At 44.9% G+C, this 72,089-nt stretch overlaps 1 protein-coding gene across 2 annotated transcripts; it reads left to right on the top strand.

Annotated features, from left to right (window-relative positions):
- Positions 1 to 17,760: 17,760 nt before the first annotated feature.
- On the top strand, positions 17,761 to 68,350 carry SERTM2 (serine rich and transmembrane domain containing 2). Of its 2 annotated transcripts, none has more exons than XM_088482915.1 (2): positions 17,761 to 18,023; positions 64,972 to 68,350. In XM_088482915.1, the coding sequence occupies exon 2, from the start codon at positions 65,360 to 65,362 to the stop codon at positions 65,639 to 65,641; it is 282 nt and encodes a 93-aa protein (XP_088339041.1). In that variant the 5' UTR covers positions 17,761 to 18,023; positions 64,972 to 65,359; the 3' UTR covers positions 65,642 to 68,350. The 2 variants fall into 2 exon arrangements, with proteins under 2 accessions (XP_088339041.1, XP_088339039.1); XM_088482913.1 differs by having other exon boundaries at positions 17,761 to 18,046.
- Positions 68,351 to 72,089: the final 3,739 nt, after the last annotated feature.

Genomic DNA, 72,089 nt, shown 5'->3' with positions numbered 1-72,089 from the left:
TCTCACTCCAGAAAAAATAAAAAATAATTTTAAAACACAGCCGTAGCTAGGGTAGTGCGGCCGGTGCCATCGCACAGGGCACCACAGGTCTGGGGGCGCTGTTTGGGCCTGTCAAATTTCTGTTTATTATAATTCTTGCTTGTAGCTTCCTCTTATTTCATCCCCAGCATCTCCTGGCCTCTCCTATCTCTTCCCTGGCCCTTCCCCATGAGGCCATGGCCCTTTTTTGGGTGCATTATGTCCCTTTGAAAAATGAGGGGGCGCCAATGCTCTTTCCTGACCAGGGCACCAAAAAGTCTAGTTACGGCTCTGCCCATCCGTGCTCTGTGTCAATGACACAGATGCATGTAGCACGGATCGCCTGGTCCGTGCGTGCATCTGTGTCACTGAAATACACAGCAGCACAGACGGGACTCACTGACCCATCCGTAATTCTGTGTCAATGACACATATGCATGTAGCACTGATCTCGCTGGTCAGTGCTACATGCATCTATATCGTGCGTGATGTGCACAAACACCGTACGAACTGTGTCACATCGTACACGATAGGTCGAAATCTTACTCCAGGTTCAGATGATATGCAATGCCGATACATGACGCCGGAGACGGCATAATAATTGCACTGGAATACGCCACTTTTTACACGATTGGTCATTATGAATGATCGATAATGGCCAAATCGTGTAAAAATTGCACCGTGTATGCCTGTATGGGCACCTTAACTCAACAGCTCTAGATGTAGGATAGAGTTGGTGAAGCTGCACCTGCAACAGGATTTGTCCATCAGAACAGCCATGCACAAGCCTGCAGTGTAGATCAGAGACTGAAGGTATAAAAAGAGTGCTGCTTGTTGTGTATATGCAGCAAATATCAGCAGTGGGTTTCAGTCCCAGGTATGACAGTATTTTAAAATGTGTGTGTTAAATAAAGGATGATGTGACTGAAGGTGCTTGGGGAGGTGGCCACATGGCAGGGGAGTCAGCCACAGGAGATAGGGGCAGCCAGGGGATGCAGAGGATCAAAGAAGAGGAAGAGAAAATTATAAACAGAAAATTGACAGGCATGGCCGAACAGCGCCCCCTGTCCTCTGGTGCCCTGTGCCGTGACATATGTCGCACCACCCTAGTTATGGCCCTGCTACCTAGCCTGTGTGCCGCACAGAGGCCCGTCAGGTCCCCCATCGCTGATTGGATAATTATCATTGGTGATCTGTAGTACCGTTTGCCTGACACCTGTCAGTGGCTGCTACCTGTCCAGGATTGCCTTGGACAGTCCGGGCTGTCAGCAATCCTGGACTGGTCTGTGCTGAGGAGAGGGCCTCTTCATGTCCTCTGACCCAGGGATGAAACTAGAGGCTTTGCAGCCAATGCAGTGTACCAGGGCCCATCGCAATAAAGGAGCCCACTGTGGACAGCATTACCAGTAGGCCAGCTAGGTACTAATAATGAGTCAGACTGACTCATTATAGTGCAACGGCATCCGCCGCAACAGTCACGGGCCAGTAACAAAAATGTTAAGCTGGGTCCAACCTCCTACCCTGGCCCTGATATCAGTCGGCCCATGTTGCATGAATTGAGCATTATTCACACAGGAGGAGAGAACATGGTGGTGGTATCCTTGTTGCTGAGTGGAGTCTTGACCTGGGTGTTGCTGCTAAGAGCCTGGATCGTGGCACCAGTGACTGGGAGGAGCCTGAATGCCGAGTCTGGTGAGGTCACACATGACTGCTCTAATGCCACATGTCACTTTCACTCATGAGCTCACAATGATCACATATCCCCCACTTGGTGCCCAGAGATCCCTGTGTCTTTTATTACAGGCACTGTATATAAAGACTGAGGTGGTCCTCCTGCTGTCGCTAATGTCCCCAGTGCAAAAATAAGGGGGAGAGGATCCATCCTGCCTGTCCCTGCTAGCCAGTCCTTACGGTCATTCCCCCCCCCCCCACCCACTGCTCACCTTCCTAGGTTGATGTGTGCCATGGAAAGTCTAGGAGTCGGCTGACATCAGCAGTTGCTGGTTAGATTAAACTGTTCCTGTCCTGGGTCCTCAACTTGTGGTCAGTCTGGTTTTGGTGAAGAAGATGAATAAGTAAATAAGGGGCTCTACTGTGGCATAATGTGAATAAGAAGCATTACTGTATAGCATGACGTGACTAAGGGGCACTACTATGGCGTAACATGAATAAGGCACACTACTGTGTTGCATAATGCTAATTGGGGGCACATTTATATGGCATGGGAATTTTGGGCACTATGTGTGGCATAATGTGAATAAGGGGCATTATATAATAGTACATATAGGGGACAAATTCAATTAGGTGCGTGTTGGGTTCTGCAAGCTGTTCTCACGACGAACTCACACTGCGAATTACGTTTACAATTCAATTCCAACTGATTTTTCAGAGCAAATTCGCAATTTTTGTGCCACCCCCTGAGCAGGTAAAAAGGAAAGGAAAATCTTTATTCTAAGGTAAAAATGTTGTGACACAATGCAGAACCTCTGGTAATTTCCTCCCAATGATTTATCATGCACTTAGAGGGCTTTAAATAGCATAATTTGGCCAATAAAGACATGTCCGTTTTCACGTGAATTAGGCTCAATAATGGGTTATATAATGTGGGACAGGTATGTGGGGGTGTAAATGATGTGGGACAGGTATGTGGAGGTGTAAACAATGTGGGACAGGTACGTGGAGGTGTAAATGATGTGAGACAGGTATGTGGAGGCGTAAACAATGTGGGACATGTACATGGAGGTATAAATGATGTGAGACCATTATGTGGTGGTATAACTGATGTGGGACAGGTATGTGGAGGTGTAAATGATGCGGGACAGGTATGTGTAGGTGTAAATGATGTGGGACAGGTATGTGTAGGTATAAATGATGTTGGAAAGGTATGTGGAGGTGTAAATGATGTGGGACAGGTATGTAGAGGTGTAAATGATGTGGGACAGGAATGTGGAGGTGTAAATGATGTGGGACAGGTATGTGGAAGTGTAGATGATGTGGGACAGGTATGTGGAGGTGTTAATGATGTGGGACAGGTATGTGGAAGTGTAGATGATGTGGGACAGGTATGTGGGGGTGTTAATGATGTGGGACAGGTATGTGGAGTTGTAAATGATGTGACACCTGTATGCAGGTATATGGAGGTGTTAATGATGTGGGACAGGTATGTGGAGGTGTAAATGATGTGACACCTGTCACATCATGTGGAGGTGTTACTGATGTGGGACAGGTATGTGGAGGTGTAAATGATGATGTGGGACAGGTATGTGGAGGTGTAAATTATGTGGACAGGTATTTGGAGGTGTTAATGATGTGGGACAGGTATGTGGAGGTGTAAATGATGTGACACCTGTCACATCATGTGGAGGTGTTACTGATGTGGGACAGGTATGTGGAGGTGTAAATGATGATGTGGGACAGGTATGTGGAGGTGTAAATTATGTGGACAGGTATTTGGAGGTATTGTATTGATGGGAGAAGACAATTTGAACTTGCGAGAGGTAAAAGTGTTTATTCCAACACTGAAAAATTACTGTGCCCCAAAATGCTGGAAAGACTTTGGGGTCTATTTACTAAGCAGTGGGGAGGCAGAGTGAAAAGTGATAAGAAAGTGATAAGGTGCCATCCAATCAGCTCCCAACTGTCATTTTTCAAACACAGCCTGTGAGATGACAGTTGGGAGCTGATTGGCTGGCACCTTATCACTTTCTTATCACTATTCACTCTGTCTCCTAACACTGCTTAGCAAATAGACCCCTATAATTGCTGAAAAACACTTGCTTGCTATAATTTTTCATACATAAATTAAAAGTGCAAAAATCCACTTTTTGGTTGCATTTTCTAAAAAAAAGTTGCACATCCTCACTGCGACTACCACAAATTAGCATTTCTGAATCTCTCATTCCTTGGGGGACGCATTATTATGCTGTATGCCAGTTTCCTGAAATAAAACTCGCTTTCCAAAATGCACTACTAATTACATTGACCCCATAATGTAACATTGCTTATATTAATGTTATATTACTGATGTATATATATATTAGGGGTGAGCGGGTTCGGATTTCTGAAATCCGAACCCCCCCGAGCCCCCCCGATCCGAGGCAGATCCGAGTCAGGCTCGACTTTTCCCTCCTGACTCGGATTCTGAAATCGCGGCAAAACGTCATCATCCCGCCTTCCGAGTCTCGCGGGTTTTGGATACTATATAAGGTACCCGTGTCGGCGCCATTTTCTCACTCGGCTGTGGACAGTGAAGAGGGAGGGTGGGAGTTAGGGCTGGCTGGGCTGTGTAGTGTAGTGTAGTGTAGTGCAGAGTAGTGTTGTGCTGTGCTGTGCTGCGCTGTGCTGCTGTTGTCCATAGGGGCTGTGTCCACTACTTCAAAGTCCATAGGGGCTGGCTGTGTTGTGCTGTGCTGCTGTTGTTAATAGGGGCTGTGTCCACTACTTCAAAGTCCATAGGGGCTGGCTGGACTGTGATGTGCAGTCAGTTGTCCATAGGGGCTGTGTCCACTCCAAAGTCCTGTGCAGTGTCCCAGTCCTAAAGGGGTGCTGTAGTGTTGTCCAGGGGGTGCTCTGTTCGTCAGGGGTGCTCCCCCCAAGTGCTAAAAAAAAATTATTTTTTCTGTGTTTGTGAATTGTGTGCGCAGTAGCCGCACGTGCATCAACAAAGTAGTGCCAAGCGTGCGCCTGTGTCATAAGTAAAGGGCCGGCTGGCTTGACCGTTAAAGGGTGCTGTAACCCCCAAAGTACACTCCAAACCAAATAAAAAAATATTTTCTGCGTTTGTGAATTGTGTGCGCAGTAGCCGCACGTGCACAACAAAGTAGTGCCAAGCGTGCGCCTGTGTCATAAGTAAAGGGCCGGCTGGCTTGACCGTTAAAGGGTGCTGTAACCCCCAAAGTACATTCCAAACCAAAAAAAACATTTTTTTCTGTGTTTGTGAATTGTGTGCGCAGTAGCCGCACGTGCATCAACAAAGTAGTGCCAAGCGTGCGCCTGTGTCATAAGTAAAGGGCCGGCTGGCTTGACCGTTAAAGGGTGCTGTAACCCCCAAAGTACACTCCAAACCAAATAAAAATTTTTTTTCTGTGTTTGTGAATTGTGTGCGCAGTAGCCGCACGTGCATCAACAAAGTAGTGCCAAGCGTGCGCCTGTGTCATAAGTAAAGGGCCGGCTGGCTTGACCGTTAAAGGGTGCTGTAACCCCCAAAGTACACTCCAAACCAAATAACAAAATATTTTCTGTGTTTGTGAATTGTGTGCGCAGTAGCCGCACGTGCATCAACAAAGGAGCAGCGCCAACCGTGCGCCTGTGTCCCATAAGTAAAGAGCCGGCTGGCTCATTTCTTAAAGGGTGGTGTAACCCACAAAGTGCACTACTCTCCAGCAAAAATAAAAAAATATTTTCTGTGTTTGTGTGCGCTTTAGCCGCACGTATATATCAATATAACATAAATGGAGGACCAAACTTTCTCTGATAAAAATAAAATAGGGAAAGATCAAGAACCACTTCCTCCTAGTGCTGTTGCTGCTGCTGGGAGTTGTTCATCATCCCAGAGAGGAAGTAGGAACACCACTACTTTTACTAAACAATTGACCCTCCAACAGTCCCTAGCGATGAGGATGAAGTACGACAGCAGTCATCCTGAAGCAAAACGTATAACTGAGGCCTTGACTGCTATGTTGGTGTTAGACGTGGGTCCGGTATCCGCCATTAGTGCAGTGGGATTTAGACAATTGATGGAGGTAGTGTGTCCCGGTTCCAAATCCCGTCTATATTCCACCTGCATCCTCAAAGCAGCAGCGACAAGCGTGCGTCTGTCTGTTAAAGGGTGGTGTAACCCTCAAAGTGCGCTCCACAAACAATAAAAAAATTCTTATTTTTTTTTCTGTCTTTGTGAAATGTGTGGGCTGTAGCCGCACTTGCATCCTCAAAGCAGCAGCGACAAGCGTGCGTCTGTCTGTTAAAGGGTGGTGTAACCCTCAAAGTGCGCTCCACAAACAATAAAAATATTCTTCTTTTTTTTTCTGTCTGTGAATTGTGTGGGCTGTAGCCGCACTTGAATCCTCAAAGCAGCAGCGACAAGCGTGCGTCTGTCTGTTAAAGGGTGGTGTAACCCTCAAAGTGCTCCAAAAAATAAAAAACTATTTTTTTAATGTGTTTGTGACTTGTGTGCGATGTAGCCGCACGTGCATCAACACAGTAGCAGCGCCAAGCATGCGCCTGTGTCATAAGTCAAGGACCGGTTTGGACATCTGGTCCGGACTGAAGGACGTGCCAACAGTTTCTGACAAGTCTACTGTCACTGCATATGATACTGTCCTCAAAGCAGCAGCGACAACCGTGCGTCTGTCTGTTAAAGGGTGGTGTAACCCTCAAAGTGCGCTCCACAAACAATAAAAATATTCTTCTTTTTTTTTTCTGTCTTTGTGAAATGTGTGGGCTGTAGCCGCACCTGCATCCTTAAAGCAGCAGCGACAAGCGTGCGTCTGTTTGTTAAAGGATTACATCGGTGACAACATCCAAGTAGGCATGTCAGACAGTCCGTACCTGTACTGGCAGGAAAAAGAAGCAATTTACCCGAGTTGCCCCCCCTCCAGTGTGTACTCCGAAAGAGTGTTTAGTGCAGCCGGGAACCTTGTCAGCGAAAGGCGTAGGAGGTTGCTTCCACAAAATGTGGAGAAGATGATGTTCATAAAATGAATTATCAACTCTTCCAGGGAGACCAGCCTCCCGAACGTACAGAGGGACCTGTGGTTGTGGATTCCAGCGGGGACGAATTAATACTCTGTGAGGATGAGGATGTACACAACACTGAAGAGGGTGAGGAATCGGTGGATGAGGAGGATGAGGACGACATCTTGCCTCCGTAGAGCCAGTTTGTGCAGGGACAGATTAATTGCCAGCTTGTTTTGTGGGGGCCCAAATGAACCAATCATTTCAGCAACAGTCATGTGGCAGACCCTGGCGCTGAAATGATTGGTTTGTTAAAGTGTGCATGTCCTATTTATACAACATAAGGGTGGGTGGGAGGGCCCAAGGACAATTCCATCTTGCACCTCTTTTTTTTCTTTGCAGTATGTACTGTTTGGGGCCTAGTTTTTCAAACTGCCATCCTGTCTGCCACTGCAGTGTCACTCCTAGATGGGCCACGTGTTTGTGCCGCCCACTCGTGTCGCTTAGCATAGTCATCCAGCTACCTCGGTGCAACCTTTTGGACATAAAAACACTATTGTGAGGTGTGAGGTGTTCAGAATAGACTGGAAATGAGTGGAAATTAAGGTTATTGAGGTTAGTAATAGCATAGGAGCAGAAAAACCCACACATTCTGTGATTTTAGCTGTTTTTATGCTTTTTTAAAAAAAAATACAGATCCAAAACACAAAACCCAGAACCCAAAACACGGAAGGGTGGTTTTGGCAAAACCAATCCAGATCCAAAACACGAAGAAAGATCCAGATCTAAAACCAAAACACAAAACACGAAAAGTGACCGGTGCACACCCCTAATATATATAACGTCCAAAAATGTATATACAGTATGCGTCCATATAGGGATATCTCTCTCTCTCTATATATATATATATATATCTCTGTCGTCGGCACTCTTTAAAAATGTCAATATGCTCTGGTGCCTGTCAATTACAGGCACAGACTCGAACAGACGGCACTTAGAGGCTGTTAGATGCAAAAAAAAGGGGATTCCAAGATCAACATTTTGGGGTATACAATCCTTCGTCAGGACCATATACAATAAAAGTATACAATCACACGACTGGTATAACTACCGTATGTGCAGGAGGTGCGGCTGCTATGGGGCCCGGACCACCTCCATAGCCAGGCTCTCCCCCTGCACCAACAGTGCCAGGCCAGCCGGGGTCACGTCCTCCAGCAGTGTGCCGCGCAAGGCAGTCACATCTGTCCTCCCAGTCGGCTCTGCTCCGGCTCTCCTCATTGACTGATACTGGGAAGAGGCATGGCCGTCTCCTCCTAGCATCAGTCAGTGAGGAGAGATGGAGCAGACCAGGAGAGGAGGTGTGCCTGCCCTGCGCAGCACACGCTGTAGCCTGACGCGATCACCAGAAGTAAGTCAGGGAGAGGGGAGGGTGGGAGAGCAGAGAGGGGGGCAGGGACCGAGGGGGGCCCATGAAAATTTTGCTGTGGGGCCCCCCTAGGTCTAGTTACTCACTTAAGAACCCCCAGAATAGCCATCTTGTCCACTCTGTGCCACTGATCCTCAGGACCGTCCTCCTGGAAGCCCGCACTTCCGTGTCCCGCCGAAGGTGTTGTCATAGGAACACAATGTTTGCACTCCATTGCCCTCACCCAACCGCGTTCCATCGGAGGCAGCAACAAAGAATACCGGAGGGGCAGGCCTGCAATAAAGACAACACATGTGTAGTGCTCAGAAAAGTTAATAAATATGCTACTGTTGCAGACAAAATATAAAAAAAATCTAATTATACCATATGAATACTAAAAAGAGAAAATTTGTACATAGTAGATTACACAAGAGATAGGTTTTAAGAAAATAATAAAAAAAAAAATATTACAAAAAAATATATATTAGAAAAAAATCATAAGACATTCCTCCAAAGTCCCGTTATGAGACAAACGTAAGTACCACAACCCTTAGGTAATACTGTTCCAATTGATCTTGTCGTTTATACATTTAGGACTAATAGTGTCGAAACCAGTGCCTACTCCCTGCACCTCTCAGTCTCCTCTCTCAACCCCCACCACTTCTCCCTGTCTGCACCTCCCTCTCTCACCCCTTCTATTCTCTCTAACAGAATCCCTCTGCCAGCCCCTCTCTCTGATTCCCTCTTACCTGCTATAGAGCAAGGGGCCCGGGAGCATTGGGTCCCTACTTCATTTTCACTGCAGTATAGTCACCACCGGCCACCAGCCAATCCCGGCTCGCGTACTAGCTCACTTGCAAAAGAAGGGGAGGCTTTTTAAATTTGGTGTCCGGCCGTGATCCAATGAGAAGCTGCCACTTGGCAGCTTCTCATTGGCGGGCGCTCTGTGAGCCGTGATTGGCTGGCTTTCACTGCTGCTGCAGCTGCTTACTACTGCAATGCAGCTGAGACCCGAAACTCCCGGCTCCGTGACAGCGCCGTCAATGCCAATAGAGGTGTGTCCCCAGCGGGACATATCTTCACACGCTGCTGTTCCAACGCTGGGATCCCTTACTCAATGCTAACCCTGGTACATCTTCTACAGCAAAAATGAAGTGGCAGCGGGAAGTGGCGGTATGTCATACCGCCGTATACTGCCCCAATTCGACCACTGGTCCAAACACAAAATCCATTGTGCGGCCCATTACCGACTGCCTCTCCCTGTCACCCTCTACTATCCAGACACTGGTGAATTTAAAAGGGGCATAGAGTATTATTATTTAATTAAAGTGGGCACAGATTATTATTATTTGATTAAAGGTGGCACAGATATAATTATTTGATTAAAGGGGAGCACATATTATTTTTAGACACTGGGATGCTGTCTTTATTGTTTGACGGACAGGTGGGGCACTACCATGTTGCATATTATGAACTCTGGCCCTGATTCAGAGGCTCTGAATCAGGGCCGTCCTTCTCTTTTTTTAGAGCGGCCTCCTGGCCGCTCGCATAGCTGTGGGTGGCCACCCACAGCTATAGCGAGCGGCCAAAAAGATGGTCGCGATGGTCAAGACCATCGCGACCATCGGGCTTGCGATGAGACCCTTGTGGTAGGGTCTAATTGCCGCAAGCCCAGGAGTGCTTTCGGCTCTATCAGAGCCGAGAGCACTCCCACTGTCATCACTTGTGATGCCAGTGGGGCCGGCCCCAGACGGTAGGCGTTCCCATGGGAACGCCTCTGGGCAGCCACGCCCCCAGCACTCCAACCAAAGGGGGCGTGCTGTCACTCACCATCGACAGCACACCCCCTTTGTAGCGAGACCTGGAGCAACGGCTTGGCCGTCGCTATCCGGGTCTCACGCATGCGCACGACGGAGCCGGCTCCCTCGTGCACATGCGCACTGGGCCAACATTGACCTGCATGCGAGCGCTCGCGAGCAGGTCTGAATCAGGCCCTCTGTGTAGGGTCTAAAAGAGAGGAACATTTTTGCACATGGGCCCACCATTTGAAAGCTCCGCCACTACGTGCTACAGGGCACAAATGAGACGCTGGACCCTCTGCAGGGGTGGACTGGAATTGCCTGGCCCTCTCCTAAATTTTGTTATGGCGCTCAGCCAATATCTTAGTCCACCCATTTAGAAGGTATTGCTGAGAAATTAAATAAATCTGACATACATGTGCATATCTACACAGACTGGACCCATGAAGCAGTTAGTCAGTGCCATTCCCTATATATCCTAGAGATGTGCTGCTTGATTTTCCAGAAATACAAACATACTCGAAGTTAGGGGTTCCAAGTCAAACTGAGTCCCAGTTTGGAACCACTTTGGGGCACATAAACACGTTCAAATTGCATTATCTTAGCTGTTTTCATCAATTTTTTTATCGATTTTAAAGAAAACCAAAACAAAACACTTGAGGGTGATTTTGCCAAAACCAAAACATGATGAATTAGAACTAGGCATGAGCGGGTTCCCCCCCGGATTCGAGCGGGAACCGAGTCTGGCTCAGGTTTTCCCGCCAGACTTGGTTCCCGGAACGAGGCAAAACGTCATCCTCGCGCTGTTGGATTCTCGCGGGTTTTGGATTCTATACAAGGTCCCCGCGTCGGTGCTATTTTTCACTCCAGCTGTGGACAGTGAAGAGGGCGGGTGGGGGTTGCTGTGCTGGTGCTGCTGTTGTCCTTAAGGGTTGTGTCCAAAGTCCATGGGGCTGGCTGGGCTGTGTTGTGCAGTGCTGTTGTCCCATAAAGGCTGTGTTGTCCATAGGAGCTGTGTGCAGACAGAAGAGAGGGGCTTCAGTGGCTCCTGTTTCACTGTAGTCCTAAAGGGGTGTTGTAGTGTTGTCCAAGGGATGCTCTGTCCATCAGGGGTGCTCCCCCCAAGTGCCCCAATTTTTTTTTATTCTGTGTTTGTGTGCGCGTTTGCCGCATGTGCATCAACAAAGTAGCAGCGCCAAGCCTGTGTCATAAGTCAAGGGCCGGCTGGTCTGTTGAAGGGTGGTGTAACCCCAAAAGTGCCCCCCAAAATTAAAACATTTAAAAAGTGTTTATTTTTCTGTGTTTGTGTGCACATTAGCCGCACGAGCATCAACAAAGTAGCAGCGCCAAGTGTGCGCCTGTGTAACCCCAAGTGCCCAAATAAATCAAGTGTTTTTTTCTGTGTTTGTGTGCACCTTAGCCGCACGTATCAATATCACATAAATGGAGGACAAAAATTTGGAGGATGAAATAGGGAAAGATCAAGAACCACTTCCTCCTAGTGCTGAAGGTGCTGCCACTAGTCATGACATAGACGATGAAATGCCATCAATGTTGTCTGCTAAGGCCGATGCCCAATGTTATAGTAGAGGGCATGTAAAATCCAAAAAGCCAAAGTTCAGTAAAATGACCTTAAAAAATATATTTAAATCATCTGAGGAGAAAAGTAAACTTGCCAATATGCCATTTACGACACAGAGTGGCAATGAACGGCTAAGGTCGATCCCTATGTTCATGACTAGTGGTTCAGCTTCACATGACGATGGAAGCCCTCCTCCTCCCAGAAAAATGAAAAGAGTTAAGCTGGCAAAAGCACAGCAAAGAACTGTGCGTTCTTCTAAGAAGATATCACAAATCCCCAAGGAGAGTCCAAGTGTGGCGGTGGTTGCGATGCCTGACCTTCCCAACACTGGACGGGAAGAGGTGGCTCCTTCCACCATTTGCACGCCCTCTGCAAGTGCTGGATGGAGCACCCACAGTCCAGTTGCTGATATTCAAATTGAAGATGTCACTGTTGAAGTACAATAGGATGAGAATATTGGTGTAGATGGCGCTGAGGAGGAAGTTGATGAGGAGGATTCTGATGGTGATGTGGTTTGTTTAAATCAGGCACCAGGGGAGACAGTTGTTGTCCGTGGGATGAAAAAGCCCATCACGGTCATGCCTGGGCAGAAGACCAAACATTCCACCTCTTTAGTCTGGAAATATTACTGTCTTGACATATGTACCATATGTAAAGGTGGAATAAGTAGGGGTAGGGACGTTAACCACCTAGGAACATCCTCCCTTATATGTCACCTGCAGCGCGTTCATAAAAAGTTACTGTCAAGTTCAGAAACTGTGGCTAAGACCGTAAGCAGTTCAGGGACACCTAAATCCCTTTGTCCTGTTGTATCCAAGCAACTGCAAACCACACCGTCAACTCCCTCCTCGTCAATTTCCTCCTCAGTTGGGATTGGAAGTAGTCCTGCAGGCCATGTCACTGGCATGACTGACTCCTCTCCTATCCGGGATTCCTCCGGAGGATCCTGCATTGCTACGCCTACTGCTTCCGCTGCTGCTGTTGCTGCTGGGAGTCGTTCATCACCCCAGAGAGGAAGTAGGAACAGCACTACTTATTTTACTAAGCAATTGACCCTCCAACAGTTCTTAGCGAGGAGGATGAAGTATGACAGCAGTCATCCTGTTGCAAAGCGGATAACTGAGGCCTTGACAGCTATGTTGGTGTTAGGCGTGCGTCCGGCATCCGCCATTGGTGCAGTGGGATTTAGACAATTGATGGAGGTAGTGTGTCTCCGGTACCAAATCCCATCTAGATTCCACTTCACTAGGCAGGCGATACTGAGAATGTACAGAGACATCAGAAAAAGAGTCCACAGTGTCATAAAAAATGCGATTGTACCCAATGTCCCCTTACGGACATGTGGACAAGTGGAGCAGGTCAGACTAAGGACTATATGACTGTGACAGCCCACTGGGTAGATGTATCACCTTACGCAGCAACAGCAGCAGCGTCACCAGTAGCAGCATCTCAGAAACGCCAGCTCGTTCCAAGGCAGGCTACGCTGTGTATCACCGGTTTCAGTAAGAGGCACACCGCCATCAACTTCATAGAGAAACTGAGGGAAATCATCTCCCAATGGCTTACCCCACTTAGACACTCCTGGGGATTTGTGATATCTGACAACGCCACCAATATTGTGCAGGTATCACATCTGGGGAAATTCCAGCAAATCCAATGTTTTGCTCACACAATAAATTTGGTGGTGCAGAATTTTCTGAAAAACGACAAGGGCGTGCAGGAGACTCTTTGGGTGGCCCAAAAAATTTCTGGCCCCTTTCGCCATTCAGCGACTGCATGCTGAAGACTGGAGTGCCAGCAAACACTCTTGAACCTGCCCTGCCATCACCTGAAGCAAGAGGTTGTGATGCGGTGGAACTCAACTTCTATATGCTTCAGAGGATGGAGGAGCAGCAAAAGGCCATTCAAGCCTATACATCCACCTATGACATAGGCAAAGGAAGGGGTATGCACCTGACTCAAGCGCACTGGAGAATGATTTCCGTGTTGTGCAAAGTTCTCCAGCCCCTTCGAACTTGCCACACGTGAAGTCAGTTCAGACACTGCCAGCTTGAGTCAGGTCATTCCCCTCATCAGGCTTTTGTAGAAGCAGCTGGAGAAAGTGAAGGAGGAACTAAGATGGAGCGATTCCGACCGGCATGTAGGACTTGTGGATGAAGTCCTTCATTCGCTTTGCCAGGATTCGAGGGTGGTCAATCTGTTGAAATCAGACCACTACATTCTGGCCACCGTGCTCGATCCTAGGTTTAAAGCCTATGTGGTGTGTCTCTTTCCAGCGGACACAAGCCTGCAGAGGTGCAAAGTCCTGCTGGTGAAAACACTGTCAGCTGAAGCGGAATGTGACACATCAACAGCTCCTTCTTCATTTTCTCCCGCAACTGGGACTGCCAGGAAACAAGTTAGGTATCCTAAGCAACCCGCTGGCGGTGATACAGGGCAGACAGGACCAAGTTTGGACATCTGGTTCAGGCTGAAGGGCCTGCCAACAATTTCTGACATGTCTCATGTCATTACATATGATACTGTCACCATTGACAGAATGGTGGAGGATTACATCGGTGAGAGGCATGTCAGACAGTCCGTACCTGTACTGGCAGGAAAAAGAGGTAATTTTGAGGCCCCTGTACAAACTGGCTCTATTTTACCTAAGATGCCCCCCCTCCAGGGTGTACTCCGAAAGAGTGTTTAGTGCAGCCGGGAACCTTGTCAGCAAAATGCATAGGTGTTGCTTCCACAAAATGTGGAGAAGATGGAGTTCATCAAAATGAATTATCAATTCTTCCAGGAAGACCAGCCTCCAGAAAGTATAGAGGGACCTGTGGTGGTGGATTCCAGCTGGGACGAATTAATACTCTGTGAGGATGAGGACAACACTGAAGAGGGTGAGGAATCGGTGGATGAGGAGGATGAGGACGACATCTTGCCTCTGTAGAGCCAGTTTGTACAGGGACAGATTAATTGCCAGCTTGTTTTGTGGGAGGCCAAACAAACCAATCATTTCAGCCACAGTTGTGTGGCAGACCCTGTCGCTGAGATGATTGGTTTGTTAAAGTGTGCATGTCCTGTTTATTCAACATAAGGGTGGGTGAGAGGGCCCAAGGACAATTCCATCTTGCATCTCTTTTTTTCTTTGCAGTATGTACTCTTTGGGGCATCGTTTTTCAAACTGCCATCCTGTCTGCCACTGCAGTGCCACTCCTAGATGGGCCACGTGTTTGTGCCGCCCACTTGTGTCGCTTAGCATAGTCATCCAGCTACCTCAGTGCAAATTTTTGCCTAAAAACAATATTTTGAGGTGTTCAGAATAGACTGGAAATGAGTGGAAATTAATGTTATTGAGGTTAATAATAGCGTAGGAACAAAAAAAAAGCCAAATTCTGTGATTTTAGCTGTTTTTATGCTATTTTTTCAAAAAAATACAGATCCAAAACACAAAACCCAGAACCCAAAACACGTAAGGGTGGTTTTGGCAAAACCAATCCAGATCCAAAACACGAAGAAAGATCCAGATCCAAAACACGAAAAGTGGCCGGTGCACACCCCTAATTAGAACCACAACCAAAACACGGGGGTCTGCACACATCTCTAATAAATCCAGTCAACTGAGTTTCTCTCAACTGACCTGGAGACATTTTTTATTAAACATTTTTTAAAACAAAATATCTTATTACTGCAGATTGATCAATAGGCCACATAGTTTGCAGAGCTTGATCTGTGTGTGTGCTGCGTTTACTTGTGTTCACATACAGTATGCTGTCATATATACAGTACTGTAGATGCTATTAAAATTTGCAAACTCTGGGCCTGATTCAGAGGCGCTCGCAAAAAGCGAGCGCTCGCTCTGAATCAGGGCGGGCGCTGTTTTTTTTGTGCGGCCTCCTGGCCACTCACATAGCTATGGGTGACCACCCACAGCTATAGCGAGCTGCCATGATGATGGTCGCGATGGTCAAGACCATCGCGACCATCGGGCTTGCAACGAGACCCTTGTGGTAGGGTCTCGTTAATCGCAAGCTCCAGAGAGCTTTCAGCTCTAACAAAGCCGGAAGCTCTCCACTGACATCACTCGTGATGTCAGTGGGGCCGTCTCCAAATGGCAAGCGTTCCCTCGGGAACGCCTCCGTTTGGGCAGCCACCCCCCCGGCCCGCCCACCAAACGGGGTGAGCTGTCACTCAACATCGACAACTCGCCCCTTTGGTGCGAGACCCGGAGCGACGGATTGGCCGTCACTAGCCGAGTCTCGCGCATGCGCACGACGGAGCCTGCTCCGTCGTGCGCATGCACTGTGGGCCACGATCGACCCGGTTGCGAGCGCTCAGCGCTTGCGACCGGGTCTGAATCAGGCCCTCTGCTTGTTCAGAGTGTATTTACTAAAGTATGACAGGGGCATAGTGTTCTCTGTTCACTTCCATGTTACCGTGAGTGTACTCAGGCTCACAAATTGCTGAGTTGTAAAACAGATATGTGACCTGCCCCTTAGGTTGTGATATAACAACATCTGCAACATCCTACATTATATGGATAAGGTAATATCTTGCACATCACAATTGAGTTCCAGTGGGATTACAAAATGTTGATCCTGTCACTGAATGGGTTAAAATTATAATGATCTATTGGAAAACAGATGGCTGAGAAATGATAAATAAATTGCCAGTGTCAAAAGACTGTGCAAATGGCACTGAATTACCCGATTATGTTTATTCATACAAGCACGCTGAATGCCTGCAGAACTCATTTCTATGGACTTAGGGATTGCAGGTGGGACATACAAAGATCTGAGGATGAGAGATAAGCAGGTAATCAAGGGAAAACTCACAATATATTATCGCCTTTTTGGTGTGGCATTTAGAAAGCCCATATTTCTCATTTCCTATCATTGATGTGTTTGAGTCCTTTAAGCTGCACCTGCTACAGCTACAGGAGAGGGAGAGGGACACAATGACAGAGACTTACACAGACCACAGGAGGGAGGGTTATTGTTTGACAGCCCCTAAGCTACTGCTTTGATAAGGAACTGCAGTGCATCCATAGGATATGAGCGTTATTTTATTTATTGTGTGTTTTTTTGTCTGCTGCACGTATTCAACAAATGTAACTCTTAAATGAGAAATACAGTTACTTATGTTAAAATTATATAAGTACTGTAACTCCACGTCGTTGAAAATAATCCATGTTTTCTGGAGCTGATAAGCTAATAATTGAAGTTTAATTTGTTCCGTTTATAGGGAGATTGATAATATGTAAGGTACTGGGCCTTTTCCTTTCCATATGCATTGTATTACTCCTGCTGGTTGCTTAATACTTTATTATTCCCCATAAAGATCATATGCAGCAAGGATAGTAACAACTTATTAATTATTAAAATAAAAGCTTTATTGATTAACGCAGGTATTGAGCAGTTTTCTTGCCACCACTGAATAACCCCAGCTCTCCTTATACCCCTTTCACATCGATATGCCGGGTCCAAGCCGGGATTTTGTTCACGCGACCATCCTGGGTGCGACCCCTTTCAGACTGGCAGCACTAATGCCGGATCGATGACGTCACCGCCATCACGTGGTGATCCGGCGCTTGTAGATGATCTCATCTCCAAGTGTCAGCTCTTATGCAGTGAACGGGTCCTGGGTCGCATCAACCCCGGTTACCTGTTCACACTGCACCGCGAGCCGGGTTGAACACGCGTTCAACCCTTCTCGTGACCAGGGTGGAAATGCTGTGTCTCTCGACCTAGCTTATTACAACCTGTCCCTTTCACACTGCACAGTAACCCGGGTTGCTGCGCGTTCACGTACAATAACCCGGATTAATGCTTGTAGTGTGAAAGGGGTATTACTTTAGAATAAAAAGAGATCACTAAGATGAGAACAATTCCAAGATTGCAATTGTTTGAGGTTTAACAAGACCTGACATTCATTTACCCCTAAAAAATTGCAATGACCTTCAGCTTCCGTAACCCTTTCCTGGCAGACACTGTGCAGATTTGATTTCAGGAAGTTCTCACATATATTGAACACTGCAATTGATCTACAGCTATCAGCTTAAAACAATAAAAGGTTAATAGGAAAAATAAATGAAACTATTTCTGCTTGTAATTTGCAAGATCATCTGTTTTCTTTTTTTTCCTCCTTTCCTCCTCCGCGCCTGCCTCCACCTCCTCCCCTCTGCTCTCCCAATGCTCCTCAGCATCCCTGTCTCCTAATGAGGTGGAGCTAATGCTGTCAGATTTCTTCCCTGACTAGGAGCATAGAACAAGTGAACTTATTCACAGCATTCACCACTTCAGCGTCCAGTCAGCAGACAGGAGCATATACACATCTCCAGTCTACTGGAAGCAGATTCCTCTGGAATAATCAAAGCAAGCCACTATGACAAGGAGGCAACCTGGCAGGACTGGGAGGTGGCTTATGCAAGAAGAGTGATATTGTTTTCATTATTTTAGTATAAAAAGGATCCTGTGATCAAAAAGGAAAAGTTCTCTTCATCATGACATTGGAGATAATTACTGCACAACTGGGAATCAGCAATATTGTCATGCACAGACTCCAGGTGAATATGTCTTACTCTACAAGGTAAATATTAGATATACTTCTGTTTAGCATTTTTACCTTTACTGTGTTTTGATAAGTGAAATGGTGTCTGAGACTATATAAGCTGGGATATACTGGCCCAAGGTCAGTGGTAAGGAACTGTCACTTGCCGTGAGCAATGTGCAGCTACACCTGTGGGAGCATCAGGTATCTGTTCTGTTTGGCCATGCACAGTGCACAGCTAACCCAGACACTACTATAGGTCACTTTAAATGCTTTTAATAAGTAATTTATGCAACCCAGGTAGTTTGTCAATGTTTAAATATATTTTTGAACGGTAAAGTAGCTGGGGATAATTAACACAACTGCAATGTATGATATGTTTACTATATTTGATAAAGCATCCAAATATTCATCTGTGTTGTCTAATCAAAGATTACTACAGTAAATATGTAAACACAGTACAGGTATAGTTATTGTATAACAACATACATATATAGCATACATGTTAGTGTTTAACACTGATGACCCCATGTGTTAAGGGGAATATAACACTCAGAGGTGCTCATGCTGTAACACTCAATTTCTACCATCTCTTCTTCAGATTGTAATACTAAAGTGTATATATATATAATATATATATATATGTATATATATACAGTATACACACACTGCAGTGTTTTATGTTGCATATACATTTCATAAAACACTCTTATTGCATGCTTTCACAGATTACTCTATTGTTAATACTGTACCAATGTTAAGTAAATCGTTCAGTTATTAAATCCTACGTTGATTGAAAAATATAGAAAAAGAGAAGTTGAACAAAACATTAGTAATAGTAAAGTGATATCATTTATGTAGAACAATAAAGTGTAAATATGTTCCTGCTATCTACAATATAGGCTAAAGTGACATTTTATATGCAGGCACTCGTGTAACTGAGCATTATTTAACGCCATGGTAATATGCACTAGAGAGATTGCGGGTGCTCAATCATCAGCTAAATCTGACAGCAAATAATTCTGGAGGGCATGCAGAACAGAGAAAGCCATAACTCAGAAGTAGCTGGAACAAGCCATCCTGATTTATGGGTGAAGGCTTTTATAAGGCATACAAACACTTCCTCTGACTATGCCAGCTTGTCAAATTCTTTATTAGGGTTCAGCATTTTATTACATTTTGTTGGAACGTACAGCAGACAGCTGTGTTCAGCTGGGGCTTTGTTTCCAACTGTATAACATAACAAGACTGGCAGTCTATAATAATTGAGATGTAGATTGCAATGTAATTCTACATGTCAGTTTTAAGAACATGAAGGTACTGTAGTAGGTGTTTTGAATAATGAGAGTGGGTATATTAAAGACCAACAGAGCTGTGCTCCACTTACAGTACACCTCATCACTTCTAAGTGAAATTAGAGAAATGAATCAGTAATTTATATACGATATGCCAGTCAATGCAGAGTAGTGTGGGCTGAATGACAGTAACATTACACTTTATAGAACATAGGGCCTGATTCTGACCTGCTCGCTAGGATGCATTCGCACGTAGCCTGCCAATTTTTGCAATCTGCGCATGTGTATAAGATGCAGTGCGCATGCGCGAATCAGTCACTGCGATCACGAAGCGATCGCCCCTTGTGCACAAACGTGACAGGATGAGCCGTTTATGGGTGGTGATGGGATGGTCCATGGAAACGGGGGTGTGGTGGTGCAGACGTAGGCGTGTCTGTGCATCTGAACGCCGTTGCAGGGGCGTACATAATTAAGACGTAGTGTCAGCATACACGTCACATGGCTAAAGTACACACTGCAGCACTCGCAGAGCTTGCGGTAGGTTATGGTCAGCCACAAGTGCTGCGTATGGGTCTGATGTTACTCGATGTTACCGATTGTTTCATAACTAAGGGAAAGTGAGTGTCTTGGGACAGGCTGGTGGGCGCCTAAATACAAACCGCGATCGCACGCCAAGACATAGTGGGTGTGCTAATGTCTTGTCGTGCAATTACGGGATTTGCATACTTTGGCAGCTGACAGCTGCGTGCGAACGCATCTAGCGAGCGGGTCTGAATCAGGCCCATATTTCACAAGAAGATTCAGGCTTATACCATGGGTTTATGATTAAAGGGCCCGTGCATTAATAATCGCTGCAATAATCAGTCCATATCGCGATGGATATTATCATTTTGAATGAAAATATCCTAGCTATATACTAACTGTAACTTGTAGGGATAGCAGTAGTGGTAACCGCTGTCCCTGCGTGTCATTTTTTGGGACACTTTTGTGAAAGACTCCTCTGGGGGAATCTGACACTGCGCTTGTGCACAGTGTCAGATTCTGGAGTCTGCCGGAGACTGCGGGAGAGAGATCGTAAGATTACTCTTCTGCGAGATTGCTTTCATAGGATTAAAGCGATTTACACCATCCGAGTATGGCATAAACTTACGGGAACAGAGTTTGGTACATACTGTAGGAGTTAGACTGTAGTCCACATTGATAATAATGGGTCTGCAGTGCTAATTAGCCTTCTGTGAAATCTCATTCATTAGTCTATTAGTACATAACAACAATTCAAAAGATTACGCAGAAACAGCAGTTTCTACATAATTATGAAAAAGATGCTTGATAAATAGGCCCCTAATTAATCATTATCTACTCATAATACATGAAAGTTAAGCCATTATAAATAAAAATAACAAGTGTGATTTAAAGATAATGGATGTAATTATTATATATTTAGGAAATTCCTGGTTGCATACAAATTACTGAGACACCTTTGTAAACCAAGAAATATGGCCCTAATATAGAAAATTAATGATTTGAAAGCTTCGATATTTTATTAGTAATTTAAGGCCTGATTCAGAGATGAACACAATGGCGATTACATACGCAGATCAAACGATTGTTTACCATTGCTCATGCGCGTGTATTGCGTTCACATTGCGATTACGGATGCACTTCGCAATACATTGCGCAGTGATTAACAGGTTGTCAGCATTTGGGGGTGGTGACAGGGGTGTGGCAAAAACACGCAGCTGTGCATGTCCATTTAAACGCTGTTATATGGGCATGCATAATTAGCCACTGCGAGTGCATACGCAGCACGAGAGCCCTCTGCGTGAGAGAAGAGCGCCCGAGCCTGCGGTCGTCGCACGCACGCATGTAAGAAGGCAGCAGTGGTCGTATTTATGCTCAGGTGATCTTTGCTGACATCAGCATATTTTCGCAGTTACGTTGCGTATAAAAATGCAGCTGCGATTGTATTAGCGTCCATCTCTGAATCGGGCCCTTAGATCTTTTAGCTAACTAGCAAATGTATCACATTTCATTTACTTTTACTTATTGTTGTTACAAAACTGTTTTACACTCTCACAGCATTTGGTGCAAAGTGAATGATGTGAGAGTGTAAAACAGTTTAGTCCCATAATGTATCTGATAGGCACCAATTTACTATTGACCACTAGTCTCCAGCTCCTTTGGGTGAACATACCCCTTTTACACCAGAGCAAAAACCTGGGTTTTTGCTGGGTCTACCCAGGTGGCAGCTGTGTAAAAGGGTCCCTGAAAAATAACCCAGGTCAAGTGACCCAGCAACCCAACCCAGGTAGCTACCAGGGTTGGACCCAGGATGGACCTGGATAATGGTGCAGTGTAAACGATGCAACCTGGGTTATCTGACCTGGGTCATGCCTAAAATGAGCTGATTGGTGGTTGTGGAGCATTCACCACCACTTTTTATGACCTCACAGGTTTAGCAGGGCAGACCTGAGTTCAGTGTGAACAGGGCTGACCTGGGAGTAACACCAGATCAAAGGTGCAGTGTAAATGGTTCTGACCTGGGTCTGACCAGGGTTGGAACCATGTCTAAAAACCCAGGTCGGACCTGGGTTTTTGGTGGAAAAGAGGTATTACTAAGCTGTGCTTTTCAAAACCGTTTTACTTTCACCAGTTTCGGACACTGGATTTAAAGGAGAAATAATTATTAAATACAAAACCAGGTATATTTATTTTAAATATTATTGCCTGTATAAAGCAAGCAGATGAAACTGATGAAGACAAGGTGGCTTTGGAAGCGCTGCTTGCTTAGTAAATGTACCTTATGTTGACTTCCAAAAACATCGAGTTCTCCAAGAGTTGTCCTTATTTTTCCCATTTGAGATCTCCAAGTTACACTGCTTATGTTCCTGACAACTGATGGAATAATTCCATTGGTGGGATTTGTTTCAAATCATTATTAAAAAAAATATATATATGAACAGAAATATCCTGCGTCACAGCACAATCCCCATATCAAATGTAAATTCGTATACAAATATAGATTGTGTGTGGCTACAGATGTAGCTTAACAAATAGTATATATGTTGTAGCATAGATATGCCTTACAGTATTGTTATATATATGCTGTGGAACTACACATCTCAGGATGCCCAGCCACAGTTTTACTGTTAAATTATGATAAAACTGTTAAAGGGCATGCTGAGATATGTTGTCCCACAGCAGCTGGCGTGCCAGAGGTTGCCAGCATCTGTTCTAGAACACAAAGCCTCATTATCCATTAGTCAACCTAAGTTCTGCCTAGGGGCCAGTGGGTGCTGCAGGGACAGATTATTCAAACACATTTTTATGTGTTGTTTCTTTACAAGTGGAGGGGGGAGGAGACAAATCAGTATGTCGTCTGAGGCCCCATGGGGTCTTCATCAGGTTCTGCAAAAAGCTACACCTGGGAAGAGTCTGTGTGCAGGGGATAATTATACTCTCGTTGCCAGAAGCATTTATTTGTTTATAGGTTATAAATCCTATCACCATACAGTTATTTAAGTATACAATATAATATTACTATGTAAGAGTGTAAAGTGTATGTTACTACTGCATTCTGCAAACCTGATGGGTTACATATTCCCTCATTAACATAGGGAGACTCCAAGGTATAGAGGAGCCAGGAAAATCTATAAACATTGGAGACTTTTGTTTCACAGCTTTAGAAAATATATTAGTGATATCGATAATAAATATATAATTTTTTTTTTAAATTAGACAGTGTGTGAAAAATATAAATACAGTATAATGTGCACATCATGGCAAAATAAACTATGTACATACATCACAAGTGTTCCTTCCAGTGCATATGCTGAAACATGATCAGTATATCTCCATATAGCATTACAGGCCACAGCAAAGCAAGAACACTCCTATACAGTCATACATGTAACCAGATAGTGAGTATGTGCTATATAGCCTTATGTGCCATTATGGCCATATAATTTAATTTTCCTCCATATCAGGGCCGGACTGGCCACCGAGCACTTCTGGCAAATGCCAGAAGGGCCGATGGCCAGATGGGCCGGTCTGGGTGAGCACAGGCTTACCCGACTGGGTTCACCTCTCGCCGCGGCCGCATCATTGCGTGATGATGTCATGACGCGGGCCGTCATGACATCATTACGCGAGTGGCGGCCGGGTTTGAGGATGGCTGCTGCACGCACATCGCCGCCGTGCGGCAGCGATGTGTGTGTTAATCAGCAGCCAATGAGAGTCAGACAGACTCTCATTGGCTGCTGCGCCCACTGCAAGAGCCGGTCTGGAGCTCACTCATGAGTACCGCCTTCCAGCTCTTGCAGTGGGTAACGGGAGAGATATCATGACATCTCTCCTATAATGCAGAGCGCGCCAGCCCGGGAGGACTGACGTGCGGCGGCGGAAACTGTGGCTTCAGGTAATTGTATTTTTTTTTTACATGTTTGTATCTGCACAGCATGGGGGGGGGTAGGATATTTCTACTGGGGACTACTATTGGAGGGGCTACTGCTACTGCTGGGGGCACTGCATCGGGGGGACCACTACTGGGGGGGATGTCTACTGGGGGGGCACTACTACTGGGGGGGAACTACTGCTGGGGGCACTGTATCAGGAGGGGGGACCTCTACTGGGGACTACTACTGGGGGAAGGCTTCTACTGGGGGCACAATATAAGGGACTTACTACAAGGGGCACTGCACTGGGGGGACCAATACTGGGGGCACTGAATAGGGGGATCACTACTGGGGGCATGCATAAGGGGGACCACTACTGGGGGTACTGCATAGGGGGGACCACACCTGGGGGCACTGTATAAGGGGCACTGGATAGGGGGGACCACTACTGGGGGCCTGCATAAGGGGGACCACTATTGGGGGCACTGCATGGGGGGTGGGCTACTACTGGGGGCACTATATAAAGGGCACTGCATAGGGGGTACCACTACTGGGGCACTGCATTGGGGGGGCTACTACTGGGGGCACTATATAAGGGGCACTGCATAAGGGAGACCACTACTGGGGGCACTGTATAAGGGGAACTAATGGGGGGCTGCATAAGGGGGACCACTCCTGGGGGCATTGCATACTGGGGGTACAGTATAAGGGGAACTAGTGGGGGGCTGCATAGGGGACCACTACTGGGGGTACTGTATAAGGGGCACTACTAGGGGCCTGCATCAGAAGGACCACAACTGGGGACATTGCATACTGGGGGTACTGTATAAGGGGCACTACTGGGGTTAAGTAGCGTTCCTGCTAGGCTGTTTTAGTCGGGCGCGACGCCCTGCCCTCCTGGAGGGCAAAAAGCACCCTGCCCTCACAGCCTGCGGATACCGTCTTCACCCGCGGGTCGCAGTGTCTCGCGGGTGGGGAAATGTGCGGTGACCCGGAGAATAGACTCTTGGTGCATGTGGGGCACTATATAAGGGGGATGCCCGGCGTGTCCGTAAGTGCCGGGCACGCCCCCAAGAGCATTGAAAAGGGGACGCGTCTTATAGACATGCCCCCTTTGCAATGGCCATGTCCCCTTTTCGGGCACGCGCGCACAGAAGTGCCTTCTCTAGCTCCAGCGCCCTGCCTGCCACCGGAGCTAGAGTGAACACTAGTTAAAGTGCATATGGAAAGGCATGTTCATAGTGATGAGAAAGTGGTGTGTGTCATTTTGAGTGACCACATCCATTTTTTTGATGCGCACATAGGGGGGGTCTCCATTTTTAAATTTGCCCTGGGTTCTAAATACCCTTGTTACGCCACTGCTTGAATGTTGTTTTAAGAAGTGGGAGGGGTCATGAATAGTAAGGGGAGGAGTCTTTGCCTGGAGCCTGATGCTGACGCGAGGTGGGCCTGTGTGCTCTTGAAATGCCAGGGCCTCTTTTTAGTCCCAGTCCGGCCCTGCTCCATATAGTATATAAGGGTATATGAGACTACTAGAAATTAAATGGACCTGGACCTAGCACCTGCTGGGTCACCTCAGTCGCATAAACCCCTCCTGTCTCCGCCCAGGGGCAAAACTATGGGAGACAATGGAGGCGCCTGCCACCAGGCTCCAGCTCAGAAGGGGCACCTCCTCCATTGTCTAGAACATATTCAGCCAACTTAGGGCGTGTACCATCACGGCCGCCCAACACACGGCACCCCTTCCTGGCACCTGAGAAGCCACCATACACTAGTGGAGAGCTCCTTGTCAGACCATCAGCTGCTGTCTTCGTCTATCTATATTCTGTCTGCATGCACATTGCTACATTACAGTGTCAGCGGCTTTGATGGGGGGGCACCAAATTATAACTTGCCTCCGGGCATCTTTGCTGAACTTACGCCACTTTCTCCGCCCCTCTTACTTACACTTACTTCCTGTTTCCGGTCCTCTTTTGTCCCATCACTGTGGAGCATGCATGCACGTCATGCCTAGTGTGCATGGTGCGCGCAGTGGGAGCTGGGGCATGCTCCTTGCAGGGCAGTAACTAGGGTAGCGCGACCAGTGCCATAGCACAGGGCACCGCAGGGCAGGGGGCACTGTTTGGGTCTGTCAATTTTCCTGCTTATTATCATTCTCACTTGTAGTTTCCTCTTCTTTTATCCCCAGCATCTCCTGGTCTCCCCATCTCTCCCCTGACTCTTCCCCATGAGGCCATGGCCCTTTTTCAGGTGTAGAATCTTTTGTCCCTATTTAAAGATGGGGGTGGGGGTGCGCCAATGCTTTCTCTGGCACAGGGCACCAAAAAGTCTAGTTACGGCTCTGGCTCCTTGCCAGGGGCTGGCTGGCAACTTTTAGCCTGGGGGGCAAATGCATGCAGGCGGCCCTGGCAGAGGAGTAGCATGTAGCCAGGGTGTCCGAAGAATATGCGTGCTACGGCGCCCCCCCCCTAAAGTGTTCCAGGGAGGAGGCGGGTCCATATGGGATTAATGTAAGGTAAAAATAAAGATTAGGGCAGCCCCCTGTCGTAGTGCCCATATGCAGTGCCCCCGTGTGCCATAGGAGAGAACACCCTTATGCAGGCCTCCAGTAGTGCCCCCAGTAGTAGTCCCCCCCTTGTAGTGCCCCCAGTAGTAGTCCCCCCCTTTGTAGTGCCCCCAGTAGTAGTAGTCCCCCCCTGTAGTGCCCCCAGTAGTAGTCCCCACCTTGTATCCCCAGTAGTAGTAGTCCCCCCAATTGTAGTGTCCCCAGTAGTAGTAGTCCCCAGTAGTAGTAGTCCCCCACCTCCCTTGTAGTGCCCCTAGTAGTAGTAGTAGTAGTCCCCTTATAGTGCCCCCAGTAGTAGTAGTCCCCAGTAGTAGTAGTCCCCTCCCCCTTGTAGTGCCCCCAGTAGTAGTAGTCCCCCACCCCCCTTGTAGTGTCCCCAGTAGTAGTAATCCCCAGTAGTAGTAGTCCCCCACCCCCCTTGTAGTACCCTCAGTAGTAGTAGTAGTCCCCTTATAGTGCCCCCAGTAGTAGTAGTCCCCAGTAGTAGTAGTCCCCTCCCCCTTGTAGTGCCCCCAGTAGTAGTAGTCCCCAGCAGTAGCAGTCCCCTCCCCCTTGTAGTGCCCCCAGTAGTAGTAGTCCCCCACCCCCCTTGTAATGCCCCCAGTAGTAGTAGTCCCCCCCTTTGTAGTGCCCCCAGTAGTGCCAGACCCCCCTCCCCCCCAGTAGACACACATAATATAAAAAACAAAATAAAAACAACACTTACCTTACCTGCTCCTCCGTCTGTCCTCCCGGGCCGGGCCGCTCTACATTATGGGAGAGATGTCATATGACATCATGACGTCTCTCCCATTGCCCACTGCGGGAGCCGGAAGATGGAGCGGCTCCCGCAGTGGGCGCAGCAGCAGCAGCTAATGAGAGTCTGACAGACTCTCATTGGCTGCTGCTTACAACATACACACAGCTGCCGGAGCCGGCGGCTGTGTGTTTGTCAGTGTAGCGCCGACCGGACGCGCTACACACGCGGTGCAATCTGCGTCACAGTGACACAGAGTGCACCGGCCCGCGGCCCGCATGACGCTGCGGCCCGGGGGGTACATGGCACCCTGCCCCCCGGCCCAGCCCGCCACTGCTCCTTGCACATTAAATGTGATATGCAAGGTTACACCGCAGTCTTGATTAGGTCGTTACACAGATGTGCAAGATTACTTCATTTTTCAGACTTCAATTTTGTGATAGTAGATGTGGTGCAGCCTCCTGTCTCGGAACACCTGCTCCAGCCTTCTATAAAAGCAGACATAGGGCCTGATTCAGAGATTGATGCAGAAGTGCCCATAGCTTTATCTAGTCTGCGACTTTATACTAATGCCGCTACAAACTCCTTCCCTGGTGTACATCCGTGCGTCCAAATGTGCAAGGACTGAGGGGTCTATTTACTAAGCCTTGGATGGAGATATAGTGGACATAAAGTACCAGCCAATCAGCTCATAATTGTCATTTTTCATATGCAGCCTGTGACATGGCAGTTAGGAGCTGATTGGGTGGTACTTTATCTCCGTTGACTTTATCTCCATTCAAGGCTTAGTACAGTAAATAGACCCCTGAGACCCCCGCTGTCAGCATCAGCACACGCAGCAATGCTGATTGGTGCATCCTTAGATGACACCATCGGTTGCACCATCGAAACTTGCACCAGCCGTGTGGCAGGTACTGTACAGTTTCTCCATCCCTGTATAGCTGCCTATGTGATGGTTGAGCATCTGTGTATGTAACCACTTTCACTGGCACCCCAGGGACACTCCCATAAAACTCATATAAGATGGACCATCTCCATGCGTGCGCTACAGTAGGACTTTTCCCTATCATCTCCCAGGAACAGCCACAACATTTTCAATAAAGTCTTCCTTGTATGCGCCTGAAATTAGAACTGCGACTCTGCACAGACACAGTCAGAACGCATGCGCGGTGCGACTTAGTCACATGCAAAGTAGCAGAAAAAATGCTTCACTACAGTATGTCCGACATCGGCGGTTCACACTCTTCTGAATCGGGCCTATAACATAGTGGGTGGGATAACATTATAGGAGACAAAGGGGTCTATGTAATAATCCATTGAGAGAGAGAAGGTGGATGGAGATAAAGTACCAACCAATCAGCTCCTAACTGTCATTTTCAATCACAGCCTGTAAAGTGACAGGAACTGTTTGGTTGGTACTTTATCATTCTCCACTTTGTCTCTCTCCAAGGTTTTGTACATGTTGTTGAGATATTGCAACAGACTGAGACAATGTAGTTTGAGTGAATACACTGGAGGGACAGCAGGTGGTGCTGTTGCAGAATGTGTTGTCACTCTGTATTAATGTTATGTACTCTGTAGTTACTGGAATAGTCTGGAAGTTGGTGAAGTTAGATGATGTTGTTCATGGTAACCTGTCATGTTCATATACTGTTAAACAAGACAAGTTTATTATATAAATAGTTTTACCACAAAAGAGCTTACCAGTGTGTACTTACTGACAGTGAAAGAAGAGATTTGGGGGTCAATCCAATTACACGCAATCATACCTCCCAACTGTCCCGCATTCAGCAGAACAGTCCTGTTTCTCTGGGACTGTCCCGCTCTCCCACCCGCAGGGTGGGGGGAAGTTGGGGGAAGCATACACCACTGCTCTGCATAGCAGCCTGAATTTGCATAAATGTGCATAGCACATAGCATTTGACGGCAGCCTGAATTCGCATAAAAGTGCTCACAGACCCATAGGGCTCCGAGCAAAAGTATGCATTCAGTATCTGATCTGTCCACAAGGGGTGCGAGAACACCATTGCATTGGCAACTAGCACCCTTCGCATGTAACTGGATTGACCCCTTGATCTGGTAACTAACACCTCTGCTAGCACATCTCCCACATAATTACACAGTTTGATTAGTAAAATAAATAAATAAATATGTTCCTCACTGTTACCAAGAGTCACCATGAAACAATGTGGCCTTGAGCTACAATATCTGAAACGTGAGGTTATGGACAGTAGGTAGTAAAATAAACTCTGCTATGGGTGAAATCTGTGTTATTCTGGCATGGGTTCACTACTATGATTGTGTACCAGGGCAATCTTTACAACTCACTGGAGACTCTTATATAATGATATACTATTATAGGCGACCGAGGCAAATATTTAGGGTCTTGCTACAAATTTGGAAATTGCTTGTAGTTGCTGAGTACATTTCATTGTCCATAATGTTGTGAAACTATAAAATCTAGCTTGCCCCATGAGCTTCAGCCTTCTTGACATACTGGGTTGTGTAGATATTTGCCTACTTTTGAAAAAGCATTTCAGGGAGATTGTGAAAGCACCACCTGTGAGCGTGGTGATAAAGTGGGCGTGTACTGCTACATCTGAGAGGCGTGTCATAGAACTGACTTATATCCAAATGTAAATGAGCCCAAAGCAGTTAGTAGGATCTACTTGTTGATGAAAACACACTGATACTTTTCAGAAAATGGATGTAGCCATAGGGATCATTGTGTCTTATAACCAATGCAGAGAAATTATACTAGTGATCCCATTTGAATGTATGTATATATATATATATATATATATATATATATATAATTTCAATATAGGCAGCACTACACGGAATAAACAACTCCAGAAATCGTGTTTAACAGGCAACGTTTCAGATGTTTATTACATCTTTCTTCAAGGCATATATAACATAACATCAAGGTCCTACATTAAATAGTCAACATACAATGAATCCCGCCATGTGGACAGGACGGCACTGACGAGCAGAGAGCGTACTGATGACGCACGCGTCGCACGTCCATGACGTCAGATGCGGCGACCTTACATGCGCACAAAGCACCAACCGACACCCCAAGTGAAAATATCCCCATAGTAACAGTAAACAGGCAAATTACAAATGCACAAACATCATAATTGCGTGGCACAAAAACAAGAGAGTACATCTCATCAAGCAAGAGTCCATGTGGCATGCATCAAGGACAAAGAGCATAAATGCATACAAACACAAAAAAATGTTGTAAACAACATCAATAGTCAGCCGGGTATCAAAAAACTAGGGATGTGCGCCGGACCATTTTTGCCGGATTTGGATTTGGATTTGGTTGTAATTCGTCGTCCGGCTTTGGATTTGGATTTGGATTTGCCAAACTGCGGTGACTGGCTTTGGATTTGGATTTGGATTTGGATTTTTTTACAAAAATTGACAAAAAAAGCTAAAATCACATAAATTGGTCTTTTTTTTCTTCCTAGAGTATTATTAACCTCAATAACATTAATTTCCAGTCAATTTAGACCATATCACAGCTTATAATATTGTTTTCAACATTATTGGCCAAAGGTTGCAGTGAGCTGACTGGTTACTAAGCGACAAAGCAGCGGCACAACGACACAGACACCACAGTATAAAGCACATCTATGACACATTGCCACACAGCAGTGGCAGAAATGAAAAGTAGTGCACCCACCCAGTGGGGTACACGGCCAGCAGAGTCACAGTACTTGTTTACAAAGTGGGCTACGGCCCTAGGAGTCACAGTGCACAATCTTATTAGCATTACACCGCACATAGGGCCTGATTCACATTACACCATAAAGTAGTGTCTCTTATTTATGTTACGACACACAGTAGTGCCCCTTTTACACAATGCCCACAGTAGTGACCCTTTTACACAATGCCCACAGTAGCGGTGTCCCTTACACAATGTCCCCCAGCAGTGGTGCCCCCTATGCAGTCCCCTTAGTAGTACGGTCCACTATGCAGTGCCCCCAGTTGAATGCTCCCCAGTAGTATGCCCCCCATTAGCAGGCCCCCCCAGTAGTATGTCCCCCATTAGCAGGCCCCCCCAGTAGTATGCCCCCCATTAGCATGCCACCCAGTAGTATGCCCCCCCAGTAGTATGGCTCCCCCAGTAGTAGGCTGCCCCAGTAGCAGGCCCCCCCAGTAGTAGGCTGCTCCAGTAGTAGCCCCCCCTGTAGTATGGCCCCCTCCTGTAGTATGGCCCCCCCTGTAGTAGGCCCCCCCAGTAGTATGGCCCCCCCAGTAGCAGGCCCCTCAGTAGTATGGCCCCCCCAGTAGCAGACCCCCCCCAGTAGTATAGCCCCCCCCAGTAGCAGGCCCCTCTGTAGTATGGCCCCCCCAGTAGTATAGCCCTGCCCAGTAGCAGACCCCCCCCAGTAGTGCAGACCCCCCCAGTAGTATAGCCCCCCCCCAGTAGCAGGCCCCTCTGTAGTATGGCCCCCCAATAGTGCAGATCCCCCCCAGTAGTATGGCCCCCCCAGTAGCAGACCCCCCCCAGTAGTATAGCCCCCCCCAGTAGCAGGCCCCTCTGTAGTATGGCCCCCCCAGTAGTATTGCCTCCCCCAGTAGCAGACCCCCCCCCAGTAGTGCAGACCCCCCCCCAGTAGTATAGCCCCCCCAGTAGCAGGCCCCTCTGTAGTATGGCCCCCCCAGTAGTATAGCCCCCCCCTAGTAGCAGACCCCCCCAGTAGTGCAGACCCCCCCCCAGTAGCGCCCCCGGACCTTTGACAAGTAAAAAAATAAAAAAAATAAAACTTACCTGTATCCCCGCTCCCGCGCCGTCCGCTCTGTCACACGCTGAGGAGGGAGCCGGAAGACGGAGCTCATGTGTGAGCTCCAGCCGGCTCCCTCCGTGCAGCAGCCAATGAGAGTCTGTGTAACTCTCATTGGCTGCTGTAACAAACACACAGCTGCCGCTGGCGGCTGTGTGTCTGTGTCTGTGTAGGGCAGAGCGCTATCACTGCGCTCTGCCCTACACGCGAGGGGACCTGATGTCGGATTCTCTAGTGAGAATCCGACATCAGGCGGCCGCCGTTCGGCCCCGAACGGGGATCCGAGTCAGGCGGTGAACACCCGAACAGGGTTCGGGTGGACTCGGATCCCCAATGTTCGGAGCGGTTCGGATTCCACAGAATCCGAACCGCTCATCTCTACAAAAAACCACTACAACATAGAATATACGAGGTGTTAGGTTGTACATATAGCAAACAGACAATTGGGACCAACATAATATATAAACATTATGGACACATGGAGACATATATAGCCAAATAATGCATAAACACAACATACAAATACAGCTGTTCCCCCAAAAGAAGGGAAATAGTAATGACGTACTAGAGCTATAATCAGCAGATATATACAGAGCTACAGAAAACCGAACAAGATCAAAAAAATGGTAGACACAAATATTCATTAAGCCCCATCGGAGTTACTGTATTTAAATGATATATCCAGGTGGCCTCTAAGCATAAAAGGTACATGGTCTACTAACTTGTAGCGCGACCGGCTAGTGGCTACTTTTGCCTTCAAGGGCAAGTCTAATAGCTGACCTGTGCTGCGCTGCCCTCTCCCTAAATGTACAGACAGTCTTGTCCACATAGGCAAACCCACATGGGCATTTAATGACATATACTACAAATTTACTCATGCAAGTCAACACATGTCTAATAGGAATTTTAGATCCTGAATGTGGATGCGTGATGTAGGTACCTACCTCCATGTGGCTACAGGTCGTGCAACCAGTGCCACCTATAGCATCCTGCAGGTCTAGAAAGAAAGTGTTTAGTATCAACTGTACAACTGTTAGTAACATCATTTCTGACCAGCCAATCACAGAGATTCCTACCACATTTATGGCAATTAATAAGTCGAGTTGAGCAGGGAGGGAATGTTGCCACATTTGACCCCATGGTACAGCATTCTGTCAGTAGAAAAAAGCACCCATCAAAGTAAAAATAATTTCTAGTTAGAGTCTTCTCTAATAAATCCAGAAAGAATGGAATATCCGGGCCTTCATACATAGGATTATTATCCAAAAGTACATGTGGTATGTTAGTATATGGACTAATCACGTCTATGCAACACAAAGGACCTTTTTAGGCAGATTGGTTAATGTTCGCAGCTTAAATAATAAATCTGTGGTGTCTCTGAGGTATGTAGCTTCAGCCTGGATCAATGGCTGCAAAAAGAAATCCAGATATTTAGAAATAATAGCAAACAATGAATCACGGGCAGCAATGATCGGCCTCCCAGGGAGATCCACCAGGCCCTTATGAATTTTTGGCAATGAATAAATTAGAGGCACCTTTGAGTGCTGAACTGTAAGGGCTTTCCTAGTGACCGCATCATTTACAGAATTGTCATAAGCAGATGTGAGTAACAAGTCTATCTCCTTTTTATATAATATGGTGGGATCCCCATATAATTTAATGTAAACTGTGGTATCATGGAGCCGCCTATAGATCTTTTTTCTTATATTGCACTGTGTCCTGTAATACAATAGTGCCACCCTTGTCTGCATTTCTTATAGTGATGGCATCGTTGGTACTGAGCAAACGTAGTGCAGAAAATACTTCCTTAGACAAGTTAGAACGTCTGGGAACATCTTTCTTAACAATATCAGCAACAGAAGTGTCCAACATCCTAATGTAATTCTTAATTTAACTATTATGTGTAGGAGGCTCAAAGCTGGATATAGCTCTAAACGGATGTACAGGAGCAAGGGAGTCTACTCTGTAGTAGTAGGATTGTTATCAAAATAATCACGCAATTTGAGGTTACGCTGATGCCTATGTAACTCTATCTTCCAATTCAATTAATTGAACCTTGATGTTGGAACAAAGGACAAGCCCTTGTTTAATAGGGCTGTTTCAGATGTGGTCAACACATGTGAATAGAGTAGTCGTACAGAAGGTCTGCGCCTAATAAATCAACACTGTATGTTATACAGTATATCAGTGAGTGAATCTAGAACCAGGTAAAATAACACCAACAAATATAGTAGTAACGAAATCCCTTTTATTTGAGTCACATTGCTCAGGGAATATAGATTGGTGTTCTATTATTAATTGAAGTAAGCTTTTTATGTATATGTCTTTGTCTGTTACTTTTTAATCAAAATACATTTTTAATACTTCACACGAAAAATTGTTGTGCTACTCTCTGGGTGCTTCTGATGCAAGGGTCTCATTATAGGACCTGACTGTATAAAGACCTACCATCTGTGGTCATCTCCTCGTTGAAGATACCATGTTCTCCATTTCACTACCTCAACAGGTGAATTCCAAAGTGTGGGGATAAGTTGCACATAAAAGAAATTCTGTATTTTACATTTGTGGCGCCTTCTGGACATTTTTCATATATATATATATATATATATACCCCACAATGACCGGCACTCAAATAAATAGTTCCACTTGCCCAGGTGCCCTCCATACATATATATATATATAATATATATATATATATATATATATATATATATCTACATAAATAAGAGTGCACTCTCCAGGCTTAATCCAAAAAGAGAAAAATATACTCAACACTTTATTCTATCATCAGTACAAACGACAGTTGTCCTTGGTAAAGGACCACAATGTCGACAATTAAGATGTTGACGTCAGGGTTAGCCACTAAGAGGAGGGTTGGGGTTATGCTGTGGGAGAGGATGGTTAGGGTTAGCCACTAAGGGGAGGGTTAGGGTTATGCTGCGGCAGAGGAGGGTTAAGCACTATGTGAAGGGTTAGAGTTATGCTGTGGGATGGGATGGTTAGGGTTAGCCACTAAGAGAATGGTTAGGGTTATGCTGTGGAAGGGAAGGGTTAGAGTTAGGCACTAAGGGGAGGGTTAGAGTTATGCTGTGGGGGGGAAGGGTTAGGCACTAAGGGGAGGGATAGAGTTATGCTGTGGGGGGGAAGGGTTAGGGTTAGGCAGTAAGGGTAGGGTTAGAGCTATGCTGTGGGGAGAAAGGGTTAGGGTTAGGCACTAAAGGGAGGGTTAGAGTTATGCTGTGGGAAGGGAATGTTAGGGTTAGGGACTAAGGGAATGGTTAGGGTTAGGCACTAAGGGGTGGCTTACTGTTATGCTGCTGAAGGGAAGGGTTAGGGTTATACTGTGACAGGGGAGGGCAAGGCACTAGGGGAAGGATAGGGATAGGCAGCAGGAAGGTTAGGGATAGGAACTAAGGGAAGGCATTAGGGAATGCTTAGGGCTAGGCTGCGGGAGGGGAGAGTTAGGATTAGGGGTTACCATTACTTGCCACTGGAACTGCTGTGGAAGGGTAAGGGATAGGCTCTAAGGGAAGTCATTAGGGGATGGTTAAGGATAGGCTGTGGGAGGAAAGGGTTAGGATTAGTGGTTACCATTACTCACCACTGGAACTGCTCCATGACAGCCGGAAGTCACTATTTGCTGTCTGTCGGACCCATATGGGAACTGCTGCAAACGAACCAATTAGCGAGGCCCCATTTATTCCTATGGAGAATGTCCCCCAGTGACCTTTCATTCGTGACAGAGGACGCCATGAGGAGCAGTAGCTCCCTGAGCTAAGGATTTTGGGTCTGGTTGCAATTATGGCAGGGGGACCCACTACAGTGAGTCCTCCTGCTATAGCATCAGCCCCACTGCTAGTTCAGCCTAGTGCTAATTATTGGAATATAGAGGGGACCCCATGCCGTTTTTCCCTCTATTTTCCAAAACCAGCTCAGACTCAGAGGCTCGAGGCTGGTTGTAGAATTGGGAAGGGGTGGTGTCTATTGTTTGGTGGTTGCCTCTTGTTTTTTTTTTGTTGATTTTGGTAGGTTTCGCAAAACGATACTTAGTCAATCTGCAGTTTGTATACTTTTCTATGTAAAATAATTGATAGGTGGTTCTGTTCTAAAGTCGGTTATTTCGTTGTTTTTGCAATGATTTTGCCTTCAGCAAGTAGTTGGGTTACAAAATTGATGGTAAAAACTACCAAAATATCAAACTCGGCCTTTAGTAAACTTACTATACCTTATATTAACTGTTTACCTTTAAGATCTCACACCTGAGTATGTATATATTTTGATGGGTACAACTTATTCATCTTTGATAGTTTCAACCAAAGTTTGTAAACAGACTTTTCCCTTGCAGCCCACCCACTATTTTCTGACACATGCAGAAACAACCTAATACAATGGATCATGGCATATTTGCAGTAGTTTACAAAGCACACTGCAATGCTATGGATATCCTATCTAATAAAATCAAGAGCTGATAAAAGATTATGCAATCATATTGGCACAAGACTTATTAAAGAGAAAAACTCCCACACTCAACTTCCCCCTGCTGCCCTGTCACGTCCAAGGTAGGAAGTGGACACGGACTGGATGCAGGGAGGTCCTCATGAGCAGTTTCTTGGAATTGGAATGAGGCTGGACGGAGAGGATATCTGTTCATGAATATATCTGCCTTTGCAGAAGAAACAAAGGATGGTGGTACAGATGAAGTTAAATCCTACTGGAAGTTGCAGGACACCAGTCCTGGAGCAGCTGAGGTGGTAGGAAACCTGGAACCGGTGCTGGCTGAGGTTGCTGGTGGAGGATACTCTGTAACATAGCAAAGGCAGTGGTATATGTCACCAGGACTGAGACAGAACAGACCGACTGGCAGTGACACTTTAGAAATGGAGCAGGTAGCAGAGGAATTCTCCAACCTAGTACTGCAACCTGGAATGCTGAAACAAAACGAGGTAAGGAGCACAGAGAACTAGCCTAACTGTGTAAGAAACACTACTAATCCAGACCAATCAGGTCACACAAAATATACGCACACTCAATTCAAACCCAAATCAACATTTTTTCCTCATCAGCACAAAAATCATTTAATTAAAACTTTCGAATTATTGGTTACAGAAGACATTGAGAAATTAGAGACCAATGATAATCTCATAAAAAACAGCCAAAAAAATAAAACTTACCGTAACAATCATAACAATCTAACTAACAATGAAAGGAGGGCTCTTAAAGAACTGGAACAGAATGATAGTATTGTTATCAAGCCAGCAGACAAGGGAGGGGGAATAGTGATATTAGATGCAAAGCAATACATTGAGGAATCACTAAGACTTCTGGGAGATACTGAGACCTACAAACCATTAAGATCAGATCCAACAAAAGCATTTCAAATTGAACTTGACACGTTACTCAAGCAAGGTCTGGATATAGGAATACTCAATAAAGCAGAGTTCCATTACTTACAAAATAAAAATCCTATCATACCAGTTTTCTACCACCTCCCAAAAATACATAAGGACCGAGCTAATCCGCCAGGACGACCTATCATTTCTGGGATACAATCTATTACATCAAATTTAGCACAATATACAGATTCTTTTTTACAAGACATAGTGAAAAATCAACCATCATACATCAAAGACACTACAGAAATCATCAATCACTTACAGTCAATAACATGGAAACCTGATTACTGGCTCATCACCTGTGACGTCACTTCACTTTACACTATAATAAAACACCAGCAAGGACTTGACAGCACCAGATACTATTTAGAAAAGGACACGACTCTACATCAAGACCAAATCAATTTTCTAGTCTGTTCTATAAACTTCATACTTCACCACAACTATGTTTGGTTCAACAGTACTTTTTATTTACAGACAACCGGTACCGCCATGGGATCGAGGGTTGCTCCGAGTTATGCCAATCTCTTCATGTGTAAATGGGAGGAAGAATGCATATGGGGGGGGCATGACTCGGGGCAACACCTCATCCTATGGCGGAGATACATAGATGACATAATTTTCATATGGCAAGGTACACGGGACACATTAGAGGAATTCATCAAGTATATATCCATGAATGACCGTAATCTTAAGTTCACGATGAACATCAGCCAGGCCACAGTCCAATTTTTAGATCTAGAAATATTTATCCAAAATGACACCATCCAGACAAGGACCTTTAGGAAAAATGTGGATGTTAACAGTTATATATTAGCCACAAGTGGACACCACAGAGCATGGCTAGAGAACATTCCTAAAGGACAATTTTGCAGAGTAAAAAGAAATTGTTCACAACAAAATGATTATATGATACAAGGTGGTCTCATGAAACAACAATTTCTAGACAAACAATATAATAAAAATACAATTGATAAGGCTTTTTCAGAAGTGGCGATGATGGAGAGACATAAGCTTTTAACACATAAGCAGAAGCAAACAAGAGATATGGATAATCATATCCAATTTATCACACAGTACAACAATTCTGCTAGGGCCATCAAACAAATCCTCCAAAGACACTGGGGGTTACTAATGAAGGATGAAGTCCTAAAAAAACATCTTACAGAAACACCACATATGATTTATAGAAAGGCCCCAGATCTAAAGAAAAAATTAATCAGGAATCATATAAAACCCAAAACTCTTATACAGTCCACTATGTTTCCAGCAACCCATCAGAAAGGGTTCCACTATTGTGGAAGATGTGCGGGATGTAAAAATACAAAATCAAACAAATATGGCAACAAAATATCTGAATTTACATCCACTACCACAAACATGACATTTAAAATAATGGATGAAATGACCTGCAACACGAAGGGAATCATTTATTTGCTCAGATGTAGTTGTGATTTAGGGCTCTATTTACTACAATCCGCATATTGAATGCGGATTGTAGTGTGATATTACCGAGTGAATTCGCATTGCGAATTCAGGCAATATCACAGGGATTTACTATAAATCCCTTGCAGGGACAGAGCTTGCGATAAAGCTCTGTCCCTGCGGATCCCATCCGCACTCTAGTCGCGGTATTTTCGGAAAAAATACCGCGACTAAGAGCCCGCGCATGCGCCGACCCACTGTTGCTGCTAACCCCCACTAACGCTAATCCCCGCCCCGGCGATAAGCCCTGCCCCCCACAATCGCGGATCCCCGCAACACCCCCTCCCCCCCGCGACCCCCCGTCCCTTCATTACACTTACCTGCATCCTCCTGGCCTCCGGTGATCTTCTCCGGGCTTCCCGATCAGGTGATCTCCCATACTGCACTGGGACCCGATCACCTGATGACCGGGCCCCAGTGTACTATGGGAGACCAGCTGACCGGAGAGGAGACATCACCGGAGGCCCGATCACCGGTCCCTGGATTCAGGTAAGTAAAAAAAAAAATGTTTCTTTTTTTTTTCTTTTTTTTATAGCAATCAGCTTGCGGTCTGCTTAGACCACATAGCTGATTACTGGTACCGGCTCCCGCCTCTGCTCTCCCCGTTAGAGCAGAGTGGGAGCCCGGTAACCGGGGGAGACCCTGGATAACGCCACCTCCAGGTGGCGTTATTATCACAGGGTTTCCCCCGGTATTTTTTTACAATTTATTTTTAGTAACTTAGGTCGGATCACATTTCCCATTACAATTATGGGAAATGCGATCTGCTTTACTAAAAATAAGTGATACTGGGGGTTGGAGTAGAATTTTACTAATTCTACTCCAATTGCCCTGTAATAACTATAGGTGATACTAAAATAATGTGAAAAGGGTGTGAAAACACCCTTTTTCACTTTATTTTAGTAAAAATAATGTTAATAAATAGAGCCCTTAGAGTATATTGGTAGAACTACTAGACCCCTTAAAAACAGAATATATGAGCATATTAGAAACATCAGAATCGGCTACTCAAATCACAGTGTATCACAGCACTTTAAAGAACAACACAATTCAGACCCATCAGAGCTGTTTTTTATGGGTCTTGAGCACCCACACCAAAACTGGAGAGGAGGTGACCACACGCGTACCCTAGATAGGGCAGAAATGAAATTAGTTTATTCGCCTAAAAATATGACACCTCAGGGACTTAATATTGAATTTAATACCAATGTACTGCTTTAAATTTATAGTCACAGCAGGAGATATGTTTGTCTACAAAAATATATTTTTTTCCTTTATTCTTTAATATAAAAGTCTTGACACCATATGATCCAATAAACAATCATCAGTGTGATTTCAATCAATCATGCATATTGGAAAAAGGACATCAGAACATAGAACAAGATACTATGAATGCATACACTTATCTAGTATTCTTAGTTGAATAGACAAATTAAGGTAGGGTTACACATCATACAATATACAGCCAGCTATTTAGTGGTGTATATTGCATACAGCATTATTTTCATTTCTGCTTTAATATTTCATGCATAGGATACCAACCATATAGAGGTTTAGTTTAGGATTTTAAAACACATGTCCAATCATTCAATCAATCAATCAATCCTGTATTACACAAAATGCCAACAATGTCTGAGTACGGATACAAGCCACACCCACCTACAATGATTGGATAGCTACAAGTTATAGGCAGACCCCTCACACACACTGTAATCCTTGACAAAGGCCGATCTGGGCTGAAACGCGTTGGATGAGACATTATCAGAGTTTACATTCTACCTGGAAATCAGTGGCAGCTATTTACCCTAGCGAACACACACTCGGGATCCCGATCACGTGACGGAGGACGCAGACGGAAAGGCAGACGGAGACCGGAGTTTCACGAGGACAGACAGCGAAGCACAGCAACAGAGGATTAAGACAGTGAGGGCTTCCTAGGAGGTGGGAGGACGACGCATGAGTGGTCAGACCAGGTAAGATCCCAGCAGTGGAGGAAGCACCCGGTATAAGGTTCACACACCTGAACCGGCGTTTGCTTCCTCCCAAGACACATGCACATCCTGGAGGTTGGATTGAGCGGCGTGTACTTCAAATGAAGCGCATTCCCAATCAGATCCACACTGGTTGGTAGCACGGTCCTGGACACACCAGTCAGACCTACACTCGTCCCCCATCTAGCCCGAAGACATCCCGGGCAACGATCTCACACAAATACCATCACAACCATCAGAGACAACCGGAATACTATCCATTTCCTAGATATCACGGGACGCCGTGATCTCTATTGACTATCTATCCTTTATCATAGTTTAAGACACAAACAATCTGCCTCATACAAATATATAAGACAGATTCCATTATATAATCATTCATTCCACTACTCAATTTTAACAACGCTGCCACCCAATACTGATTACACAAACACCTATACCAAGTTTGTGCAGTTTTTTATAAATAAATCAGAGTATTATCCTACCTTTTATTTGTATGTCATTTATACGGGATTGTGTTTTTGAAGGCAATCAGTAACACAGTATACTCCTCTCCCTCAGAATATGTTAATATCCTCTGTATTTCAGACTGGGGGGATAGTAGCATACCATAATATCACATATTGTCTTAGGTGTAGCGCTTGACAAAACCCTTTTTTTCCCAATTCTAAGTAACACGCGGGGAGGACTACCCGCTTGCCAAGCAGCTCCCAATAAGATACACTTTCAATTTTCCTCTGGAGCGCTGTTATTACTATTTCTGTATAACTGTGTAAGACGTTGCACTGGCAACTCTAGAACTCCCATGAATCCCTTAAATACCCAGTGCTGAGCTGGATTGGCTGTCAGAGTCCATTGAGAATCAAGCAAACTAGATTGGGTCAAACCTGACATGTGACCTGCTCCAAGATGGTGGTGTCCAGCACCCGGCAGCTTCTGCAGAAAATCCCGGCCTCCACATCTCCACCCTGTCGGAGACTGAAACGGAGGTGTGTCACCGCCATTCGGGGGGAGGGAAGAGGCCAGGATCTCCATCGGCTGATGGAGATTTCCTGGCCTCTTCCTCTCAACTGCAGTGGCCAGCTGCATGACCCCATAGGTTACCCTAGCCGGCCGATGTTACGCAGATTATCCGATGCTGCGTTGGACAACGCAGCTCGGATAAGTAATGCACAGGAGGCGTGATGCCTCCTGCTGCATTACCATATCTGCAAAGATCGCAATTGCTTTATCAGGCCCCCAGAGTAGAAAGAGAGCTATAGGGAGGAAGGTGAAGGAGAGCTATAGGGAGGAAGGTGAAGGAGAGCTATAGGGAGAAAGGTGAAGAGAGGGAGGAAGGGAGAGAGAGAAGGAGTAGTGGGAGAGATTAATTATATTAGATTATTATATTATTATGAGCTATTCGGTTTGTGAGAAAAGCAAACACACCTAAACTAAGAGGTTCCGTGTCAAACAGAGTCCCTGTTCGGAATTACTTTGGGTTCCGATTAGAACCAAGTCCTGACTCGGGTCTTCTCATAATTCAGAATTCAAATTGGAAAAATTAATCTTGTGTATTTTGGATTGCATTTAAGTCCCTCCCGATGGGAAGGGCAGGAGTATCATGGATGAGAGATTTGCATTGCAGCCACCGTAAGCATTATCAGCAGCATGTCCCTGGTGCTGGGGCACATGTGCATATTTCCACAGCCTCAATGCGCACCCCTTCACAGCTGCCGAACATGGCGATGAGCAATGTTCCTTTTGCATAATGTACCCTATATTTCCTGGGCTTCCTGTTGAGCTTCCTCGCTGTAGTGCCCCTGTCCGAGAACAGTGCTGACTTCCATGGGAGGTGCCTCCTATTCCCCAAGGACATGTGGCAAAGCAGAAACTGCTGGAGAGGGAGCATTTCACGGTGGAGGAATGCAGGTTCAGTGGAACCGATGGTTACCAACCATTAATGTTTTTGTTCCAATAGTAGTGTTTTTACCATTTGATGGTGGCAGTCTGATGTTTGCCACAATCGAATGGAAATCTTTTTTTTATAAATCCTGATAGCTATGCCTCCCCTGTCTCCTTCCTGGCTACTGTGTCTGCATCAGAGCATTTTCATGGGTTCATTGGAGGCTGACTCTCACTCTCTGTCTGCCTCAGACGTGATCCTGCTTAGCCCCGGACTCCATCCCTAGGCTGCTGCTAGACAACAGGACACGTTGCTATCTCTGATTGGCTCTCACTGTTTCAGAAAGCCAATCAGAATGCAGCCCTCAGCCCTGCAGCAGCAGCAACAGTCAGTCACTTACACAGCACAACATTTTTTTCTGCAACTTGCTTCATTCCATGCCTTAGTTTCAGGTGCTCTCTTGCTGTTTCAGCACCCTGCCCAGCATTTATACAGCAGCTTGGTGCAATATTTGTTTTTTTGACTTGCTTCACTAAAATTGTCACTGCTTGGCTCCCTTTTGTCACAGATCAATGGTTCACACATCTAGCTTTAGAAATGCAAATTTGTATTTATTTTTCAATTCATTTTTTATTATACAACCTACATATCTATAAAACCAATATTCTGGCTAAATTAGTGTCTTTGATGCACATGTAAAATGGCTCTATGGGGTAGATTTACTGTATTAAGGGCCTAAATCACAGCTTTCCGTTAGCTAATATGGAATAATATGGAAAAGCTACAGGAGGAGTCTTAAGTAAAAAGACACCCATTGTCTGCTTCTGTGATCCAAAGGCTGAGTCCAAAGACACAGCATTGGATCTTCTGCGTAAACTTCGGACATGTAATTTTCTGTATTGTTCCTTGTTGCCGCCCAATCGCCGCCCCCAAGCGGTAGCAGCATGTCAATCTTTTGCAGCACTTCGGCCGACGTCGCAGGACCAGATCTGCACATGGCCAGATTATTAAATATCGGAAATTTGCGTAAATATCAGATTTACAGAAATCTCTGAAACAGACCCTACATGTCAGATTGTCAATGCTGCCGATGATCGGCGGCTTTTACCGATGGATTTAAAGCGGCACCTAAATAATAGTTGTAATAAATGTTAAACGAGTCTACTTTAGCATTTCTTTCTGTTGCTGTTTAACTACCGGTCAAAACTGGCAATCATCAGTGGCTTTGACAAATTGCAGGTCAGTAAATCTACCCCCAGTTGTTATTACATAGAGAAGTGAAATACACATTCTATATCACTCACTGGCAAATGTTCATATTTGCAATTATCCTGATTTTGAAACATTTCTTGTATACATTAACTCAGTTCTTCATAAATCATAATATATATTAGATCTGTAATTTAAAGTTTATTTACAAGATTCTGTTTTTAATATATTGTTTGTTTGTTATCAATGCATCAAAGCAAAATCCTATAAAAGCAAGTCAAAATATATGGGGTCAATTGAGATTGCGAAATAGCCTTTAAAATTAATTAGACAATCAGTGTATGGTCATTGGTCAGGTGTATTTGAGTGTCAATCTTGCGTGAATGTCAAATAAACATTATATATAGGTCTACAATTCTGCATAATATTTTAGTGCTATTTAAATAAGTGTTGTTTTGGTTTTCCATTATGAACAGTAGGTGCTAGTACAGGACAAATTAATCATAATCGTAATTAGAAAATGTTATACCAGGACAACCTGATTAGCATCATAATCTTATTTATCTCATTATACCAGCTCTGTCTTGTCTCTAAAATCGCGCCTTGCATTATTGCCACTAAGGTGTGGAGTCATTTGCATTATCCTTATTGAATAAGCAGACTACACGGATATAAAATATGTGACAAGTCTAATATACCTTCCCACAATTTTCCCTTCCTGATCCCTTTCCTGAAGGCACAACTCATCTATTCCACTCCATCTGACATTTGCGCTCATTGGCAGGCTGCATCCATGGCGAGATACGCTCGTATTATACTGTTCTGTTTGCTTTGTTGCTCATCTTTGACGTTCTAACTTTATAAGCAGTCAATAGCTGAAACACAAAGCTTGAAAGATCTCTTAGGTTTTGTTGAGAGTCTCTCTGCATTCCCTGTAAAATCTGCCCTCTAATCACACACACACACACACTCACACACACATGCAGTCCTTGAATCCAAGCTGCAACGTGGTCAGAGTCATTGATTTACTCACAATACCCAAGTGACTCCTGAAGTTAGACTGTGAAGAATATTAAATGAGAGCATTGAACAAACACAGCTACACAGATCCACGAGAAAGCAAGCAGAAAAACAGGCACTAGCAACACCATAGACACTCTAAGCTAGAGAAGCTTATTGCAATATGGGCTACAAATAACATTATGGCATTCTAAATGCATTACCAAGAGAAAAGCAGATGACATATGTTGTAAATAATATAAATAAATAATGCAGATTACCATCTTACAAACCATAGATAACACTGCGCTTTTCTCCTTTATTTCACTGACAGTCAATATTACTTCTCAAATGGACAAATATGTGTATAAATTATAAACACTCATTAGCCCCCAGCATGCTCATTTAATGTCTGTAAGCTTCAACCTTATATGACCTGACATAGATGCTGATCCAGAGTATCTGTGGATGTGGAGCCGCATTGCGCATGTGCAGCTCTGGTCATGTGATATTGGACGCAGTGTGGCTGCAGACGTCAGGTGAGTGACGTTTAGGGGAGCGTTGCAAAAAACGGGACGTTTCATCCCTGTTTTCTGGCTGTGCTGCACCCAGTGGCTGCGTCCTCCGATGCAGTTTCACTGGCCCTGGCAGTGTAGTTTTGGATTTAGGATTACTCAGTGGTCCAATGGCCGCCTGATGTTCACGTAGTGGATCCAACGTCAGACTGGCACACAGGGGTAAAGGGGAAATCCTGTGGGCCCCACTGCCTGAGAATCCACCCCCTCCTATAGTGGTCAGGTTCCATTATACGTTGTTACTCTATTAGATGGTCAGTTGCTTAGTGGAGCAGTAGGGCCGTACCTAGGGTGGCCGCACACCGCAATTTGTATTTGTCGGGCCACCCGCTGCTTTGTATATCAGCAGCGGTGCGCGTGTGCGCCTGGCTCATTCACTGCAGCCCTGCCGGCTGGCTGGCTCAGCTGTCACTAACAGCTCTGCCTCCCCTGCTTCCACACTCAGCGCACTTTCTTTCTGTATGTACAGGAGAGACATCATGACATCTCTCCTCACCAGTTTCCAGTCTCCACACTCCCACAGTGGCAAGAAGAGTGAGGAGCTGTTTTTTTCTGGGAGCGCAGGCAGCGTCTAGTACAGTGACAGAGAGTGTGTTTATACACAAGGCAGCAGGCAGAATCCGCCCTCAGTCCGCTCCAGACACAATCGTCAGTCTCTGTGACTGGTCAAGGTATCAATGACCAGGTGAGTGCTGACTGCATACTGTACAGGGCCAGATGTTACTAAGCTCTGAAAAGTGATAAAGTGGAGAGTGATAAACCACCAGCCAATCAGCTCCCAACTGTCATTTTTCAAACACAGCCTGTAACATGACAGTTGGGAGCTGAGTGGCTGGCCATTTATCACTCTCCACTTTATCACTTGTCAGAGCTTAGTACATCTCCCCATGTATGGGAGAGAGTTCTGGCGAGGGTAAGGGGGATGGGGGAGGATATTTCTACTATGTGGCATAATGTGTAAGAGGGGATTTCTACTGTGTGGTATATAATGTGTAAAGGGGGAAATTCTACTGTGTGGCATAATGTGTATGGAGCATTACTACTGTGGTCATAAATAATGTGTAAGGTTAATTACTAATGTGTGGCGTAATGTGTAAGGGGCACTACTACTGTGTAGCTGAACATGTATAAGGGACACTACTATGTAGTGTAATGTAAATAAGGGCACTACTGTGTGGCTTAATGTGAATGGAAAATACTATTGTTTGGCCATGCCCCTTCCCCCATGAGACCACGTCCCCTTTTTGGTGCGCACATCTCCGGTGCGCACTGTCCCTGTTTACAATATAGAGGGATGGAGGGGCGCCAATGCTCTCGCTGGCTCAAGGCACCAAAATGTCTAATTACAGCTCTGTGGAGCAGGACTACAGATGAACATGGGTGCTTGGTTCGCTTCTAAAGAAACTACACCAAGATTTGCCCTCCAGCCATTCAAAGTAGATGTTTATAACACAACTCTGCCCCCTCCTCTTGTGACTGTGGGCTTTAACATAATGGACACCATTCCTGCTATTGATTGGAAAGGCATTGCAGCTCTTCAGTCATTCACTAACTTACAGTTAGGTCATCCCAGTGGTAAGAGCTTAGATAGCTGATTTTTTCTTTACAATCCCATGTATTCACCTTTACTAGATCTAATGCAAATCTCATTAAGTTTTAGACACTGGCCGGTCAGTGCCGGGTCCAGAGCCATAACTAGACTCTGGTGCCCTGTGTCAGAGAGAGATTTGTTGCCCAAACCCCCCCCTCCCTGTTTTTAAATAGGGACATAGGGCATCTAAAAAAGGGCCATGGCTTTATGGGGAAGGGCCAGGGAAGAGATAGGGGAGGTCAAGAGATGCTGGGGATAAAATAAGAGGAAGCTACAAGTAGGAATCCTAATAATCAGGAAAATTGACAGGCCCAAACAGCGCCCCCTGCCCTGCAGTTCCTTGTGCCATGCCACAGGCAGAGGTGTAGCATGTAGCCAAGGCGTCCGGAGCACGTGCGTGCTATGGCGCTCCCCCCCGCCTCAAGTGTTCCAGGGAGGAGGCGGGTCCATATGGGATTAAACAAGTAAACAGAAGTAAAAATAAGGATTAGGGGCAGCATCACAGTGAGGCATGGAGGGATAAATATATTCTGCCTTCTTCCTCCGTCTCTCCATCCTCCTGCCCCAGCTTTCCAGCCTCCTTCCGTATCACTCCAGTCAGCTTCTGTAGTAGTACCCCTTATGCAGGGCCTTCTGTAGTGCCCATATGCAGTGCCCCTATAGTTGTGCCCATATGCATTGCCCCCTGTAGTGGTGCCCATATGCCATGCCCCCTGTAGCCATGCCCATATGCAGTGCCCCCTGTAGTGGTTCCCATCTGCAGTGCCCCTTGTAGTTGAGCCCATATGCATAGCCCCTTGTAGTGGTGCCCATATGCAGTGCCCCCTGTAGTGGTGCCTATATGCAGTGCCCCCTGTAGTGGTGCCATATGCAATGTTCCCTGTAGTGGTTCCCATATGCAGTGCCCCTTGTAATGGTGCCCATATGCAGTGCCACCTGTAGGGGTTTCCATCTGCAGTGCCCACTGTAGTTGAGCCCATATGCATTGCCCCTTGTAGTGGTGCCCATATGCAGTGCCCCCTGTAGTGGTGCCCATATGCAATGTACCCTGTAGTGGTGCCCGTATGCATTGCCCCTTGTAGTGGTGCCCATCTGCAGTGCCCCCTGTAGTGGTTCCCATCTGCAGTGCCCCCTGTAGTTGAGCCCATATGCATTGCCCCTTGTAGTGGTACCCATATGCATTGCCCCTTGTAGTGGTACCCATATGCCATGACCCTTGTAATGGTGCCCATATGCAATGCCCCCTGTAGTGGTTCCCATCTGCAGTGCCCCCTGTAGTTGAGCCCATATGCATTGCCCCTTGTAGTGGTTCCCATCTGCAGTGCCCCCTGTAGTTGAGCCCATATGCATTGCCCCTTGTAGTGGTGCTCATATGCAGTGCCCCCTGTAGTGGTGCTCATATGCAGTGCCCCCTGCATATGGTGCCCATATGCAATGTTCCCTGTAGCGGTGCCCATATGCAGTCCCCCCTGTAGTGGTTCCCATATGCAGTGCCCCCTGTAGTGGTACCCATATGCAATGCCCCCTGTAGTGGTGCCCATATGCAGTGCCCCCTGTAGTGGTGCCCGTATGCAGTGCCCCCTGTATAGGTGCCCATATGCAGTGCCCCCTGTATAGGTGCCCCTTAAAGTAGTGCTGCTGGAGCCCCCCCTACCCCCACCCCAGTACTTATCTGATCCATCGCGGCCGTCGTCTGGGCCGTTTTTCCTGCTGCCGCGCTGACTGGATCTTACTAGATCCAGCAGGCACGACCGCACAGGCTCCTCTACGCATGGGTGATGTCATGATGTCACCCGCGCACTGCATCACTGGGAACGCTGGCCTCTGAAGAAATCGGAGGCTTCCTTAGCCTCTGATCACTTCAGAGGCCAGCGTTCACATTGCAGTAGGGAAGCAACGGCCCCCGGTGCCTCTGGACACCTTCAGCGCCTGGAGCTTGCACTCTACTGGAACCGACCTCCCTACGCCCCTGGCCACAAGTCGCACTACTCTAGTTACGGCCCTGCCTGTATCCCTTATCACATGTACAGTGCAGTAGTGTGGTATATATTGACAGGACCACCATCATGTGGTTCATTATTATACATGTTACCTTACATTCCCAGGACTCTGGTGTATTCACTACAGTGCATTGTTGTTAGAAATCTGGAACAGTATCATGCATGTACTTTCAGAATTTACTTTATATATTTATAAACGGGCCAAGACCAATGCACTCTGATGGAAAGCCAAGGCTCTGTGGTGGCTGTCCACACCCTCATTGGTGGCTGTCCACATCCCTTAAGCATGGACCCAGTCCAACGTGGAGTGGATCTTATGCTGCGTGTTTGAACACAGCCAGCGGATATGAGGAAGCCAGCAGTGGGCGTCATTTTACAAAACACACCACCTGCAGCATTAGCATATGTACTCATACCACTGCAACCGAAGTCGCAGTACTGATCCACACTGCATCCACCTCAGAATCATCCCCATGGTACAATAAGCTTTTAGTCAAGACAGTCTTCATTAGCTCCATCACATTCTTACTGGATCCCTAAACAGTTATGCTGTAAAATGTGAACACAGATTTTTCTGCTGGTACCTCTCAGTTATTTGCGGTGAGTTCAAAGGCTGGGGAGATACACGTGTAAAAACTAGAGATGAGCGGGTTCGGTTTTCAGAGATCCGAACCCACCCGAATTTTGTAGATCCGAGTCGGATCCAAACCGGCTCGGATATTTCCGCCTTACTCGGATCTTTCAAATCGAGGCAAAACCATAGAGACAAAATCTCGTGGCTCGCAAGCTTTCGTCTCTATATATAAGGGACGCGGCGAGCGCCATTTCACTCCGGCTGTGGAGACTGAACAGGGAGGGTGGGTAGTGTATTGCTAGGGAGAGGTGATGTGCTGTTCTGTGCTGTGTCCTGAGCTGGTGCTGATCCATTCTGGGCTGGTGTTGTTGTGCTGTCTGCTGTGTCCATCTGGGCTGTTGCTGATCCATCAGGGCTGGTGCTACTGCTGTCACTGTGCTGACTGCTGTGTCCATCTGGGCTGTTGCTGATCCATCTGGGCTGGTGCTGTCTGCTGTGTCCATCTGGGCCCAAGTTCTGGACCCCCCCGAAAAAATTAAAATATTTTTTTTGGTGTAATATATATTTGTGTGCGTGTTAGGCTTAACCGCACAAGATCTAGCAAGTCAGCAACGCAACATAGTGCTGCCCGACTCCAGTCGTCATCAATCTGTGCTCTGGGCCCATATTGTGGACCGGCAAAAAAAAAAAACAGTGTTATTTTTTTGTCAATTTTTTTTCTGTGGGCGCACGACTGCACGTGTGTGAATTTTGTAACCGCACCTTGGTACACTATTGGTGCTTGTGACACTGCTTCAAGACCGCAGAAAATATGGAGGGCTGTCACATGACAGGAGAGCAAGGCCAAGAACCACATGTTGTAGCTGCCGCCAGCAGTGCAAGGCCATCAACTTCCTCGTCCTCTATGAAGGCCCATTCCCCAGGGTTTAAGTCACGCCATCGATATGGTAAAGCTACTTTTACTGAAGTTAAGAAAAAAAATTGAAAGGAAATTTGCCTTTAGATAAACAAAAAATTGTCAATATGCCATTCACTACACATAGTGGCAAGGAAAGGATAAGGCCTTGGCCTTTCTTTATGAAGACTGCTGGTTCTGATTGTGATAGCAAAACAACTGTGTGCCCTGAGAAATCGAAATCACAAATCCCCGAGGAGAGTGCAAGTGTGTCCGCGGTGGCCATGTGTGAGCCAGACCTAAATACTAGTGTACTGGAGGATCCTCCAAGTTCCAACATTTGTGTGCCCTCTGTAAATGTGGGGAAGGGAAGTCAACATCTTGCACACGTAATCAGTGAGGATGTTTCTGTGGAATTGCACATGGAGGAGGAGGATATTTTGGTGGTTCAAGGTGCTAAGGTTGATGAGGATGTTGATGATGAAATGTTGGTGATGAGGATGTTGATGCCGAGGATGTCCTTTGTGTAAGTAAGGCAACAGCTGTTGCCCATGGATTGAAAAATCCAAAGCCCATTGTTGTCATGCCAGGGCAAAAGACAAAAAAATTAACTTTTCACGTGTGGAATTATTTCCACCCCAATCCGGACAGCAGTTGTCAAGCCAAATGTAACCATTGCAAAGCAAGAGTGAGTAGAGGGAGGGACCTAAACTACCTAGGAACCTCCTCCTTGTTCTGTCACTTGGAACGTATTCATCAAATATCAAAGTGTATGTTGCCAAGGTCCAAAACTCAAAACGTAAGAAGTCCAGTGTCACCTACCTGCTCCCTCTCTGTGGGATCCAAGCGCCTTCGATCTCCAACACCAACACCTGCATCATCATCAACATCCTCATTTGTGATCGGAAGCAATTTAAAAAAACAATTGACTATTAAACAGTCCTTTGATAGAGGAAGTAAGTATAACAGCTGTCACCCAGTTTCACAGCGGATCACTGACGCCATGATGGCTGTGCTAGTGTTAGATGGTGAAATAATAAAAAATGAGTATGATAGTGTGGAGGAAGTGCAAAAGGAGGATGAGGGGGAAATTTGTGTCCTATCTGACGCTATGTGGATGTTGATGATAAGTATGTGGTTTGCGTAAATCAGCCACCAGTGGCAGCAGTTTTTGCTAATCATAAAAAGAAAGCCAGAAAAGCAACGTCTTGGGTGTGGAATTATTTTAACCTAAATTCTGACAACAGTTGTGAAGGCATCTGTTCCATTTGTAAAGCCAAAGTTAGCAGAGGAAGGGACGTTAACCATCTAGGCACCTCCTCCCTGTTACGTCAAATGCAGCAAGTTCATGCAATTTGTTTAACAAAATTATAATTTGTAAATTAACAACAATCAGTCCAGTATCAGCTGCCAGCAATTTGGACCAGCACATGCAATCTCCACCACCAACACCCTCATCATCAACCTCCTCCTTAATAACCGAAGGAAGTCCTTCCAAAAAATGGTTTGTGGGCTCAAACAAACCAAGGAGTTCAGCCACGAAAGCATCAGTCCTAGTGGCTACAGTGCTTGGTTTGTTATACTGTGCATGTCCTTTTTAATATCCCACATTAGAGTGGGTGGGAGGGAAAATTCCATCTTGCACCTCTTTCCTTTACATTTGACACAATTTGGGGCATTGTTGACTGACATTATTATAGTTTATTAAACTGCCATCCTGTCTGCCACTGCTGGGTGGCAATGTTTTATAGATGTCCTATATTTTTTTAAACTGTCATGCATTTGTGCTGCTGCTCTGTTGCTTACTTTAGTCAGCCAGCTCGCTGCAGCCTTTGGCTCATATTGGTGAAAAATAGTGAAATCAGTATTGTGAGCTGTGAGGTGGTTAATGCCTAGAAATGCCTGAAAATTATTGTAATTAAGGTTAATAATACCGTAGGAACAAAAACAGGCCCAAATTATGTGGTTTTAGCTGTTTATATCATAGATGAGCTGGTCCGGTTCCCTGAGAACCGGACCCACCCGAATTTCGGGGATCCGGGGCGATCCGAGCGCATCTCGGATCTCCCTGCCTGCCCCGGATCCCTGACCTGAGGCAAAACCTTGCGACCCCTCTGTTGAGTCGCGAGGTTTTGTTTTCATCGGGCTTAATGCTGATTGGCTGAGAGAGCCGTCTGTCACGGCTCTCAGCCAATAAGCGTTAAGCCCATTGAAAACACTACAAAGGAGGAAAATAAGATGCTGCCCTCCATCCCCCGCCGCCTGACACCGCCGACACCGCCGGCTCCCCCACTGGCAGCATACCCCGCTGCCGACACCACCGCTGCTGACACTCCTGCACTGCTGGCCAACATACTGAGGACACCGTCAGCTGCCCCCACACTGCCGACACTCCCACAGTGAGGACACCACCAGCTCCCCTGCACTGCCGACACAGTCAGCAAACCTGCACTGAGTACAACGCTGGCACCCCCACTCTGCCGGCACCCTGCATTGAGAACACCCCTGCACTGCCGACACAGTCAGCAAACCTGCACTGAAGAGATCGCTGGCACCCCGCTCTGCCGACACCGCCGACCCCTGCATTGAGAACTCCCCTGCACTGCCAACACAGTCAACAAACCTGCAATGAGGACAGCGCTGGCACCCCCACACTGCCGACACAGCCAGCAAACCTGCACTAAAAACACCGCTGGCACCCTCGCACTGCCGACACAGCCAGCAAACCTGCACTAAAGACACCGCTGGCACCCCCGCACTGCCAACACAACAAGCAAACCTGCACTAAAGACACCGCAGGCACCCCCGCACTGCAGACACAGCCAGCAAACCTGCACTGAAGACACCGCTGGCACCGCCGCACTGTCGACATCACCGGTACCCTTCACTGAGGACACTGCCAGCACCGCAGCACTGCCATTCCATGTACTGAGGACATCGTCAGCACCCCGCTCAGCCAACACTGTTGTCACATTAAGTGCACTATCGGTGTATCCAACCCACACTGTATGACACACTGTATCTGTGTTGGAAATTAGAAACTGAACTGCCACATGTTAGTGCCGCCCACTGTGTCACTTAGCTTAGTCAGCCAGCTAGCTGGATGCAACCTTTTGGCCTTAACTAGATTAAGCAAATAATATTGTGAGGTGGTCAAAATTGATTGGAAATTACTGGATAAAATGTTATTGAGGTTAATTATATTGTAGGAACAAAAACAGGTCCATTTTATGTGATTTTAGCTGTTTATGATTTTTTAAGAAAAAATCCAGATCAAAAACCAAAACACGAAAACAAAACACCAAGGAAAAAATTCCAAAACCAGATTCAGATCCAAAACCAGTGGAGATCCAGGTCCAAAACCAAAACCAAAACACGAGGGTCTGCGCACATCTCTAGTAAAAACACAGTTTTAAGATCAAAACTCCGGAGCATGACCAGGAATATGATAGGGGAGGGAGTATGAGGGGGAATACGATAGGGGAGTGAGTATGACATGGAATGTGATAGGGAAGAGAGTATGACAGAATACGATAGGGGAGGGAGTATGACAGGGAATACGATAGGGGAGGGAGTATGACAGGGAATACGATAGGGGAGGAAGTATGACGGGGAATACGATAGGGGAGGGAGTATGATGGGCAATACGATAGGGGAGGGAGTATGACGGGGAATATGATAGGGGAGGGAGTATGACGGGGAATATGATAGGGGAGGGAATATGAGGGGGAATATGATAGGGAAGGGAGTATGACGGGGGGTATGATAGGGGAGGGAGTATCAGGGAATATGATAGGGGAGGGAGTATGAAAGGGAGTACGATAGGGGAGGGAGTATTAGGGGAAATATGATAGGGGAGGGAGTATGACAGGGTGTATTATAGGGGAAGGAGTAGGAGGGGGAATATGATAGGGGAGGGAGTATGACAGGGAGTATGTTAGGGGAGGGAGTATGACAGGGAATATGATAGGGGAGGGAGTATGAGGGGGAATATGATAGGGGAGGGAGCATGAAAGGGAATATGATAGGGGAGGGAGTAGGACAGGGAGTATAATAGGGGAGGGAGTATGACAGGGTGTATTATAGGGGAAGGAGTAGGAGGGGGAATATGATAGGGGAGGGAGTATGACAGGGAGTATGTTAGGGGAGGGAGTATGACAGGGAATATGGTAGGCTAGAGAGTATGACAGGGAGTATGATAGGGGAGGGAGCATGACAGGGAATGTGATAGGGGAGGGAGTATGACAGGGAGTATGATAGGGGAGGGAGTATGACAGGGAATATGGTAGAGGAGGGAGTATGACAAGGAATATGATAGGGGAGGGAGTATGACAGGAAATATGGTAGGGGAGGGAGTATGACAGGGAATACAATAGGGGAGGGAGTAGGACAGGGAGTACGATAGGGGAGGGAGTATGAAAAGGAATATGATAGGGGAGGGAGTATGACAGGGAATATGATAGGGGAGGGAGTATGACAAGGAATATGATAGGGGAGGGAGCATGACAGGAAATATGATAGGGGAGGGAGCATGACAGGGAATGTGATAGGGGAGGGAGCATGACTGGGAATATGATAGGGGAGGGAGCATGACAGGGAATGTGATAGGGGAGGGAGTATGACGGGGAGTATGATAGGGGAGGGAGTTTGACGGGGAATATGATAGGGGAGGGAGTATGACAGGGAATATGATAGGGGAGGGAGAATGAGGGGGAATACGATAGGGGAGGGAGTATGACAGGGAATACGATAGGGGAGGGAGTATGACAGGGAGTACGATAGGGGAGGGAGTATGACAGGGAATATGATAGGGGAGGGAGTAAGACAGGGAATATGATAGGGGAGGGAGTATGAGAGGGAGTATGATAGGGGAGGGAGTTTGACAGGGAATGTGATAGGGGAGGGAGTATGACAGGGAGTATGGTAGGGGAGGGAGTATGACAGTGAATATGATAGGGGAGGGAGCATGACGGGGAATATGATAGGGGAGGGAGTAGGACAGGGAATATGATAGGGGAGGGAGTAGGACAGGGAATATGATAGAGGAGGGAGTAGGACAGGGAGTATAATAATGGAGGGAGTATGACAGGGAATGTGATAGGGGAGGGAGTATGACAGGGAATATGGTAGGGGAGGGAGCATGACAGGGAATGTGATAGAGGAAGGAGTATGACAGGGAGTACGATAGGGGAGGGAGTATGACAGGGAATATGATAGGGGAGGAAGTATGACAGGGAATATGATAGGGGAGGGAGTATGAGGGGGAATATGATAGGGGAGGGAGCATGACGGGGAATATGATAGGGGAGGGAGCATAACGGGGAATATGATAGGGGAGGGAGCATGACGGGGAATATGATAGGGTAGGGAGTAGGACGGGGAATATGATAGGGGAGGGAGTAGGACAGGGAATATGATAGAGGAGGGAGTAGGACAGGGAGTATAATAGGGGAGCGAGTATGACAGGGAATATAATAGGGGAGGGAGTATGATGGAGTATGATAGGGGAGGGAGCATGACAGGGAATGTGATAGGGGAGGGAGTATGACAGGGGAGGGAGTATGAGGGGGAATATGATAGGGGAGGGAGCATGAAAGGGAATGTGATAGGGGAGGGAGTATGACAGGGGAGGGAGTATGAGGGGGAATATGATAGAGGAGGGAGCATGAAAGGGAATATGATAGGGGAGGGAGTAGGACAGGGAATATGATAGGGGAGGGAGTATGAGGTGGAATATGATAGGGGAGGGAGCATGAAAGGGAATATGATAGGGGAGGGAGTATGACAGGGAGAATGATAGGGGAGGGAGTATGACAGGGAATATGATAGGGGAGGGAGTATTAGGGGAAATATGATAGGGGAGGGAGTATGACAGGGAGTATAATAAGGGAGGGAATATGACAGGGAATGTGATAGGGGAGGGAGTATGACAGGGAATATGATAGGGGAGGGCGTATGAGGGGGAATATGATAGGGGAGGGAGCATGACGCGGAATATGATAGGGGAGGGAGCATGACGGGGAATATGATAGGGGAGGGAGTAGGACGGGGAATATGATAGGGGAGGGAGTAGGACAGGGAATATGATAGAGGAGGGAGTATGACAGGGAGTATAATAGGGGAGGGAGTATGACAGGGAGTATAATATTGGAGGGAGTATGACAGGGTGTATGATAGGGGAAGGAGTAGGAGGGGGAATATGATAGCGGAGGGAGTATGACAGGGAATATGATAGGGGAGGGAGCATGACAGGGAATTTGATAGGGGATGGAGTATGACAAGGAATATGATAGGGGAGGGAGTATGACAGGGAATGTGATAGCGGAGGGAGTATGACAGGGAATATGATAGGGGAGGGAGTATGACAAGGAATATGATAGGGGAGGGAGCATGACAGGGAATGTGATAGGGGAGGGAGTATGACAGGGAATATGGTAGGGGAGGGAGTATGACAGGGAATACAATAGGGGAGGGAGTATGATAGGGGAGGGAGTATGACAGGGAATATGGTAGGGGAGGGAGTATGACAGGGAATATGATAGGGGAGGGAGCATGACAGTTGAGGCTCTGCCTGCCCTGCCTACCCTGACTGCACATCTCTGGTGCCTCTCATTTTGCCATCTCCATAGACCTACAGCTGTGCTCTTATTATACATCTTTGCTGCAGGCATGCTAAAAAGCCCCTCTGGCGCGGCAGGTCCCAAAAGACTCTGTTAGTGCCGATCGTCTTTTTTGCGTCTATTTGTGGAGAAAATTCATCTAAGTCACAATGTGATGCAACAAGAATGCACCAGCAGACGGTGCTGATTAATTTGATATGCAACACTTGTATATGTGTGTGCGACTGAGTCTCTGAATCTGTCTACAATATAGCATCCCATATACAAGTGTCGAATATCAAATTAATCGGCACACGAGTAGCACGGGACCTGGCTGCTCACTCATGTCAGGCAAGTCGCGCTGTGTGGTGTATTGAGGCTAGATGTATGAATACTTATCGTTATGCATAAGTTTATTACTAGCCCAAATAATATACATGAAATGGATTGGGTATGGGATGTATGCAGTCAGGATCCCGGCTGTCAGAATCCCGGCACCCGCACCCGGACAGGGCTAGCATACTGACACTTGTTGTTCGGTATGCTAACCCTCCCCCTCTCCCTACCCTAACCCTCCCTATTTGGTACCATATCCTTTCCCCCTCCCTGCACCCTAAACCTAACCCTCCTTCATTATTGCCTCCCTAGTGCCTAACCCAACTTACCTTCAGTATCCCGGCGGTCGGGATGCAGGCACCTGTATTGAGAGACACGGCTGCTGGGATCCTGACTGCATCCCCATGAAATAACTGTGATATTTTGTACTTAACTAAATACTGTGAATAAATACATTAATGCCCTGTTAACTCTATGGCAACTTAATTGTTCAGGATAATGCGAAGGAATCAAGATCACCCTTTGTGTGATCACCCAGAAGAAAGCAAATGAATCTCTAGCTGTGAAAACATTTCTTACAGTAAGAGCAATGTAACTATGGAACTCACTCCTACAAGAACCATTACTGTAAGACACAGTAGAGTGATAAGAGTAAATGTTTGCCTTACCTAACAAAGCAGCAAATGAATCTTCCTGATTGTAAGAGTATGGAATGAAGAAGGAATTTTCTCCCCTCTAGGTTAATTGGACTATGCCTTTCCACAACTCTTACCCAGGTTTTCTTGTGTCAAGTGGCAGCATGCTCTGGCAGCCATGAGTGTTAGCACACTTGTACAGTAGCTCTAAAATAACCAGCATACTCCAGCATATGATGGCTGCCAAGTCTTGCCGGGACCATCAATGACACATATAAATATGCTAAATTCTTACCTTTACCTATTTATTATGGGCATGGGTGTTGAGAAATGTCCCAGAGCTTTTAACACAGGGCTCTGAGGTGGCTGTTACGTTATTTGTAGTGGAACACAGGTTATAAATAGTAGACACTAGTGGATATATTCAGGATCGCCAAAGCTAAGTGGAACGCGTTCATGCCTCACTGTGGCGGTCAAACACAGTAACAATATGGCGCCACGTAGTCGCATAAAACCAAACGGCGACCATCTTGGTAAAGGAGAATGCTTTGATTATGCATTCATGCAGACAGAGCAGAACCTGACTCCATATTTCAACGTTCCCCTCGCTGCAAGCTTTTTCCATGTTACACAAACATTTTTATGTAGAGCTTTAGTTGCAGCAACCTGTAAAATAAACTTGAGGGTTAGACAAGCAAGAACATATCAAAATGTAAATTCTAGTCCACATATCTTCAGAAACATGACCAATGACTGTGATATAATCCTATTGGTAAGCACGTCAGCGGGATTTTCTCACTATCTATGTAAACAGATCCAATTTCCATAAACTCACAAATAAAATGATGCCTGATCTCAAAGTGATTGAATCTCCTATGATGCTTGGTGCAGTACAATAGATAAATTGCATCTCTATTGTCACACTCAATATTGATGGTGTCTTCCTTTTTTATAAGTCTCCATTCACTCAACGTTTCTTTAAGGTGTAGAGTTTCCTTAGCTATTATGGATTTCCATTCATCCCAGTCATTTCTAGACTTTACCTCCTGGATATTTTGGGGTTCACAGGATGTGATATTTGCAAATTCCGCACAATATCTTCTAGATGATTTTCCACTGTTTGACCTTGCAAAGGTTCTTTTTCTGTGGTTGGATTCCACGCTGGTAGTTTCTGGTTCAGATATGCCTCCAGCTGCTGGCATGTCCAATTACACATACTTGTTCTGCAATCCAATTCCAACTTTGTTTTAAGTGGTGCTGTCTCTTGGAATATAATTTTTTTTTTAGTATTTTGGATTCCAGAGTCTACATCCTTTACTCTTTTGGCAATATCCAAGCATGATAAATTTCATGGATTTGGAATCCAACTTACGTATTCTTTCTTTGGGGATGTGTACATAGGCAATACACCCAAAAGTTCTGAAATGCTTGATAATGGGCTTTCTTCCAGACCACACATCTATTGGTAACTTGTCCTTACACAAATCTGTTCTGGTGTGTATGCAATAGTCAGTTGATGTTTAATGCAATGCTTCTTTAGGAATATTTCCACATCTTTGTTTAGATATTCTCCTCAATTGTCAGACCTCAAGACTTTTAATTGTAACCAGTTTGAGTTTACACTGATTTCTTGTAGTCTGCAATCTTGCTCATCACTTCTATCTTGTAATTGATTAAATAAATGTTTGTCACTCTCGTGAAATCATAGATGAATGTTATAAAATATCTGTATCCACTTATTGATTTAACTTCCAGTGGACCACACACATCTTTATTCACCAATTCCAAGGGTCATTCAGCTCTACTTGCTGATTTCAGAAATAGGCAACGGCATTGCTTGCCTGTTATACAGCTTTCACACATTGATTTCTTTGTATCAATCATGGATATTCCTGTAACCATCCCGCCAAGGACAAGGTGACCTAACCCTTTGTAGCTGTAAGTACTTCATTGCACATTCCTGATTGTTATAGGATCACACATATTCAATGTAGTGAACCACTCAGGATTACAACTGAAATGTCTTGTAGCAACTGAGTCAACATACTAACAACATTTTCTGTTACAGTCTGTGACATTCAAAGCTGACTTATTTTTTCTGTGGTACTTCTTACTTTGTGTAGCATTTACAATTTTAGGTTTGCATTCAGACACTTTGTGTCCTCTCTTATGACATACATAACACTTGTGCTTGGATATTCTGGGCTGTTCACTTTTGGTGTGTAGTACCGTATTCTAAGCACTTAATTGGCACACGTTATTGGTACTATTGTAGTTTTGATCAGACAATTTCTGTAGATAGTGCGGCTGTATTAGCCTCAAATGCTACTTCTAGTATATCTAATACAGGTATCAAGTTCTGTAGTATTGCAATGGTGATCTACTCATCATCATCTTGGACTACTACTGATGTTAATTGCTGGGCTATGGACATAATTTTATCACTGTAGTCACTCATACTTGTGCATTCACTCAACTTGATATTATACAATATATGCCTCAGATTAATTCTTTTCATCAGACCCTTATCCTCATACGCTGCCTGTAGGGCTGTCCACATTTCTTTAGCTGCCATTTTCCCATGTATGATAGAATAAACAAGCTATTCAACACTTAGGCCTATTGTTCCCATGGCTTTCTATAAATCATCTGGGTTTGGACTGTCATCTGGGTTAATTGTAACTTTCCTCAACCTCTTTCACTTAAGTTGCATTTCCATTGCAAATTTCCATGTGGCATAATCCACTGAGCCTTTTAGCTTAATAAAACCCATCATGGATGCAGCTCCTGTATACATGCTGCGCACTGAAACACTTATGCAGCCTCACTGATTTACTTTGGTGGCATATGTTGATTCTCCTCTTTATGTATACGCTCATTTATGGTCTAAAGGTAGCTTTTAAAGGTGCAGCGGGTTCATTTTCTAAGTAAATAAGTATGCAGCTAGGCGCTATTAAGGTACTTGCTATACCCCAAGCTGCTGGTCACATTGGGGGTATCCACACCCCCCATTTGCAAATATCTAAATAAAATATGTGTCCAAGTGCTCCAGAGTATTGGAAATTATAGTAATTATTAGTGTCAGTATTTGTGTGCCAATTAAACTGTGTTAAAATGTTGAATTGTTCCAATCGTGCCTTAGCTCAGTGAGTGTTATCCTTACAGAATGTTCAGTCCCAAAATCTCTGGAAGGGTGTTTTTAATTATATATATAGATACTGGATGCAATAACTGTAGGCTGGATATTCATCCTAATAGGGATTGTCTTTATGGTACACTACAGTTCAAAAGTTAGGGGTCACTTAAAATTTTCCTTATTTTTGAAAGAAAAGCAGTTTTTTCAATTTTTCAATGAAGATAGCACTAAATTAATCAGATATACACTCTATACATTGTTAATGTGGTAAATGACTATACTAGCTGCAAACGTCTGTTTTTTAAAGGAATATCTACATAGGTGTATAGAGGTCCATTTCCAGCAACCATCACTCCAGTGTTCTAATGGTACATTGTGTTTACTAAGCCCGTTAGAAGACGAATGGATGATTAGAAAACCCTTGTGCAATTATGTTAGCACAGCTGAAAACGGGTTTGCTCGTTAGAGAAGCTATAAAACTGGCCTTCCTTTGAGCTAGTTGAGTATCTGGAACATCACATTTGTGGGTTCGATTATTCTCTCCAAATGGCCAGAAAAAGAGAACTTTCATGTGAAACTTGACAGTCTATTCTTGTTCTTAGAAATGAAGGCTATTCCATAAGAGAAATTGCCAAGAAACTGATCATTTCCTACAATGGTGTGTACTACTCCCTACAGATAACAGCACAAACAGGCTCTAACCAGAGTATTAAGAGAGGTGGGAGGCCCCAGTGCACATCTGTGCAAGAAGACAAGTACATTCTCTAGTTTGAGAAATAGACGCCTCACAAGTCCTCAACTGGCAGCTTAATTAAATGGTACCCGCAAAACACCAGTGTCAATGTCTACAGTGAAGAGACGACTCCGGGAAGCTGGCATCTAGGCAGAGTGGCAAAGAAAAACCCATATCTTAGACTGGCCAATAAAAGGAAAAGATTAATATGGGCAAAAGAACACAGCCATTGGACAGAGGAAGATTGGAAAAAAGTGTTATGGACAGAGGAATCGAAGTTTGAGGTGTTTAGATCACACAGAAGAACATTTGTGAGATGCAGAACAAGTGAAAAGATGCTGGAAGAGTGCCTGACGCCATCTGTCAAGCATGGTGGAGGTAATGTGATGGTCTGGGGCTGCTTTGGTGCTGGTAAAGTGGGAGATTTGTACAAGGTAAAAGGGATTTTGAATAAAGAAGGCTATCACTCCATTTTGCAACACCATGCCATACCCTGTGGACAGCGCTTGATTGGAGCCAATTTCCTCCTCCAACCTGACAATGATCCAAAGCACACCATCCAAATTATGCAAGAACTATTTAGGGAAGAAGCAGGCAGCTGGTATTCTGACTGTAATGGAGTGGCCATCGCAGTCACCAAATCTCAACCCCATTGAGCTGTTGTGGGAGCAGCTTGACCGTATGGTACGCAAGAAGTGCCCATCAAGGCAATCCAACTTGTGGGAGGTGCTTCAGGAAGCGTGGGGTGAAATTTCTTCACATTACCTCAACAAATTAACAACTAGGATGCCAAAGGTCTGCAATGCTGTAATTGCTGCAAAAGGAGCATTCTGTGACGAAAGCAAAGTTTGAAGGACAATATTATTATTTTAAATAAAAATCATTATTTCTAACCTTGCCAATGTCTTGACTATATGTTCTATTCATTTTGCAACTCATTTGATAAATAAAAGTCAGTTTTCATGTAAAACACAAAATTGTCTGGGTGACCCCAAACTTTTGAATGGTAGTGTATGCCCAAATAATATGTCCACTTATATGTAAAAAGTCTCCAATAGTTAGATGATGCTGTACACATCTGCTCCTCCTCTCCACCTCAAAATTACAGATAGCACAGCATCAGGGAACTTAGGACACTATGGTGCAATATGCAATGTAAGTTCTGTGTACTCACCGAATCTTGCTACTGTATTTCTGACAGTAGAGCCGCTGTATTTGAGACAGGTCAGACCTGCCCAAGGGCTGCATGGCTAGTTGATGTGCATCAATGTTACCGATCTTTATGCAGGTACATGAGGTTGGACACAGATGAGAAGGCAGCAGTGAGCATCACTATGCTTGGGTAAACTTTCAAACTATTAGCATAATTTTGCAGCTGCAGTCCTTGCGAAATTGCAGCTGAGATTGCATTAGTGGCCATCTCTGAATCAGAGACGCAGCATCGATCGCAGATAATTTAATGTTAGCAATCCTGAGTAACTCTGGTTGAGCAAAATGGCCGCAGGAACTAAGACGTCGGAGCCCTGTTCACTGTGTATGGGATCGCAGACGTAGGATGTGACATGCCCCCGAAATGGTCATCACACACATATTTTGAGCCAACACTGCCCATTGCCTCCCCCAAACTCCCTGACTGTTGATCACACTATGAATAAACAGTTGTTGCAAGCGATTATTGCAATGTACTGCACCTTGACACGTGCTCAGTGTGACTCGGACGCATGTGCAGACAACCGATTATCACTCAACTGCGAAAACATCAGCATAGTGTGCAATTCTGAATCAAGCCCAAAGTGTCATGTTATTGGGTGAGATTGGCCTGGCCATAATAACAGCCACTTTTTATGGATTGTTAATATGGAGAGTATAAAGATTTTTTTTTTATCTATTTGTACATTATAATTAAAAATAGACAATCTAAGCAATTTCATGTTCATAGAATGTAATTCCTTGCTCAGTGTAGTACTACACAATTTGGAAGCAATCAACATGGCTACTGCCAGAGAGGAAAAGCTGTGATTGTAGCGGATCGTCAACTGGATTGCCATTATAACTTTAAACGTGCTGCTGACCAGTTACACTGTTAATACAGTTTAATGCTCTAAGCATCATATTACCCATGTCATCATCATGGCGCATGCATTCCGAAATCTACATAGTCGCTGTCAACAGTAGTTTACATAGTCACTGTTGCTAAAACATATCCATCCCAATTTTATATCTGGTTAGAGTTCTTCAAGGTTGTTGTTATTTAACATTTATGAAAGTATATATTAATTACACAAAAAATTAGCACAGATACAGTGATTTCATAAATAGAAAAATTATACTGTAACTTAGAAACATAGAATTTGATAGCAGATTATAACCACTTGACCCATCTATCTAGTCTGCCCCTAACAATAGTCACTATAAATAAAGAATAGTCAATATGGATGAGTTAGACTCTTTTTATTGAATATTTAATAACAGCGATGGCATTTAGTAGAAAGGATAGTAAAACTAAATGAACAGGACAGCAGATAAAATAAATAATATGATGCGAATTACAAATGTAGTGTATGCAGTGTCGGACTGGGGAATGAAGGGCCTACCGGGAAAATGCAGTCATAGGGGCCCATATTTAGTGCTGTAGCCAGCCTCAAAAGGGAGTGTGGCCAGCCTCCACAGAGAGAGCATGGACTGGGCTCCTTAAAAATGTATATATAGTGAATACTTCTAGTGCATGCATGATAAAGTACCAGATTAATAACAGCAGTGCATTGTAGAAAATACACCATAGTCCTGTGCAGTATAATGTAACGTATGTATAATGTATAGTTCGAGTGCACAGTCTTGAACCTGATCCCTAGAGGAGGGGGTGGGCCCACAGGCAGTGGGGCCCACCGGGGGATTCCCCTGTACCACTGTGGGCCAGTCCAACCCTCAGTGTATGTACCATTTTGCTATACTGTTTTCCAATACACCTTATGTTGCCTTGCAGTTTATTCCCCAGAGGATACATCTTGTCTGTGTGTCTTCTAGAGATCAGATTGTTTCGCATTTCATACAGTAGATGTGCAGCTAGAAAAACAAGTTTGAGCTGTGCAATAATTTGAAAACTCTTTGCAATAATTTTGCTTTCCTTTTTCATTACAGAAGTGTGATGCCTGTGAGACAGATTATCAAGAAAGAACACGTTTCATAAGCTCCTCAGTGACCAACAGGACATTTTCTGACCAAATCAATCTTGTTAAAATGTGATGGATTATTTTTACTTTACAAAGCCAATTCTGGATAAAACCATAATGATAAAGCGGATTAACAGCAGTGAGCACTTTGGAACTGACACATAATTAATAATTATGGCTGGTATTATGCTGTATCTCAGGAAAAAGGACTGGATTGGCTTCTAATATATAACCAATTGGAACACCAGTATCACTAAGTAACTGTAGGCCTTCTCATTAGTACATTTATTTTATACTAATTTGCACAGGATTGCTACAGCAACATCAGTAGTAACTATTCAGTAGTATCTCAAGCTATGACTGAAGCCTATTTCAAATTCCGCGGAAACCGAACTATCTATGTTCAGCAGTTCCCAACAGTAGCCACTGAAGCAACTGCCACAACCACGGATAAATATTCTAACCTGTACATGTATGTGGGATTGTTCCTAGGTCTTCTTGCTGTGCTGCTGGTTCTGTTGTTTACAATGCTGTTACGTCTCAAGCATGTAATCTCCCCTATCACCACTAATACAGAAAGCACCGACATGCCACAGTTCACCGATGTGGAAATGCAAGGGAGGTCTCCGAGTGCCTAGTGGATTTTTATATGCATGGAAACAACACTCAAGAACAATTCAACAAACAGACATGCACAACTGCAATATGCTTAATTGTCCTGTTGAACCTATGATTGCTGCACAGCATAGCAGGAGCAATGCAGCCTTAGCAAGCATTCCCATGTCCAATAGAAATATCACGACCTGTAAACTTTTCCTACATATAATGTTCATTTTAAGATGACGACATATATTTTGGTACATTTTTTGTTTTCATGCAATGTTACCGATGCAGCACAAACATCTGTTGCAAAGAACTTGATTTATCAAACCATCTAAAGAGGACAATCAGCTGTGTTTCCTATAGCAACCATACAGATTATTGTTATCATTTAATACATTGTACTAGATAAATGATAGCTAGAAGCTGATTGATTGCTACAGTATGAGCAATACCTCCACTTGTCCTGTGTAAGTTTGATAAATCTCCCCGTTAATTATCTTGTACTCCCCTACTTCTTGGGCTACCTCTCCAGGAGAACCCAGAGGGATGGTTCAAGGACAAGTGTGGAGTGATGTGAGCTGTATCCTCATGACCCCACCCCCATACTGCACGTAACGCTGTGTCATTGCGCAGTTGGAAGTTGGGCTATGCTGAAGCAGTGTCGTGCAGTGGGGATCAGGGACTATGGCGGGGCCAATCAAATCATCAAGTCTGCACAATTCACAAATGAGAAGCGGGATCTGGGAGGATGGCTACTCTCCCAGGAGGACTGCCGCACATCTATTGTCACTGAAGGTTTTGCAATCAGGGTGATGAAAGTCAACTTGAAAACATGTAATCAAATTTCAATTATTATATAAATACAATGGTTATTTATATATGCCTTAATTATTTCTTTTCATTTAGGTTTTGTTTTCAAGACAGTAGAGGTCACTTAATAAGCACAACATAAATTTTCCTATTTAATCACTTGAGAGCCGATTTCGGAGTTGTTTGCAAGTCGGCTGCAATTACTCTACACTCTGTGTGCAGGGAATGAAATGCGGCTATTCGCCCATATGCAGAGTTATACACATCTATATGAGCTTTCCAAGCCATACGCTTTATTTCATAGCCGTTATCACTATCTGCTCACACTTTCACCAGCCCTCTCCTTGGTGTAAGAGAGATGTCTGAAATCAGAAAGACTTCTGCATATGTATAAGCAAGCATAGCCTGCAATTCCATCAACATGTCCTCACTACACTTAGCCTATGTGAGAACACTCTCTTACACCCATTCAGACAGAAAAGGAGATGTGACGGAGATGCGTAGAACTGAGAATTGCCAGCAGAGGCGTACGGAGCATGCGCAGTTAGAAAAATCGCAAGATCCATCCGCAAAACAGACTTTAGTGCAGCACGACTTCATCCCCTAAGTGTCACTCTCCATTCAGCTTTTGGGAACTGGTCCTGTAAAACCAATCTATATAGCGACAGAAATGTGTGTAGAAAGGCCTGCTTATACGATCAGTTTAGGACTGCTCCATTAAAGAAATACGTTTACCTTTTTATCTCAAAATAATGCTTCTCCAAGATTTATTTCTGTCATATAGTATTCATGATGCATCAGGCGTATATTTATTAAAGGTATCATTATTGCATTATTGTACATTTCATGCATTATTACCACAGTCTGTTAAATAGCTTGTCAAAATTTTCAATCTTGCTTTTGCCTTTGAGCTCAATCGGAGGCACAGGAAAGAACACCTCAATCAATACAGTACATTAGAGGATGTAAAATGTGCACCACCACATACAGTAGGTCATGGGCAGATCACAGCACTTTCTATATAAATGGGTGGATTTGCACAGAAATGGGTTAATGATGCCACAAGCAGCCATTTGTACTGTGGGCCTGCCACTTTGCAGTTTTGTTAAGGTGTCAGTAATGAATAGGAATTGCTATGTCTCCATATTTCCATGGGCACCACATTGTTAATATTTGCAGTTTTGCTATTAAATATCTTGCTCCAACTTCTTTGCTAGCAAATGCATTCATTTACACCAAGTCTAAAAGGTTACATAGAGGATGTAGTTGCAGATCTCATCGATACCAAATATGGAATACAATTAGGTCCTATACGTATGAGCGTTGAAAAGACCCTGTTAAATAAAACTACCTACTTTGGTCTCAGAGCATTTTTCTTAAAACCTCCCTGGACCCTAGTGTACCACACATTAACGCTCATGAACACTGCTGGCAATGTTGAAATGAATGCAACACAACACTTGTTAATCTTTTATGGGATTATCAGTGTTAAGGAACATTTAGTAGGCTTGTAGAATTGCACAAAATGCTTAGTTTCAACGCCAATGTGTACGACTCCCCTACAGCTGTGTATTCCTTTTCAGTTATTCACCGGGAGCATTCCACATTTTCAGTGTCAATAGCTGGAACTGTCATGGGAAAACTAGGACACAGGGAAGCTCTATGTTGGAGGCATAGTATCTATAGCAATAAGTGACTGTGCACATGCAATGTCTATAATGTATCTTGCCTACACTCTGTATTCATCACTGTGTCTGCAGCCTTTCGAAGGGAAGCTAAGAAGAAATGGTTTTGTCATGTATCTTTTAAACGTGTAGCAGTGTTGTGTAATTCCATATTATGGCAAATAAACATAATAGGTTTATTCTTTATATAAAAAATATGCTATGTGTAGTGTGATTACAAAGATATATAGTATTTCCTAGCAGTATAGTACTAGAAACATTTACAGAGCCATAACTGACTAAGTTATTGACCTCTCTGGCTGCCTACTGGTTGAGATATTTTATTATTAATTTTATTATATTTATTTTGGTGAGATTGGGAGGATAGTATGCAATCCTAATTTATACATATTATCAGACTTGCATATATTCCATATTAACTGTGTGTGATATGTATATATGTGTGTGTGTATATTTTATATATATATATATATATGTATGCATATTATAATATATATATATATATATATATATATAATATGCAAGGTATCAAGGGTGTCGGCACTTACTGCAAAATATCAGTCCATAGAGTTGTGCTCCCCTAGGGATCAATGATCTAGCATAAATAATTCAGGAATTGAGTCTACCATGGACTATATTTAAAAGTGTGAGTAAAATAGACACTGCTTACTTAATTGTTTGGCGGGTGCTCTCATTTCCAGGACACTATATATATATATATATACTGTATATATATATATATATATATATACCAATATTGCGCTACTGACTCTCAATCCTCAGATGATAGTCAAATAAGGCTGCTAATCCCCAATAAGGTCCTTTGCCAAAAAGGGCTAATGGAATTAACGATGATAATGTTGTTTTTTTGGGGAGCACCTAAACAGGATTATACAACTCTATATGGGATCCAATTGCCCCTTTATATAGTATAATACATAGAGTGTTGTGAGGTGATAATGGTGACTTTTATATTCCTTCTATCAGGCCTACTAAGACACCTTTTTCAACCGGAGTTCACCCAAATACAACTAATAACTTTTTTTCCTTTTAGTACAAAGTTTTATTAAAATCTAAAATCACATTTAAAACTTATTCTCACATATACATAGACATCTTGACCATTGTGGGACAGATGTTAGTACACTTGCTGTCTCCCTTTATAGGGACAAGCTCTTTGACAGCTTGTAGGGCCCACTTTGGATCTTGATATCTTGTCACCCAATGCGTTTCGTCAGAAATGACTTCCTCAGGGGTGTTTATTAGGGACTGGTTATTTACTTCTACCGGAAGTATATATCCACCAGGAAAATCAATTTAAGTATGGTGATAATGTAAGCTATTAGCATAGGATCAAACAATAAGTCTCTCAGCCAGTCGTCTTGTTAGCAACTGGTTATCTACTTCTACTGGAGATTTAAATCTAACAGGAAGGTAAGCTTTTAGCCTAGACTCAAAATGTTCAGTCTCTCAGCATACTGCTCAAAATTTTCAGTCTCTCAGCATACTGCTCAGTTCACCAGTCTGGAAATTAATATATATATCCATACACGGAATCGGTATGATTCACTGCTGGCCGCAGCAGCCCGACAGAGGAGGAAATCCCGATCATCCCCAGGTAAGTATAGGTACAGACGGATGGCTCTCCACAAGATTTATCACTGGTGTCTTAATTATACATGAAAGAGGACTCGGATGATGCCGAAATAGTTACACATTTCAGGATTTATATAATTTTGTCAGGAACAATAGAATACAAAAAATACATACCTGTTATACCATTACAATCACCCTGTGCAGATACTACCAATCACCCCGTGCAGATACGTCAACAAGGCACGCGCTCTGTGCCAACGTCCCGACTGCTACCTAGGGGCGTGGTTGAAGATAAGTGTATACCATCATGATAAGGGAGAAGTTCAAGTGCTGCTGGTCAAGACTCTATAAAGTAAAAAAGATATCAAAACAACGTATCAATCATACCTCAGCGCTGAACTGAACAGAAATAATAGCTAATGTGCTAACAGATATATTCTATAGAAAAGCATAGCTAGGAACAAACTATGTAATATCTCTGCTATGCCAGCTATTGTAAAACCCTCTAAACTTATATATATATATATATATATATATATATATATATATATGTATATATATATATAGTGTGGTGCATGTTTAGTTTCTTTATTTTATAAAACATATGAATTGTACATTATAGTGGGATAGAAGCACCTTTGTGTTTGATGGGTCTACATACCAAGGGCCTGATTCAGAGTTGGGAATAGAGTGAGATATCTCTCTCAACTGTGAACCTGAACAAACCATATTGCAATGCAAGGAGTGTGAATACATAAATTTTTTTACATGTAAGGTAAATACTGTCTGCTTTTGCATGTAGCCCACAAATACTGCACAGCTTTATTATTACTCTACAATTTAGATGTCAGTTTGGAAACACTCCTCCCAAATCTAAATCTCTCTGCACATTTTAAATCTGCCCCACCTGCAGTGCAGCATGGTTTCACCAAGATGATCAGTTGAGAGAGATATCTCTCTCTGGGCCTGATTCAGAGTTGGGAATAGAGAGCGATATCGCTCTCAACTGATCATCTTGGTGAAACCATGCTGCACTGCAGGTGGGACAGATTTAAAATGTGCAGAGAGATTTAGATTTGGGAGGGAGGTGTCCAAACTGACATCTAAATTGTAGAGTAATAATAAAGCTGTGCAGTATTTGTGGGCTACATGTAAAAGCAGCCAGTATTTACCCTACATGCAAAAAAAAAGAAATATGTATTTACACCCCTTGCATTGCAACATGGTTTGTCCAGGTACACAGGCCCTGATTCAGAGGCGCTCTCGCAAAAAGCGAGCACTGGCTCTGAATCTGGGCGGCCGCTTTTTTTTAAAAACGGCCTCCTGGCCGCTCGCTAAGCTATGGGTGACCACCCACAGCTTTTGCGAGTGGCCAGGTGATGGTCGTGACCATCAGGCTTGCGACGAGACCCTTGTGGTAGGGTCTCATCCACCGCAAGCCTCAGTGAACTTCCTGCTCTAATAGAGCAGGAAGTTCACTTCTAACATCACGTGTGATGTCAGTAGGGCCGCCCCCAAATGGCAGGCATTCCTTTGGGAATGCCTCCGTTTGGCCAGCCACCCCCCGACCCGCCTACAAAATGGGGCGAACTGTCGATCAACATCAACAGCCACTCCGTTTTTAGCGAGCCCTGGAGCGAGTGAATTTCTCACTCGCTCCGGGGCTCGCGCACAGGCATTGCACACGCCGCACGTGCGCAGTGCCCCACCATCGACCCGTTTGCGAGCGCATAGCGCTTGCGAGCAGGTCTGAATGAGGCCCACAGTTAAGTGCTATCTCTCTCTCTATACCCAAGTCTGAATCAGGCCCTCTATTCCCAAGTCTGAATCAGGCCCAAAGCCCTGGAGAAAGATAAAGTGGAGAAAAATAAAATACCAACCAATCAGCTCCTGTCTTTTTTCAAACACAGCCTGTAAAGTGACAGTTAGAAGCTGATTGGTTGGTACTTTATCTCTCTCCAAGGCTTAGTACAAGGACCAAATTCAATTTCCCTGAAACTTTTTACCACCCAAAAAGTGACGAGTGATGAACAGATTGAGGTGCTAATCAGAAAATAATGTATGCAAGGAATTGAATAGGGCATTTAGTACCTCTCCTTTACTTTTTATAGGGAACAATTTGTTTAATCTGTAAAAAGTTTGTATTCTAAACGGGGAGGGGGGTGCTGAAAATTAGTCATGATTTTAATGGAGAAGCGTTACTATGGGTGAGAAATTGGAAATGGAATAGCTACTTTAGAATAATACAATGTTACATAAAAATAACACTAGCAACAATTGGGAGACATAGAAAAGCACCACATAAAAATTACAGTTCAGTATTAAAAACAACTGTCACATAACCTCCTAACCACCACCTATACCCCATTGTCCCCCCTGTGGAGTCCTATGG

This window comes from Taudactylus pleione, unplaced genomic scaffold (assembly GCF_031769625.1).
Source record: "Taudactylus pleione unplaced genomic scaffold, aTauple2 ptg000296l, whole genome shotgun sequence".
Classification (NCBI taxonomy): Eukaryota; Metazoa; Chordata; class Amphibia; order Anura; family Myobatrachidae; genus Taudactylus; species Taudactylus pleione.
Note: the sequence above shows the minus strand (reverse complement) of the source record. Positions and strands in the feature narration are given on the sequence as shown.

What these genes read in the sequence shown, in the direction of transcription:
- SERTM2 (XM_088482915.1), top strand. Translation starts at nt 65,360, where the DNA reads ATGACTGAAGCCTATTTCAAATTCCGCGGAAACCGAACTATCTATGTT.